Raw genomic sequence first — 71471 nt, 5'->3', positions numbered from 1 at the left:
GTTATAAGTCTCGGCCCCAGTGCACTGGTTCCCGTCTCATCGATTAAAGCCTTGTGTGATTGCAGCAAGGACGGTCTCTGGTGAGTTACTGGGGGAAGGGGGTCATGTTATCCCGAGACTTGAGTGAGAGTCTCCCCACACTGGGGGTCTTTCAGACATCATAGATTAGATGTGGAGAAACAACTGCAAGTCATACTGAAGTTGGACAAATGAATCATTGATGAACTCAGCTCTGCTTGTGCTTGGTTGCTGGGAGATTTTTGAGCTCTTAGGCAGCTATTAATAAAACAACTTGAAGACCCATACACGGGGTGGAAAATACATGAAGAGGCAAGTTATGCTATTGCTATCAATAACATAGCAAACTCAATTATGGCTAAGAGTGACAAGAATCATAAGCATATATTTTTATCTTGTCCACCCCCTTTAGTACTCCAATCAGAATGCAAGTATACTTCTCTCATAACAGAACATTGGTAAACCAGCCTCAGGAAAGACAAATTACACAATGGCCAAAGATTTTAGAAGTATTTTTGCCATATGTTTAGCAAGATAGAATCACAACCACTACATATTAAAAGTCATCATGAGTAAAAAGGAAAGTATACACTTTAGATGAAAGATATGTCAAGGTATTATGTCAGGAGCCAATTTCCTCCTAAAATCATTACAGAAACCATCACCCTGGGGAGTCTGCAGAGAACCCCACACCCCTAATTGTGTTAAGAATGGTTCTATTGACAGAGCCTACCCCACACCCAAATTGGCTGTTAATGAGAGCTATCTGTTAGCGGAACCCACCCCACATTCCAAACTATCTAGGGAGCTAGGTGTGTCAGCTTTCAGGCCTACAGTGACCTGACTGAAGATAACCTCCTGCCTACGTGACCAACGAGGACCATGTGACCAACGTGAACCACGCGGCAAGAGCCCAGAACCCTGTGCCCATCCCCCAACTCTTTACCCTATAAAAGCTGAAACCCATCTGTAATAAACGGAGGCTTTGACAAACTTTGCATGGCCTTCTTCCTGTCTCCTAGCCCATATCTTCCAGGTAGTGCCTCTCCGTGACCCTGGAATAACTGAACTGCCAGGCGGGCTACTAACCCTAGACTAAGTAGCCCGCCAAGGCAATCAACAGTGGCGCCCGAACCAGCGACTCGGAGCACGGTCAACTATCGGACGACAACGCGCAGTCCCGGGACAACAAGAAGAAAACAAAAGGTTCTGCAGCTGTAGAACTCGGACAGATCTGCAGGACAAGGTAGGCGCAGGATCACCGTCGTCCAAAAAGATATGGGACTTTCAAGGGAAGAAAAATTCATACAGGAATTTAATCAATCACTCAGGGAGAGAGGAGTAAGAGTCAAAAACAGAGATTCATGTGTTTGCCTTATGTGTTTGCTTGCGGACTCAAAAGGGAGTCCCTCGAGATGCGAGAAGTTAGGGTACAATTCACACAGCTACGCCTGCCAAGCAGGCTGGCTGCTAGGGCTAGAGAGCCTATGTCTTTAACCCCCTGCCATATGGAGCAAAAGCTGACAGGCAGGTTTGCTATACAGGAATCTAGACTCAAAAAGCTACAGCTTCATTTAGGACAGTAAATATGCTTCTTTTCCATTTTAAAAATCTTGCTTCTTGGTAAAAAATCTTTGGTTTGTAGATGTAGAAGTTTATATCTAAGGTAGATTAATTTCAGTACTGTGTTTCTGTAGGAAAGTTTTAAAATCAAAGATTGTGATATATTCAGAGGATTTTTAGAATTGTTTAGGCTATCCTGAGTTTTTATTTCTTTCATATAAGGTTGGAGATTGTTCTTTTGAGTTCTATATTGTTCTTTCGAGTTCTGTAAAAAGTTTTGCTATAATTTTAATGAACATTTACATAAAATCTGTGAGTTCTGTGAGGAATGTTGCTATAATTTTTAATGGACATTTACACTGAATCTGTAAACTGCTTTCAGTGAAATTGTCATTTTTGCTGTGTTTCTTCTGCTTTTGCAAGAAAGTAGGGGATCTTTCAAGATTTAAAGTTATTATACAAGTTTTTCCATTTGTACGGCCCACTCTTGGGTGGGAGTTGTATTGTTTCAGCTTGAGGTCCTTTCCTGCTGCCAGGTGTGGCTTCAAGGTGGTCTGCTGAGACTCAGGCCTCTTAATTAAATTTATCAAGGGCCGGAGTTATACTCTAACAAGTGATAATGGTTAAAAATAAAAAACATTTCCGCCTTCACAGGCAGAGATGACAGGACCCAAAACTTCTGTCCTGTATTCTGTATTTTGTGGTACTCATGGATATTTAAAAGGATGTCATCTCATTTATCCTAGGTGTAAAAGAGGTACATCTGGGTTATTTTCAGATTCTAGGCTATGATAAAATGGTTCTGCTATGGGCATGGCTGGGCACATGTCCTTGTGGTATGGTTAAACAACTTTGTATTTAGGCCCAAGAGGGGTATTGCTAAGTTTTGAGGTAGATATTTGCCTAATTTTAAAAAATAGACAAAATGAGGGTCCCTCAATGCTGGGGAGACTCTCACTTGGGTCTCTGGATGGCAAGGGCCCGGAGACCATCCTTGCTGAGGTCGCACACGTGGCCTTGGTTGGTGGGGGAGGAGTTCGACCCCCCAGTGACCAGGAGAAAGAATTTTTTGAGGAAAGGGGCCACACCCCAGTGGTCCGGGAGGGTCATAAATTTCAAAAATCCTGTGGTGGTTGCAGGAGGACAGCTCTCCTGCCTCGGGACCACTCCCAAGGTTCTAATCCCCTAGTTCCTAAAACAGTACTGTGATAATTGCAGCTGAAAAACCTGTTTTTCAAGGTTAAGGTCTGGCTTTGTCTTCAGCTGGTTCCTGGTTCAGGGTCGCTGAAGCAGCTAGCCCTGGATTTTTGATTCTTCTCTTCCTGCTGGGAGAGTCAGGTTCATCCAGGTTTTTCAATATGATGTGTGATCCAAAGATGGCTATGTCAGTTTACACTTCCAGCAATGGAGTTTTTTCTTTAACCACATTTTCTTAAGCATAAATTGTTAACAATAATTTTTAATCTTGGTCATTTCTACAAGGATAAGATAAAATCTCAGAGTTTTGGTTTGCATTTCTCTGAGGGCTAAAGGATGTTATGTTTAAAAGTTTTTTGAGTGTCTCTCAGTCATTTTTTAAGTTCGTCTGAGAGTTTTCAGTTTACGTCTATAACAAATATTTTTTGGATTAAAATTTTTAATAACTAATTTCCTGAGTTCTTCATATATTTTTGGAATGGATTTATGATAAGTAAAGATCTTTTCCCACTATATAGCCTTGTTATACAAAAGTTTCTCAGTTCAGGAGATTTATGGTTTCTCCAAATGTTTATGCCACTGAGGCTGTGTTTGAGATGTGGCAAAGTGTGCTTCAAAAAATTTTTTCTGTGAGATTCAACATAATTTTTATATGCTGAGGCCTTTGGCTCATTTAAACTTAAAAAGTTTTGTACATGGAGATGGATGTAGATTTATTTTCATTCTTCTACATGTTGGTGTCTAATGAGGCCAGCATTATTAGTCAAAAAATGCTTCCTTTTTCCATTTTCCTATCTGCAAGGCAGAGTTAAAACTTAAGAGGAGGATAGCTTAAAAACTTTTGGTTGGATGTCCAATGGTTAAAGCCCTAGTTATAATATTCTTATGGAAGACCTTGAGCCGCTAGGTAAAATTCTTACAAAAAACAGTTTCCAATAGAGAGCTTAAAGCTGCCTAACAGGCACTCAAACAGGTAAAGTATACAATAATCAACAAATACAGTATATTAATTATAATTCAGCTATGACAAGTGTATATATTAAATGTAAAACTTATTCTACAACAGTTTTATAAAAAAATGCTGTTTATGGCTAAACCTTCTCAGTTTTGCTAGTTAAGATATTAAACTCTTAATTTAAAACAGTAGCCTGTCTGATACAAAAGGGCAGGATAAAAGCTGAAAAATGGTTTGACAAAATATTGACTATAATCAATGTTTCTTATACTAAATAATAGATTCATTGATAATTTTAAGACTGATTCCTGGACAATTATGTTTGCTCAATTCAAAGGCAAAAACAATAATCTTTTCCAAGATCATTGCTACAATTCACACACCTGTATTTTGCTGATGTTATAGCTAAAAAATCCCTTAAAGGATTTTATGCTAAATTTTACAAATGGCTTTTCCAATTGAAGAGCTGCATATATGGCTAATAAAAAAAATTGTGGAGCGTAACAAGGCTCCTTCAAAGCAACTCATAAGTTGCAAGCAGATCTCGATGTAAACAGATCTGGCGCAATAACACCAAGCAATCCTTTGCTAAGGCAAGGTGGAAAAGCCCTTACAATACATTATAAAAAAACCCGACCTATATATATTTGGGGTCGAGGATATGTTTATGCTTTTTTCACAGAAAGAAAATAAAAGCTGGATCTGATGCTGTCGAGGCTGGAGACGCCCCATAGAGGAGTTCCAGAGGCTACTGGGGAGAGGTCCTTGGTCCGGCCTTTCCTGCCCCCAAGGAGAGGAGTGACTGATAACACAACCTGCTACCCCACTCTGCAGGGTGTCAATTCTGCCTCTAGAGAGTCCAGGGAGACCCGCCTGAGATAAGTGCCAGGATGTGCTTCAGATAGCTGAATCCAGCTCACCTCACTCAGGAATCCCACCTGCCCTAAAGCACAAATGCTGAGCTGCTTCTGATGCGTACTAAACATCAGACAGTTTTAATCTTTGAGACACAAAACTCATTTTAATTAAAATATTAATGCTTCTTCACTTAAGAAGGGGAAAGATTAGGGTTCCTGTCACTGTTGCTCAGAGACTGGAACTGGTGGTATTTGGTAACAACAATGTATATCATTGTGCTCTTACTGCATTGATCTAATGATATTTGTAACTGCTTATAGATGTTGGGAAAAGTTTGACACACGCTGTAAAATGTTTGGGTTTAATGCATATGTTAAAAAATTTAAATTTAGATCCCTTTTACACTGCCCTAATTGTTGGCAGGCAGCACTCATAATCTTATTGTGGAGTAGGCATTTAGGAAGGAGGATACCTAAGGCCAGATTAAAAGGTGAATACTGGGTTTGGAAAATGCCCTTTCTTCTTGTCTGAAAGATGGAGTTATTGGTGCCCAAAATTATATCTTTATATATTTTGTTTGAGGAGCTCCTCACAGCCTTTTCATTAATGATAGACACAGGGGCCCAATGACAGGAGTTAGTGTGGATCCTCGCCTGAACAGCACACCATACAGAGGTTGTAAAAACAGGCTCAACAAGCCGGGCGGTGGTGGCGCACGCCTTTAATCCCAGCACTCGGGAGGCAGAGGCAGGCGGATCTCTGTGAGTTCGAGACCAGCCTGGTCTACAAGAGCTAGTTCCAGGACAGGCTCCAAAACCACAGAGAAACCCTGTCTCGAAAAACCAAAAAAAAAAAAAAACCAAAAAAAAAAAAACAGGCTCAACATGGCATGGTGCCAGGCACGAGGAGTGCCCTCCACATGGCCTAAGACAGGGTCGACCTGTGATCTGTTTACTTTAAGTCTTGCTAGATACCTTTCATTTGAGGAGCTCCAAGGACGGGTGACTTGTGGCAGGAAATCCCCCAACCTAAGACAGGATACTGGGAATCCTAATACGGGTAAGGGGGATAAAGACCTGGTCCCCACTAGACCTAAGAATCATAAGGCACCCCTCTGTTCCCAGGAGAGGTAAATTGCTTCACCATTCGAGAGGAGGGTCTCTCCTTGTCCCAGTCCCTTCTCTTTTAGATCTGACACCTTGGTTGGACTCTGACCTGATGCCCTTCACTTAATAGCTGCCTGTCTTTATAAAAGAAAGGGGGATCTGTCAGGAGCCAATTTCCTCCTAAAATCATTACAGAAACCATCACCCTGGGGAGTCTGCAGAGAACCCCACACCCCTAATTGTGTTAAGAATGGTTCTATTGACAGAGCCTACCCCACACCCAAATTGGCTGTTAATGAGAGCTATCTGTTAGCGGAACCCACCCCACATTCCAAACTATCTAGGGAGCTAGGTGTGTCAGCTTTCAGGCCTACAGTGACCTGACTGAAGATAACCTCCTGCCTACGTGACCAACGAGGACCATGTGACCAACGTGAACCACGCGGCAAGAGCCCAGAACCCTGTGCCCATCCCCCAACTCTTTACCCTATAAAAGCTGAAACCCATCTGTAATAAACGGAGGCTTTGACAAACTTTGCATGGCCTTCTTCCTGTCTCCTAGCCCATATCTTCCAGGTAGTGCCTCTCCGTGACCCTGGAATAACTGAACTGCCAGGCGGGCTACTAACCCTAGACTAAGTAGCCCGCCAAGGCAATCAACAGTATTAAAACTACCTACAGAGACTGCAACTGGATTGCTCTAACCTGAGGAAAAAGTGTTTTCATGGTGCACATACTTCTGATACAATAGCTGCTGAAGATTCTTTCATTTTTCTCCAGAAGGTGCCCATACTGTGGCACATACAATAAAATAAATGAAGATGAATGGACCAAGATGACTGGCTTCTTTGAAAGCCAATCCACTGTTCCACTGTAGAACATATCTGTAGAACAAAGTGGAAGGACAGATTTTATCCAACTGACTGTAAAGCTAAGTGGAAGCAAATGGAGAAGAGAAGAAAAGAAAAAGGCTTCCTCCTAACATAGGTTCAGAAAATATTTTCCTTCAACTGGTAATCACAGCTCCTATTTGTGGGGCTGCTTCTGATGACAAATCTTCAGTAGTCAGTTTCTACTCAACAGAAAGAATGTTTAACAATTGTCACTTTATAACAGCATGGGCATTAATGAGTGACTCATGATGGCAGGGTCAGGTGGATTCTATCTGCTACTCCTCCTTTCCCCTTAGGTGAAAATGAGAACCTACGTGGCTGGTTTTCAGTTTGTAGATACACACAGGATTGGGCTCACTCATCTGCACAAATGAAGCAGGAGTAGAAGTAACACTGCCTATCTGGGCTATCAGCATTTCACTGCCACTGCTGGAGCCCCCCAGTCATCTTTTCCTTGACCTTGATGAATCTTAAACCTCATCTGGAACTATGGCCATATATATATATATATATATATATATATATATATATATATATATGTATGTATATATATACACACATATACATATTAAAAAATGCTGCAAGATCCTTGGTGGTAGTAGGCAGTAGAAATGCTGTAGGTCCCAAACCGTGGTAGTGGGACATGTGGTGGCAGACAGCGGGCCCTGCGAGCAGCCAGTCCCAGGTAGAGATGGCTGCCGGTCCCAGAGCTTTGGCCCGAGCAGTGGTGGCAGGCCATGTGGTGGCAGGCAGCGGGCCCTGGGAGCAGCCAGTCCCAGGCAGAGATGACTGCTGTTCCCCGAGCAGTAGCTGGTCCCAGGCGGGGAGACACATGGTGGGCAGGCAGGAGACAGAGACATGGATAGACACGACTTGCAGAGTGAGGTTGAATATTTATTCAGGGGGTTATGGAGGGGGAAGCGGGGGGAGGAGGAGGAGAAAGAGACAGAGAAGGGGGAAGCAGAGAAGTGGGGAGAGAGGCAGAAGTGAAGCTGCCTCTCCGAGAGGAAGATGGAAAAGAGAGTGAGCTCAGGCCAGAAGCTGAAGATCAGCCTGCCTCAGGGAATCAGCCTGCCTCAGCGGATGGGGGGAGGGATTGGGCGTGGCTTGTCTCTTAAAGAGACAGAAAACCATAACAACCGTGACAAAATTACAGTCTCCACTGTGATTGTCATGTTTCCATATGTGCAACCTGACATGTCATGAAGATATGTGGTACACACAAATCATAAATATTTGCTGTTTAAATCCAGTGGCGGGGGTGGGGGTGGGTAGAGAGATGGCTCAGTGGTTAAGAGCATACACTATTCTTAGAAAAGATATGAGTTTGACTCTTGGCACACAGGCTGGGTGGTTTACAGCCTGTAACTGCCACTCCAGGTGATACACCACCTCTGGCCTCCAAAGTTAAAAATAATAAAAATAAATCTTTAAAAAGTAAATACATCCACTGAATTTGATGGCACACACTAATTAATCCTGGTTGGTCAGATGTAGTATCAGAAATGTAAAGAATAATAACCCCAGAAGCAAATTATCAGCTTAAATTGATGAGAAATATTCACGCATATAATAGCAAACTCTCAATTTTTGAATACTCATATTTTGATTGAAAAATAAAAATGATATATTCACTACACAGCATGCTTTGGAAACATGAATATATTATTCAATGACTACTGAATACCAATTCTTTAATTTAAAATTATACAATTTTAAAAAGTTTATATTTCATGTATATTTTTTATCGCAGAAGTTAGAAGATAGTGATATTCTGTTTGTTGTTAGTTAATTCCTGGCTGCAAGGTAAAAGGCGAAGGCGGTTACGCAAGGAAAAGACACAGACACGCGGCGGTCCCATGTGGGTGCACTTTAATGGGGGGGGAGGGGCAACAGGCAGGTACAGGTGTGTGATACACTAGGAAAAACGGAAGAGGAAGGGGGGGAGAAGAGAGAGAGAGAGAGGGTCGTAGGACCCTTGCTTTTTAACGAGGAATACAAAGGCTTCTGGGAAATGTCCGTATCCAGGAGAATGTTGGGAACTGTAGTTCGGCAAAAGAACAACATTACACCCTTTTGGTTTGATTAAAAAAAAATTGGGGAACCTTGAAGGGTAGGGAATGGGGGCGTAGTCCGGTCTCTCATGGCTGCTTCCTGCTGGCTTTGGGTGTTGAGGGGTCCAGGGAATGTCCCATTGGCATTTGAAGTCGCTGATCGCTGGTGTTTGAGGTCGCTGGTGTCTGAGGTCGCTGGTGTCTGGCGTAGCTGTCATCTGAGGTAGCTAATTGGAGAAATCTGTCTGGCTTTCCTGAGTAGCTGGGTCATCATTAAGATGCTGGAAGGCAAAAGTTGCATTAGTAAAAGGAAGAAAATTAAAAAAGTAAAAAAGAGGTTAAAAAAGGGGATGTCCGGGGTTAAGGGGGGGGGGAAGATAGGATGTCCGGGGTTAAGAATGATAAAAAGAATACTCATTTCCTTAATGGTCCGCTTGTGTTTGATTTGTTTAGGTGGGTTGGGCTGGCATCCTGGAGCTTAAAGAAACTGTCTTAAAAGAAATAGATTTTAACCATACATTTCTTAACATTTCAGGGGCCACTGCTGCAGTCAGTGGCTGGCCTGTTATGTTAAAGAGCTTTGTAGAGGAGAATCTGCTTACCACTTGACTCCGTGTTTAATGAGGGTACCTGCAACGACAGCTAGACGGTTATTTATGGATTTAAAGAAGGGAGGGTGTGTTAACACAGCGTGGATGGGGACCAGTGTTCTCCTTAGACTGTGGTAGGGGAACTGAATCAGGCGTCCTTTGGAACTTAAGAGAACAGGCTCCAGTTTGAGTTACCGTATATGAAGGATTATCTTGAGCTGTGGAGATAAACGGTTTAAGATGTGAGATGAGGAGGAGTCCCCTTGGAAGGGCTCGGAGCCACAAAAGAGCAGAGCTGGAGAGCGCCGGTGGAGAGGATCGCATTGCACCTGCGATCCCGGGAACACGCTTACCCAGACGCTCCGCCCCTGTCCCCCCCTGTTCGCGATGGGTCCCTGACAGGGGAGATGGGGAGCAGTGGGAGGCGAGCAGGGTCCACTGCGGGAGCAGGGGGAGGGCCGCGGCCAGCGGCTTGCGAGCCGCAGCCGGAGCGGAAAGGTGCAGGCCAGTAAACCTTGGAAGGAGGAGGAATGGGTGAGCCAATCGCTATCGCTGCTATCGCTCGACTGGGCGGAGCGAGAGTGAGTGGCCCCTCCAGGCGCGGTGGGGGGGGGGTATGGAGTTTGAGGTTTGTCCGGGATCCAAAATGTCCGTATCCAGGAGAATGTTGGGAACTGTAGTTCGGCAAAAGAACAACACTGTTTCTACCAAGTATCAATTTTTAATATACAGCTGTTTGCACTCAGCCAAAATACATACTTGATGTCCCTCTAAAAATAATGCAAGAAACTGAAATTCTATGAATAAAAGCTCAGTTATGTGACCTTTATTTAAAACAGTTCATTGACAGGAATCCAAAATGTTTTGCAAATTAAGTCTCAAGTTTATTTTACTGAAAAATACCTTGATCTTTTTTAATCCCAGCGTTCCTCACTGCCATTCTGTCTCCTATCTTGCCTCTTCTGCTGCCACCAACTGGCTTCCACAGCTGCTAAATTCCAGCAACCAGCAGGATTCAATTCAGTGCTTTGTTTTGACTGCTGGGTTCCTGGTAGGAAAATCAACTCAGCTGAATAACTAAATTTTTAGGCTGGGAACCGAAAATCACAATCAACTCATTTCCTTAACTTCTTGAGTTAGCAGATAGCCACACAGTAGCTGGTGCTTGTCCCAGCAAGTGGTCCAGACAAAGCTCCAGGCTAACAAAAGAGAAGCCATTTCCATTGTTAAGGTAATAGTCTCCTCCCAGGAAGGAACAAGGTTAAAGCTGCGAGCTGGTGTATAAAAGCAAACAAAGGTCATATCAAATGTAACATTGTACCAATAGACTGGGAAATTCAAAAGTACAAATTGTAACACATTTATACAGAAGAACGTTTGGAAAATAGTATGCAAATAAAATTTCAATCATGTTCATTTAGTTTTGTGAAATTTTGAGCAGTAAATATATTTATACAGCTTATTGTTTCAGCCAATGTCTGTCATTTTTTGTTAGAGGGATTAAAAGCTTAGAAAATCCAAGACCATTTAAAATTCACTGCTATAAAGTTAAAAATGTAAAGTATAGCTGGGCAGTGGTGGTGCACGCCTATCTTTCCATGATAGCCAGACAATTGCCAAATCACCCCATTTGCCCCAAAAAGAACCAGTAAAAGTATGCTGCTCCTTTTGTTCAACTAAGGCAGCCTGATAGCGTCTGTCCAGAGTTAGCTCACTTCTTTCCGCTCTGGAGCTGAAGTCCCAAGAAAGCAGATGTAACTTTGTCTCACATTTCTCCTCATCGCAGCACGCAGCAGTTTCGAGCACTCAGAAAGTGCAGATAAAGAGGACCAGAAGTTTCTTTTGCTGTCTAGAGATTTGAGGTCAGTTTGGGATACAGACACTTCGTTTTAAAAAAAGAGAAAATGCAGCTAGAGTGGGTAACTCAGGGTTAGTTACAGTACATCCTCGGCATGCTCAAAACCTGAGGTCCTTACCTCAGGAGATTATCTAGTTTGGTAGCTCTACACTTGGGCTGCACAGTGACATGATTGCGATGTAAAGGATACAGGCTTGAGTCTGTTTCACGGAGCCTCTGATTGAATTGCTTCCGGCTGTACAATAAGCATCAGGAATTTTAAAGGCCCCCCTGGTGAAGCTAATGTGCAACCAAAACTGAGAACCACACTCTACTTCACTGATAAAACTTTTAAAAATTGGAACATTGACCGTCTAACTTATTTATTTACTTATTTCATGTGTGAGTAGATCAAAGGACAATCTGCAAGGGCTGGTTCTCTCCTGTCAAGTCATTCCCTGGGATTGAACTCAGGTAGGTAGACTTGGCAGCAAGTGCCTTTACCTGATGAGTAATTTTGCCAGCCCTAAAGCTCCATCCAATATGGAATAGTAGTTTTTTTAAAAATTAATCAACAGTCAGGTATTTGGTGCAGGTGGATCTCTGAGAGCTCGAGGCCAGTCTGGTGTACATAGTGAATGCCAGGCCAGGACTACATAGTGAGACCGTGGCTTCTCCTCCCCCCCGCCCCCCCACCCCAAGACAGGGTTTCTATGTATAACAGCGCTGGGTGTCCTAGCCCGGCTGTTTTTGTTTTTTAAGACAGGGTCTCAGCTGGGCAATGGTGGCGCACACCTTTAATCCCAGCACTCGAGAGGCAGAGACAGGCGGATCTCCATGCGTTCGAGGCCAGCCTGGTCTACCAAGTGAGTTCTAGGTCAGGTGCCAAAGCTATAGAGAAACCGTCTCGAAAAACCCAAACCAAAACCAACCAAACAAACAAACAAAAAAACCAGAACAAAAAAGACAAACAAAAGTGGCAATTAAAATGTTGCGTGAAATAATCCTTATTTAAACAGTGCGATTCTACTTATGCAAAATTTAATATTAAAAAAATTAGAACGGGACAGGGGAAAAAGAAGACAGGGAAGGGAAGCTAGGAGGAAATTCCAGGAATAGAAATGCTACCTTTTGGACTATGGTACACAGACAGTTACACTTATCAAAACACCAACACGAACAACTGAGATCTCCATTACGATGTGGCCATAAACAAACCGGTTACAAAGAGACGTGGTTGATTTGAATGTGGGGGTGTATCATTATTTTTGATAACCTCAAACAAAAAAGCACAACAAACCGGAGATTAAAATCAGTGCGAAGGGAAAGCAGAGAGCAGGGAGGGCCAAGCCTAAAGAAACACTAGAACTCTAGCAGCCGAAAACTACTGAGCCGGAGCGTCCCAGGAAAAGAAACTCGTGCTTTTTCCGGCACGCACCAAACCGGCTGAGTGTCCTCACCGGAAGGGTCCGGAGGGAAACGTTGCCAGTGGAGCAAGGGACCCGGTAGCAACTTGGTTCCTGCGCGGATGCCGGGGCTGAAAGGTGCCGGGCGGTAGACTGATTGTGGATCGCAGAAGGAGGACGCCGGGGCCCACCGTCCATCCACTGCTACCATGATTCCGGTGTCGCTGCTGGTGGTGGTGGTGGGTGGTTGGACCGCCGTCTACCTGGCCGACTTGGTGTTGAAGGTGAGGGCCTCGGGCCTAAGGCCCTAGCCGGTGGAGTACAAGGCTGGTGCTCTTGGCCCTGTGTTGCCCGAGGCCTTTCCTCCTCCTTTGCCAAGTTTCCTCCGGTGAGCGGGAGGAGCTGGAACCCGCTCTGTCGGTGGTGTCTACGCGCACCCTTCCGCGTGGTGCCTCCGTCCGGAGGAGTAAATAAAGCGGGGCATGCTGCGGGAGGGGTGTGGCGGCCTGCGCCGCAGCCGCATTGCGGGCTCCGGGTCCCCGCAGCTTTTGGCTTCTTCCCGGGCGGAGTCTGTGGTGTGGGCTTGGGAGGCAGGGCTCGAAGGAGGAAAGAAATTAAAACATCCGCTTAGGAAATGGCATTGTTTTCCGTCTTTGTGCTAAGGTTACGATCCTTGAGCCCCTGCTGGTATTGAGATGAATCGAAATCAAAACGTGATTTTAATCACCGGTGTCTAATTCCAAAGTGCACTTGAGCACCCGAGGTTCCCTTTAAAATTTAGATTCTGATTCAGCAGGTCTGGAAGGAAAGCTGAGATTCTGTATTTCCAACCAGTTCTTCTGTCCTGCAGATGGTGCTGACCCACAGAGCATGTTTTAAAGTAGCATGCTTAAGTCCCAAGAATTTAGATAGCCACATTTGCACCCTTGGGCATGCAGTGTGCTTTTTGAAAGTTGTGGGTGTTGGAATAGTAAGAAGAAATTTCACCAGTTGTCTGAGCACATGCTTTAGACACCCTTAGCATGGAATGGGTGTGGAGAACATAAGCGTAGAAATTCCCAAGGATTTAAAAATTATAATCATGAATAGTAAAACCTTCACGTGTTCTTTTAAACAAAATGCCTCACGGCATCGTGGCTTAGATAACAGTAAAATGAAATGGACCCTGTGCTTCTTTGTCTTACTTAAACTTTAAAGCCAGATCTATGAAGTGTTGTCCTTAGGAGAGCTAGGCTCTGTCAATTCCTAACCTTTGTGACCTTGGGCAAATTACTACCTAAGCCTCAGGAAGGGTCACCTGAAATTATGGAGAGGATTATATTAATGGATCTCCATAATATACTACCTAGATCTGAAGGGCAACGACCAGTAACACTTGGATGATCTGGCACTTGTTAGAGTGCCAGCCTCTCAGGTCTCACCACAGCCCTGGACAGTTGGAGTCTGCAGCTTACCAACATCCCCTGCACATTTGTTTGGGCACCACTGACGCAGTGGATTGGGCGTAGTGCTTAGCAGCACAGGCCGCAGTAATTTGCTGATTAGGTTAAAAAAAAGCCATGTGATTTCTTCTCGCTTCATATGTGGAAAGAATTCCTAAATAAAAGGAACTCATCAGACTTGTGCAGTCTGTCCCTGGACAAGTAAGTGGGTGATGAGGATGTGGCTTTAATTTCTGGGGCATCCTCTATCTTCATGAAAGTGTCAACCCCGGAGCAATGGCACCCTGCGCAGTGTCCGGGAAATGGAGAGACCTTGCCTTTAAAAAAGGTGACTCTGGCTGTTTTGTCTGCTTGTATGTACACTGCATACATTCATTGCCCTTGGTGGCCAGAAGAGATGGTAAGGTCCCCTGGAACTGGAGTTACGGCTGGGTACTAGAATTTGAATCTGGGTCCTCTGGAAGAGCAGCCTCTGCTCTATGGGCTAAGCCATCTTTCCAATGTCTGAGACCTTGCCTTTTTTAAAGAGCATTCACCTTCTCTTGGTCTTCTGTTCTGCCTTTGACTTTTCTAGCTTTCCACAGGAGACTGCTGCTGCACGGGTGTGCCAATCTCCTTGTCACGTCCTGGGAAACAAGCAGACTTAAAATGGTGTCAGAAGACAGTAGAGACAATTACAGATACTGGCGTTCAGACTCAGGTCAATCTTTATGATGGGAAAAAGAGCTGGCATAGCCTTGTAGGACAAATGCATTTTTCATACAGATGACAGTACTTCCGGGGCTTTCTGTAACTGCCTTGGTATTTATAGATCTACCTTTAGTCAAGCTTTCAAAAAGATAAGACCCGTGAGACTGTTTGTAAGCAGCTAGCACTGGAACCCCTGGGGAAATTTAAGAGCTGCTGTGGAGATCGAGAGGACAGTAGGTAAATTTTGTACTTTCATTTGTCCAAAAGTGGTTTAACTTGAGGCTTGCTTAGATGAAAATAGAAAATACTGATTCACACTAAGCTAAGTCTTCTGTTGAAGCCACTGGAAGTCTAAAAATGAACTCGAAAGACTTCTTTCCTTTGTGTGGAGGTAAAATAGCCTGTGCTGTCCACTGTGGTAGTTCTGTTTGTGGCTACCTAGCATTTGAAAAAGCTTTTCTGAATGGAGACGTGCTACGAGTATAATTTTGATGCCACATTTCAAAGAATACTAGAAACAAGTGTCTCAGTGTTCTTAAAATGGTTGCACATTAAAATGATAACTTGGCTATTATAGATTACAAATACATGAAAATGAATCTCCCCATCTTAAAATCAGCCTGTAGACCAGGCTGACCTTGAACTCACAGAGATCCACCTGCCTCCGCCTCCACTGTGCTAGGATTAAAGTTGTGTGCCACCACTCCCTGGCAAGGTCGGGGGTTTTTTAAGGGCTGAATTAGTAAGTATCTTAAGCTTTATGGTTCATGGAGTCTCTGTTAAATATTCTTGGGTTTTATTGTCTGTTTGGAGGAGATAGGGTTGAGACAGCATTCCTCTGTGTGCATGTGGCTGGCCTGGAACTCACGATGTCAACTACGCTGGTTGTGAACTTGTAGAGATACTTCTGCCTTTCCTTCTAAAGAGAAGTGGTGGGATTACGGGCACACCACTGTGCTGGCCACTTTTGATGGTTAATTTAGTGGGATTTAGAGTCACCACAGAAACAGTTCCCTGAAGGGGGCTGCGAGGGATTTTCTTGATTAGGATAATTAAGAGAAAAAAGCCAACCCTAGATGTGGGTTCCCATGAAGTGGATTCCTGGACTGGACTGAAAAGGAGAAAGCACCTAAAGGCAAGCTCTCAGCTCCCTCTGCCTCCCGACTGTGGATGTAATGTGACTAGCTGCCTCCACCACCAACCTCCCCAAGCTCCAGCCACCAGAGTTTCTGCTCCGTGATGGGCTATCCTCTGGAGCTGTGAGTCAAATTAAACCCTTCTTAAAACTGCCCTCTATCATAGTACCTAGACAAGTGACTAACAGAACCACAGCCCCAGCAGTTGGTTTTTTGTTTTTTTAAAATCCCTTAAAATTTTAAAACCATTCTTATATTGTAGGCTATAAACCGGATTTCACTTTTGAACTGTATTTCCCTGGACCCTAACCCAGCTACCCAGTTAATCTGGACCTTTGATACTTTGAAGGGTAAATGTAAGGCTTTAAGATTATGTACATTTCAGGCTGGGATTGTAAGTCAGTTTGTGGAGTGCTTGCCTAGCATGCATGAATTCCTAGGTTTGCTCTCAGCACTGCTTAAACCAGACATGTCAAATGCCTGGAATCTCTGTATTTGAGAGGTGGAGTCAAGAGGATCAGAAATTCCAGGTTGTCCTTGACTACATGGAAATGAGGCCAGCCTGAGTTTTGTGAAACTATGTCAAAAAATATTATCAACCCGTGGTTTCTCAACCTATGGGTTGAGACCCCTTTGTGGGGAATCAAATGGCCCTCTCTTCATGTCACCTAAGACCATTGGAAAACACAGATATTTATATTACGATTCATAACAGTAGCAAAATTACAGTTATGAAGTAGCAACAAAAATAATTTTAATGTTGGGGGTCACCACAACACGAGGAGCTGTGTTAAAGGGTCTCGGCATTAGTAAGGTTGAGAATCAGTGTTGTTGAGCCACTAACATCTTGGTTTCATATACAAAGTACTTATTTTCTTTCTGTTTTAACCTTTATTTAGTTCTTTACTTATATTATAAATGTGTTCTTCAAATTTGAGTGATGCTGAACTTTTCTTTCTTTTAGTCATCTGCGTATTTTAAACATTCTTATGAAGACTGGCTGAAAACCAATGGATTGAGCATCTCTCCTTTTCATATAAGATGGCAAACTTCAGTTTTTAATCGTGCCTTTTACAGTTGGGGACGGCGGAAAGCAAGGATGCTTTACCAATGGTACTTTTCATCTTTAATTTTTGGGGTTAAATTAGTAATTTAATTAAATTATGATCATCAGAAATAGCATATATATATACATACATATATATAAACAATTGTATCATTGTGCTTTTTCATACACTAAAAATCATGGTACCTGACCATAGTGGTGCATACCTGTTATCACAAGTTTGATCACAAAGGATCACAAGTTTGATCACAAAGGATCACAAGTTTGAGGTCATCCTAAGTTAGATTTCAAGTTTGAGGCCAGTCTGAGCTACATAAGAACATTGTCTCAAACAAACAAACAAGCAAGCAAACAAACAAAAATAAATAAGAGAGACTGGAGAGGTGGTTTAACCATTAAGAACATTTGCTGTTCTTCCAGAGGACGCATATAAAGTAAAATAAAATAAATATATACATAAGTAAGTAAGTAAGGAACTTAGGGGAATTTATGGTTTTGTATTTTACATGGTCTTTGGAATACCTAATGTCCTAACAATTTCTTTTTTAAGATTTATTTACTTTTATTTTTATTTTGTATGTTTGCTGAATGTGTACCACCTGCTTGCAGTACTCCCAGGAACCAGGCAGCTATGAGATCCCCTGGAACTGGAGTGGCAGACAGTTGTGAGCCATCATGTGGTCCTAGAAACTAGGAACTGAACCTGGGTCTTCTGCAAGAGCAGCCAGTGCTCTTAACCTCTAGCCATGCCACCAGCTCCTCATAGCAGGTTCTTATTTCGGAGAATATGGGGTTCTTGAATAGTGTCCTCTAAATTACCTTTTGTTAAAAAATAAGGCTTCGAATAGGAATCCCAGCACTCAGAATACCGAGGCAGGAGAATTGAGAATGTGAGGGAAATCTGGACAACATAGCAAGTTCCAGGCCAGTCGGTTACTTACTGAGACCCTCTCTCTCTCTCTGTCTCTCTCTCTTTCTCTCTCTCTCTCTCTTATATATATCACAAATAACAAATGTAAGTTCCAGATGTGTTCAAACTAATGTAAACAATTAGATAATAAAAAAGTATATAGTAATAAAAATAGGCAAACCTAAAATTCAGTTTTTGAAAAGACTAATAAAACTGCTTAAGCCTAGACCATGATTTATTAAAAAAAGTAAATAAAAATCATAATTAAAAATAGATAATACTTCAAATTCTATGAACAATAAAAACAATAATATTATAAACAATTCTACAACCTTCAATTATACAACAGAATGTATGAAAACGAACAGATTAGTTTCAAGTGTAAAGGAGTAGTTTTAATTATTAAAATAACAGAATAATAAAAGTATTAGATTTGATACTCCATTGGTATTTAAACTAGTTTATCACAAAGTGAAGCTAAAATAAGATGACGATGGTAGAATGGGTAAAAAATGAATGCGTGCCTCAATCTTAAGAGCATTCCTAACTATAGTAAACACAATCAAACAGTACTATATAAATGAGCAAATGGAAAGGAAACCCTTTAGCCCCCTTTTAAAACTAGCGATAATATTCAGCTTTTTGGGTGTCGGAGTATTTTAGTTTGTTCGAACTGCCTATGAGTCAGTCAGATAGTTTAGATAGCGTAAACAGGGCCAGCTTTTGGTAATTTCACCCATTGTTTACAAGTAATGAAACGTGGCCAGTTAGTTGTTTTGTTAATATATGCATTGTGAAGAATTGTCCACTCACGTGTTTGCTTTTGTCCTTGTTGCCAGGTTCAATTTTGGAATGGTGTTTGGTGTAATTGCCATGTTCAGCTCAGTTTTTCTCCTTGGAAAAACACTGATGCAGACTTTGGCACAGATGATGGCTGACTCTTCTTCCTCTTCCTCTTCTTCCTCTTCCTCTTCTTCCTCCTCTTCCTCTTCCTCTTCCTCCTCTCTTCACAATGAACAGGTGTTGCAAGTTGTGGTAAGTATACTCTTTTTTGCTTTATTTTTTATTTTATTTTTTTAAAATTATTCACATTGTTCTTTTTTGCTTTAAATTGCTGAAAACATAGATATATTTTTCTGGCTAGTATACCTACAGTGTATAACATAAACATTAAAGTAAAACACCTCATAATTTTTTCAAATTACACACTTAACCAAAAACCATTAGTGCAAGATTAGCAGAAATTGTCACAGTATTTGATGGCAGTGGCAATACCTGTAAAGATAATATATTGACCGCTAATAAGACAGCCAGCCAGTACAAGTTCCCCTTAACTCAGGTTGTCTACTTGAGATGTGAAATGATTATTTGTTGTAAGGAGTAAGCATTCTGACTTGAGATCTCTAGAACATGAAAGTAAGCTACATCGTAATGTTGTGCAGCACTCCCTGTCCTTTTCATGGTTTTGAAAATTTAACTAATAATCTCCTTTTAATTAAAAGTATAAGATTAGAGTTAGGGGCAAAGACATAAGACATTTTTGGCCACTGATATTTCTTTGAAGCTACTTTCTGTTAGTTGGACTAGCCTAGTATTTGTTATATAGCCCAAGTTGCCTGCAAACCTCCAAGTATTGAGATTTCAGATAAGATTCATTACACGTATGTTGTGATTTTTTTTTAGAATATATTTTCTGTGTTTGAGTGTTTTACCTACATGTATGTATACTATATGCATGCCTGGTATCCAGAGGCCAAAAGGTGGCATTGAATTCCCTGGAAGTGTACTTATAGACAATTGGGAGCCACTGTGTAGATGCTGGGAACCAAATCCAGGTCCTCTGCAAAAGCTGTAAATGCTCCTAACTGCTGATCCAGCTCTCCAGTCTCCACTTTGTGATTTCTTAATATTAAAAAAATATGTGCTAAGTTTTATTCCTTTGCTTGTAAGGTATTATAGTAGTTCTTACTTTAAAGCACATGTGTAGGCTTCTGGCAGCACTGGGGTTTGAAAATACAGCATCATGCTTGGCCACCAAGTGCTCCACTCCTGAGCTGTCGCTCCTGCACTTGTCTCTTACCTTTGCCACCTTCAGTCTGCAAGAGTGCTCAACATTGGCTCACTTTTGCTTCAGATGTTTTCAGCTTTTATTTAAGTATTTCTGAATTATATTTTTATACTTGTAGTTTCTAGTCCATGAGTTATAAATATTGTATTTAATCATGTCCCTTGTTAATGAGACATTTAAGGGTTAGGAACAGATTTTTCAGAAAAAAAGAAATATCTCTATGACCTCTGCTAAGTTGGGCCAACGGAGAAAAACTTACATGTAATTTATAGAGAGTAGTAAAGATGGTCACAACTCTTTCTTAGAAGTTGAGGCGATTTTTCAGGTGAAGCTGCGTAAGACATGATGTATTTCTTAAGTAAATATTTATGAGATGAACGTTTCCTGCCTACTGGCCATGTACTGGGTCCCAGTTACCTAGGGAACAAAACCCAGTGCTCACACTAGTGGAACTTTTTAGTCTGAAGGTGAGATGCTATGATCGTTATTTGATTGGGCATTATACAAGTCGCTGTGGTCACAAATGGAGTGTAAGGTGTACCTGACACTAGGAAAGAAGAGAGCAGAAGGATGAGGACAGTCCATATAGCCTGGAAAAGGAAGATGGGACTCAGTGAGAACTCAGCACCCAGGAATGGAAGGATCACTGTAACATGGAAGACAGAATTATCCCAGTGATCATAAAGAAGTAGGTAACAGGCAATGTTTTCCAAAGGAAGTCTCTATATATGTTTTATTTTATTCTTATCACATGGCTGATAGACAGGATACACGCATGAAGTTTATTTTGTTCTCCCTGACTTACAGATGAGAAAAGTGAAAGCCTAGAGACATTTGCCCATGATCAGAGTTAGTAAATAGTATGTCTATCTCCGTGATGATAAGAGTAGTCTATGCACATTATGTTTCTCTCTTTTAGAAAGACAAATAAAAGCCAGGCCTTGTGATGCAGGCCTATAATCCCAACGATTCAGGAGGCTGAGGCAGGAGTATTGTAAACTTGCCTTGGCTACAAAGCAATTTTAAGGCCAACATGGCATGGGCAACTTAGTGAGAACCTCTCCTATGTAAAAAGTAAAAGAAAGTGTTGGGAGGCATAACTTCATGATAGATCACTTGTCTGGTATGCGTTGGGCCCCGGGGGGCCATTTAAGGGTGAAGGGAAGGGAAGAGAGAGAGAGAGAAAAGGAGGAAAGAAGGGAGGTGGGTGAGGAGATAGGTTGGTTCATTCATTCAAAGAAGTATGCATAATTTTGACCTGCCCTTATGAGTACTGTGGTAAAATTGAGGTAAGCATATTATAAGAAAACAGTATGAAAAGTAGAAGGTAAGATGAGTGATATAGGTAGTACCTAGACTGTGAAAGACCCTTCTAGAAATTTTCTCTTTCGCCACAGTTAGATCAAAGATGGGAGACCATTTAAGAGTACAGATGGAATGATTCATGCTAGAAATAATAAAGATATAAGCTAAGTTTGTTGCAAAGAGAATAAAGGCCCCTGAGAGGCTACCCAGCAGAAAATGGTCCTATACCCATGCGCATAGTGGCAACACTAAGAGCATTCATTGGGTTAAAAAAAGAACAGTCGAAGTTGGGAGGGAAAGGTGGTTGTGGGATACGGAAGGAGTAGGAGGATTGAGAATGGAGGGTGGGTTTGCTCAAAACACATTGTATGTATCGAATTCTGAAACGGTTTCTAAAGGGGAGAAATACAGAATACAAGTGATGGCTTTTCATTACAATTCTCAGCAGTAATTAACTTCATGGGACACTGGAGGTTATGTGGACAGTTTAAGGATGACTTTTTTTAAAATATTTATTCATTTATTATGTATACAATATTCTGTCTCTGTGTATGCCTGCAGGCCAGAAGAGGGCACCAGACCTCATTACAGATGGTTATGAGCCACCATGTGGTTGCTGGGAATTGAACTCAGGACCTCTGGAAGAGCAGGCAATGCTCTTAACCGCTGAGCCATCTCTCGAGCCCCTAAGGACGACTTTTGGTTATACAATTAGTTAGTGGGCAAGAAAGAAGAGGGTAGGAAGCCCATTGAGAGAAAATCTGAAGGAAGCCCGTTTAGAGAAATCCTGATCATTGGCCTATCTGCCTGCTGGAATTCCAATGGCAGTTGTTGGGTAGAGAGGAAATTATTCTTCTCTTTGCTTCTCAGTTTATTCAGCGTTTATAAAAATACCAGGTGTGCTGTGCTTTGGAACCATTAAAAAGCCAGAAGCCCAGGAGTCTACCAGGCATATTTGTGTATAATTTTGAAAGTGCCTTGTCTCGTCTTTAAACTAGCCCTTGGAGCTTAAGAAAGTACTTCTGGCTTCCCCTCTAATTCCCTGCAGCCTTGTTCAGTATTAATTCCCACACCCTGGCACTGTGTGCTGTTGAAAGAGTGTTTTGCGTTCAGTGTTCTGGTACATCTAATACTCTGTGCAGTCATATCAGGGACAGATGGTCATCTTGTACTGTTGCCAGCCAGTAAGACCTGCCATCTGTCGCTACCGTCAGTCACGAACTCAGACTCTTACCTTGCCTTATTAGTGTATCCAGAAGAGAAGGGACAGAGAGCTGGGTGCATAAAATGAATTGAGTTATTTGAAATAAAGGCAAGCTGTGCTTTGGTGTCGGTTATTTTGTGAGCTAGAGAGTATGAATGAGAGCTAATCTTAAGGCAATGCATTTAAAGAGGTATCAGAAACAGGAAAGCTACTAAGCTGAACAGATGACTTATCCAGCTTGGGAATGGAGAAATGGTGGAGCACAAGGGACAATGATATTTGTGAAAGAAAAGAGTTGTTCAGTAAGGTCTGAGTAAAGAGAATTGGAGATAACAAGATAGCACACACATTCAGAATGTTGATTATGGAAATGGATTTCATAATCAAAAAACAGACACTTGGAATCAGTGGAATTTCGAAAATGAGTGAGTTGCATGCTGCAGACCCCTCTTTGATTACGCATCTGCTGTGCAGCCCAAAACAAAGTCTGATTGAGAGAGCAGCAAAACTCAGTCTAACAAAAGGCCTGGAAAGCAGAGGAAAAACCATGCTCTTAATTCACGTGACTATGGAATGAGGACATCAGAACTGTGGGATGTTTTTATGCAACAGTAAACAGTATATCTTTGTTCTTAGTTATTTTTGATTTCTAAAGATGTTATTTTTAGAGCAGGTTTAAGTTTATAACAGTATTGAGAGGAAATACAGAGATTTCCCAAGTACTTCCCACACAAACACAGCTGCCCCAACCAGAGTGGTCCACTTGTTACTGTCCATCATCACCCAGGGCCCATGGTTTACAGTCAGTCTTGATGTTTTAGGAGATGTTAAATAGATTTGATAACTTAAGTTTTTGTAATACCAAAAATTAAAAGCAAAGTAAGATTATATGGCAAATAAAGCGGATGATACATTTATGACATGTATTACAAGGAAGCAATACTAGTGTTTGAAGTGTAGTTAACAGACTAGAAAGAGAGGAATACAGGAACACAGCTGAACATGATAGTGTATGTCTGTAATCCGAATATTCAGGAGGCAGAGGCAGGAGGATCACTGTAAGGTCAAGGTCAGGCTACTCCCCCTACCAAGTTACTTGTCACCCTGTTTCAAATAAAACAACAAATTTATGAATTACATCAGGAAAAGCCAGTTGAGTCATGAATAGACTACTGAGATTGCAGATTTGAATAAAATGAGCTTGCCTAAAGATAGAGCTAGGTCTTTTTTTTTTTTTAAGAGAGCAGTTTGATAAGATGTATGTATCCATGCAGGCTAATCTTATGTCAACTTGTCACAAGCTGGAGTCATCAGAGAGCAAGGAGCCTCAGTTGAGGAAATGCCTCCATGAGATCCACCTAGAAGTCATTTTTATTCAATTAATGAACACGGAGAGGGCCCAGCCCATTGTGGGTGGTTCCATTCTTGGACTGGTCCTGGGTTCATTAAGAAAGAAGGCTGAGGGTCTGGAGAGATGGCTCAGTGGTAAGAGCACTGGTTGCTCTTTCAGAGGTCCTGAGTTCAATTTTCAGCAACCATATGGTAGCTCACAACCATCCATAATGAGATCTGGTGCCCTCTTCTGGCCTGCAGGCAGACTTGCAGACAGATCATTATATACATATTAAATAAATACATCTTTAAAAGAAAAAAAAAGCAGTCTGAACAAGCCATAAGGAGCAAGCCTGTAAAATAATTAGCACCCCTGCTTCCAGATTCTTGCCCTGTTTGAGTTCCTGTCCTGACTTCCTTCAGTGATAGGCAATAATATGGAAGTGTAAGCCAAATAAACAAACCCTTTCCTCCCCAACTTGTTTTTGGTCATGGTGTTTTGTTGCAACAATATAAACCCTAACTAAGAAAAGGTCAGGATTGTGGGGTATTGCTGTGACAGACCTGACCATGTTTTGGGGTAGATTGTGGCTAGACTTTGGTGTTGGTGTTTGGTGCTTAGCCAGTGAGTGTTGAGTGCTCAGTGGGCTGTTCTCTGGAAGCTTGGAAGAAAGTTGAGAGCAGAGCCAGCATGGTGGCACACGCCTTTAATCCCAGCCATTGGGAGGCCGAGGCAGGCAGCTCTCTGTGAGTTCGAAGCCAGCCTGGTCTACAAAGTTCCAGAACAGCTAAAGATACACAGAGAAACCCTGTCTTGGGAAGAAAAAAAAAAGAATTTTGAGAGCAGTGCAGAGGATGGAGGCTTGGCTTGTGAAGTTTCAGAAGGCAGATTAAAGACTATCACGGCCATTTGCTGTCTTGATTTAAGAGTCTGGCATTGTGGTATTGTGGTAGCTGGGGCTGAAGAATCAGCTGTGATTAACGAGATACCAGAACTCCTAAAGTGAAATTTTTGCAGAGCTTGGATACTCGATGCTAGTTGGCAGGAGCTGAGAATCTGGCATTGATTAAGAACAGACCAGCATTGTTAGGGTGAAATCTGGGGAGTATTTCCTGAGAGCACAGAGAAGCTGGGTTCCAGAGGCAGCCTAGGTTGTGCCTTGTGCTGGCAGCTGAACCTGGTAGTGTAAGGGTCACCCAGGTTTTGAAGGCATGAAGGGGTCATGGCGAGCCGTTGAGGCTTGGCACTGTGAGAGGCCAGAAGAGGCCATTGGTGAAGGTGGAGCCTCAGTGACAGTTGAAGGCCCAGGATTGAAGGGGTCATGAAGAGATGTTGACAGTGCAGTCCAGTTGCCCCAGAAGACCCCACAAGTTTTAGAGATGACAGTATGATTGGGATGACCACCAAGGACAGCAGCAGCGGAGTGGAGCCAAGCAGAGCCTAGAAGATAAGCTATGTGTGCTGCAGAGGGCAGAGCATAGGAAGTGACCCAAGCCCCTGGAGTGACCCAGAAGATAGATCATTGAGTGGATTCCAGACATTGGACATTGGTGTTATTTACACGGTTAGGTTAGGTTTGGTTTGGTTTTGATTTGATTGTGACTGTGCCCTGGGTCTTCACTCTTGAAATGTGAAGATATATGATTTTGATTTTTACAGGAGCCCACAGCTGAAAGACTTTAAACTTTTAAAAGAGATTTTGGATTTTTAGAGAAATTGGATTTTTTGTTTTTGAGACAGGGTTTCTCTGTAGTTTTGAAGCCTTCCTGAAACTCACTCTGTAGACCAGGCCGGCCTCAGGCTCACAGAGATCTGCCTACCTCTGCCTCCTGAGTGCTGGGATTAAAGATGTGCACCACTACCACCTGGCGAAATTGGATAGTTTAAAGAGACAGAAATTTTAATGTATTTGAATTTGTAAAAACTGTAGAACTTTTAAAGTTATTTATGATTTTAATGTGAGATCTTGACAAATAAGAAAGGAAGGGTTGTGACTCAATAGTGATGTGTTCGTGTGTCAGGTTAACAAGGGATCAGTTGTGCTGGCTAGTCATGTCAACTTGACACAAGCTAGAGTTATCTATATGAGGGAACCTCAGCTGAGAAAATGCCTTCATAAGATCCAGTTGTAAGGCAGTTGTAATTAATTTTATTAATTAGTGATTGGTGGGGGAGGGCCCAGCCCATTGTGGGTGGCGCTTATGTCAAGTTGACACACAAAACTAGCCAGTACAGAAAGAAGTAAACAAGTATAAGAGGTAGCATAGTGATAAACTGAAAAAAAAAATTCCACTGTGCTAAGTCAGATTTGTCACTAACTTTTTGAATGAAGAGATGGCTCAGTGGAAATAGGAGCACTTGGCTGTGAAAGGCAGAGGGTCTGAGTTCAGGTTCCCAGCACCCACATGGCTTTGCAGCCTGCAAGCCCAGTACTGTGTGGTGAACACAGGCTCATCTCTGGAGCTCGCGAGCCGTCTAGCCTAGCTGAAATGTTGAAGCTTCAATTTCAGCAAGAGACCCTGTCTGAAAACATAGCCTACAGAAGGCCAACAAGATGGCTCAGCGGGGAAGGGCACTAGCCACTAAGCCTGATGACCTTAGTGCTATCTGCAGAACCCACATATCGGAAGGAAAGAGCCAGTTCCTTCATGTTGTCCTCTAGCTTCCACAGGCAAACTGTACCATGTATATATGCCCCACACCTGCATGCAGCAATTAATTAATTAGTTCAGGAGGAGAGACATAGAGGAAGACACCCTCTATGGCTTCTGCGTATGTGTGTAGAGGCATGTGTACTTGCACACACACAAAAGTTCACACTTGAGAATTGAATAATCAAGTCACAAAAATAATTACAAAGAAGCAAAAACTTGTAAAATAGTTAAATGACCAACAACCCATTCCACAAAATATAATGTAGCTATTAAAAACCTTATTGAGATGCTGGTCTAAAACAAAAAACAGGCCGAGTTGTGCACACTCACAATTCCAATGCAAGAAGGTAGAAGCAGGAGAATTCTTGGGACTTTCTGGCCAGGCAGCCTAGCCTAATTATTGAACTCCAGGTTCTGTTGAGAGAGATCTTGTCTCGAAAACCAAAGTAGTAGCTAGAGAGGTGTCTCAGATGTTAAGAGCATTTGTTGCACTAATGAGGACCAGGTTCGATTCCCAAAACCTATATGGTGGTTCATGACCATCCATAACTCCAGTTCCAGGGGATTTGATGACCCTCGTCTAACCTCATGGGCATCTCACACATATGTGGTGCACATATATATACACATACAAACAAAACACTCATACACATAAATCTAAATTTTTTTAATTTATTTTATATGTATGAATGTTTTACCTTAATGCATATATGCACACTACATCTCTGCTACATTCCCTGGAACTGGGATTATAAATTGTTGGGAGCCAAGATATGGGTATGGATCCTCTATAATAACAAGTACTTTTAACTACTGAGCCATCTCTGCAGCCCCCCAAGAAGGGCACATTGAGTTAGGTATGGTATAATGCAGACATAATCCCAGCCTTCTGTCCCTCTGGAGACTGAGGCAGGAGGTTCTTTCTTTTTTTCTTTTTTTTTTTGGTTTTTCGAGACAGGGTTTCTCTGTGGTTTTGGAGCCTGTCCTGGAACTAGCTCTTGTAGACCAGGCTGGTATCGAACTCACAGAGATCTGCCTGCCTCTGCCTCCCAAGTGCTGGGATTAAAGGCGTGCGCCACCACTGCCCGGCAGGAGGTTCTTTCTTAATAGGTAGGCTCAACTGTATATATAGGACTCTGACTCAAAAAAAAGAGAGAAAATAAACATAGAACTAGAAAATGCTCAGGAAGAGATATTAAATGAAAACACAAGTTTCAAAATTATGTTTATAATTACAGTGTAATTTATAATTATTATAGATTATATTATATAATTATAATTACAGTATAATTTTAAAAAGTAGGTGTATAGGGGAAAGACAAGAAAGATGCAGCAAAGCATTGAAAATGGTTCTGTTTTCTGTTTGCAAAGTGGGCAGGATTTTAGGCTTCTATTTAAGTTTGCCTGTCTTGTTTTTTAATGATTTATTTATTTTATGTGTAAGGTTATTTTGTCTGCATGTATGCACATGTGTGGACTTGGTGCTCATGGAGGTCAGAACAGTGTGTCAGATCCACTGGACCTGGAGTTACAGCTGTTAACCCCTATGTGGGTGCTGGGAATTGAACCTGGCTCTCCTGCAAGAGCAGTATAATGCTCTTAACCACTGAGCCATCTCTCCAGACCCCAGTTTGGCTGTATTAAGCATTTTTAGTAAATATTCAAATGATAATTTGTAAATGTAGGAAGGGATTTTCTGCAGAGAGATTTCTTTTGGGTTCTAAGTCTTGTACTGTGAGAAGTGTGTGTTCTATATGTTCAGACTCTCTCCCTAATAGATGATTTGCCTTATTGCTAGGCTCTCTTGGCTATCAGAGAATTTTACTGTTCAGCCTGGATAATTAGAAAGCTTTCCTTATGCATGCACTGATATTTATATGCAAAACATTTTTTAGAGTACATGACTGTAAAACAACTCATGCTTCTTCATCTGTCTACGAGTCTACATTGCATTAAGTTGTGCATCTTGGCTTCTATTTTTCTGATAGGTAAATTGATAAGGGTAAGAGGAATGAAGGGCATGGTGCACTAACACTGACCAGGCACTTCGTTCTGTAATAGCTTCCATTACCTTTTCTTCTTACCTCTTGTGTATATTGAAGAGAGCCTCATTGATTTGCTATAGCGAGAATGTCCTGTATGATTCAGCACAAGATCTTTACATCTTAGAACAGTTGAAAGATAGGATTTTTGACTAAGATTTTTATTTTTTTCGAGACATGGTCTCTCACTATAGTCCTGGCTATTCTGGAACTCGCTTTGTAGACCAGGCTGACCTTGAATTCAGAGATTCCCCCTTCCCCCCACTGCCTCCTGCGTTAAAGGTGTCCACTACTTCTGGCTAAGACTTACTTCTGGCTAAGACTAAGAATTTTAAGAAGAGTTCCCAAATTGAGTCTTCAACCATAAAGTTAAGGATGGATCAAGCACTGCCACCTTCATTATCAACCTGCTTTCTCGGCACCCAGGACACCCTTATTCTGTCCCATGGTGAATCTCTCAGGAATCTAGATATGTAACTTTTTTTTTTTTAGTTTTTTATGAAGAAAAAAAAAGTTTCCACCTCCTCCCAGCCTCCCATTTCCCTCCCCCTCCTCCCGTCCTTCTCCCCCTCCCCCCACTCCTCTCCCCCTCCCTCTCCAGTCCAAAGAGCAGTCAGAGTTTTCTGCCCTGTGGAAAGTCCACCCCCTCCGTCCATGTCTAGGAAGGTGAACATCCAAACTGGCTAGGCTCCCACAAAGCCAGAACATGTAACTTTTTAATGTAGTCCTTTCCATTTTCTTTAAATTGATAGTAAGCCTAATTTATAGAAATTGCCTAGATTGAAACAAAACAAACCTTTGCTTTTTTCCTTAATTATGATAGAAATAAAAATTGATCATTAATGGTCACAATACTTTTAGGTCAAGGAATATTAAGTTTGGAGGTTTCAGCTGTAAGACAGAGTGAAGGTCATGTCTCTTGGTTTACAAACAGGACTCTGCTATACCCACACTGATAATCATTGTTTTGTTATGTCTGTGAACAGGTTCCTGGTATAAATTTACCTGTCAATCAGCTGACTTACTTCTTCGCTGCAGTCCTCATTAGTGGTGTTGTACATGAAATTGGACACGGTATAGCAGCTATTAGGTAATAAGACTTAACTTTTTCCTTTCTACTATATGCAAAGAAGCTTTTCATTTAAGAAGATTTATTCCTCAAATCTGGTATGTTTGAGGTTTTTTTTTCTTTTGGTAGATATCACTCAATGTATACTTAGCATTCATTACTTGGGGTAGTGTCTCTTTTATAGAAAAAAACTAATATACTGCTGATGTGTCTTTCTAATCATGTGATCATCTGTAGTTTAAGTCTTTCTGTCTTTTGGTTTATGCCAGCATGATTATAATCTTGGTGCTTCAGGGTTTTTCGTCTAGTCTTTTTATTTAAAAATTATATTTATTTATTTATTTATTTATTGTGTATGTGTGTGCATGCATGTACATGCTGTGGCATGCTAGTGGAAATCATAGAACAACCTGTGGAAGTTACTGTTCTTCTGCCATATGGATCCCCGAATTCAAACAGTTCACAGGATTGGCAGGAAGTTCCTTTATCCACAGAACCATCTTGCTAACTGGTACTCTGGTCTTCACTGAATTCACCCTCTGCCACTACTCAATGTTTTCTGGGGTGAGGGGGTAGTCAGAAGGAGAGGTCTCTTTAACCCAGTCTGGCCTCAAACCCAGAGTCTTCGTGCCTCAGTCTCCCAAGTATTATGTAGTGATGAGGCGAGCAGGCCTGCTTTTTGTCCCGCCCGGCTCCCACATGGTTAGCTTTATACCTGAAATAACAACACACAAATTGTATTATTTTAAACACTGCTTGGCCCATTAGTTCTAGCCTCTTATTGGCTAATTCTCACATCTTGATTAACCCATTTTTAATAATCTGTGTAGCACCACGAGGTGGCGGCTTACCGGGAAAGATTCAGCATGTCTGACCTCACTTCCCTTCTTCCCAGCATTCTGTTTTGTCTACTCCACCCACCTATGTTCTGACCTATCAGGCCAAGCAGTTTCTTTATTAACCAATGAAAGTAACACATGCATCAGTATTAGGAAAGTAAGTATGTACATGGATCTACATTATTGGCTGAAACAGTTTCCTGTTTCCATTCCTGCCCCATGTTGCTAGAATAAAAATCTAGAAGAGCTAGGTTTAACAATATCTAAGCCTACCTAGAAACCCAGGTGGAAGACAGAAGATGAGACCTAGGGGCTGACTTTGCGAATCATGCTGTGTTGATATTTTTGACTACCCAAATGTGCCTTTCTATGTACACCTAAGGAATTAAAATGGAAAGAAGGCAAGGGTAGTCACTACTTCCCTGATAGCTCATGGCAACTCCTGGCATAATCAGAAGCATGCTGACAGACAACTTTTCTCTTTTGTGTATATGGACCAGGGAAAAGACAAATCACTATTCTAGAGAAGATGAATTATTTTCCAGTTGCTTATGAATAAATCTAGCTTCTGATGATAGACATTTGTCTTAACACAGCATTTTGAGCAGATGTGCTATTCTCAACTATCATCAGAGATAGTTGCTATTTAAGTTTTGCAATGGATGGCAGTTAAATGGAAACTCACAACTGGTCAAAGTACAGAGAATAAGTGACTATGGAGTGCTCATGTGTAGTAGGACATCAGATATCAGATATCACACATCCATTCCCTTGAGCCTCGGGGAAATATTGTAGAGGAGGAGCCAGGAAGATTGTAAGACCCAGAGTTTGGGAAGGAGTATTACAAACTTCCTCCAGCAAGGTCACACCTTTTCCAACAAGGTCACACCCTGTATTGCTTCTAATTATTTCAAACTTCTACTCCCTGGTTACCAAGCACTCAAATATATGAGCTTGTGGTGGCCATTCTTACTAAACCACCACACCTCTCCATGTTCAGAGTTTTAGCCAGGTTTAGTAGTAGCAACCATGAGTTCTCTTCTGTGGAACAGACCTAAATCCAACCAGAAAAGTGGTTGGTTATCCACATAACAATCTCGGTAGACTGGTTGTTGTTGTAGCTCATGTGGTTTACAGCTGGGTAAGACCATTGATGATTTTTCTGCCCTAGCAGTCTGCCACTATGGACTATGAATTATTTATAAATCTCATTACTAACAAAGAGTGAATTATGTAGTTGTCTAGTACATTACTGTTAAGGTAGTACGTTCTTCATAGCACCTGTTTGGTTCTGTGAGACTATTAAATAGATATATGACATTTTAGAAATGAAATGGCCTAAAAACTATTTCTTTTAGGGACTATCTTACTATTAACTGTTTTTAAGTGCTCAACAGAATTATACTTCCATAAATCTTATGGATTATTTATAATAACTAAGACAAATGTGTTTGAATCATATATTTGAGTTATATATTCCCCCTTGTCCTTCTCTGAAAATAGTTTATAAATTCCTGTCATTGATTTCTAAAAGAATTTTTAGCTGTATCTTTATATCAAATTTCAATTATATATTCAACAATAGCAAAATCCTAAACATTTAGCATTTTGAGTATATTTCAGAGTTCTCTAGAGCCTAGACCAAAACTTTATTACACTATTTTAAAGTTATGATTATTTGTTTTTATTTTATATGTTTTATTTATTCAGGGAATTATTTTTTAAAAAAATTTTATGATTATATCATTATTAACTTCACAAATACTATAATATCAGTAAATTCCTTTTATGAGATTTCTTACATGTTTTCTTAGGGAACAAGTTCGATTTAATGGCTTTGGAATTTTTCTCTTCATTATTTATCCTGGAGCATTTGTTGATCTGTTAACCAACCATTTGCAACTTATATCACCAGTCCAGCAGCTAAGGATATTTTGTGCAGGTAACAAATAGATTTCATTGTTTTTTAAATGTTTATATGTTGTTTGGGCTTTGATTTTCTGTGGTTAGTGACTTTATTGAAAGTACTCTAGTGAAAAACAACATTTGGTTAATAAATTCAGCTCCTTATTACTACCTCAAAAGCAGTTTTATTTGTTTGTTTTGTTTGTCTTTTGAGATACAGTTTCACTGTGCTGAACAGCCTTGGCTATCCTGGAACTAGTTCTGTAGATCAGGATGGCTTTGAACTCACAGAGATCCATCTGCCTCTGCCTCCTGAGTGCTGGGAATAAAGGCATGCACCACCACCGCCTGGCCAAAACCAATTTTTTAAAAATCAACATAAATTAGTAAAAATTTAAATTAAAAGCAAAGGAGAAAATTTCATGTTTACTGGAGCAAAGGAATGGTCAAAACCTAAAACAACAACTATGAAATCTACAAAGAAATGTGCAAAAGTCAAGAGAGAACATGAAAAGTCAGTCACATGATAAATCGTAATTCAAGAATGAAGAAAAGATGGTATACAAGGATTGACGCAGAACTCTAGCACTGTCAGAGTTCAGCCAGCCAGAAAGACTCACCTGGCGATATATAATTATATAGGTGAGAAATTCTGGGAAAAACAGATTCATCTCAGCTACAGGAACCCAAGGCAAATCCTCTGCAATCCTACATCTCCCTAAATGGAATAACTAAGGCTAAACAAGTATGGAAATAGAATTTTTGAACACACTGTGTTATAACTAACCAGTAAAATAAAGAATTGATGTGGGGGCTAACAACATTGCTCAGTGAGTAAAGATGCTTTCTGCCAAGCCAAGCCTAATGACCTCAGTTTGATTTCTAGGTCCTATTGGTAGGAACCAACATCCACAGGTTGTTTTCTGAATTCTGTGTTCATGCCATAACATGTGCTGCACAAAGTAAATAAAATATATGTTTTAAAAATGTCTTTAGGGGCTAGAGAGATGGCTTAGCAGTTAAGAGCACTTGCTACTCTTAAAGAGGACCTAGATTTGATTCTCAGCACCAACATGGTGCTTCACAGCTATCCTTAATTCCAGTTTAAGGGCTCAATGACCTGACCTCCATAGGTCACATAGGCAAAATATTCATACACATAAAATAAATTACTCATAAAAATTAATTTTTTCTTTGAAAATTTGGAGGTAGACAAAGTAAAAGCAATAAGTCTGCATACTAATCCCCTCATTTCCTTAGTAGTGTGAATCAGATAATTGAGATAAAGTCAGAAATAGTGATTTGAGTGTAATAATATACAGTAAATGATCTGAAAAATAAATTTAAACATTTCAAGTGATCATAGGAAATGAAAGTAGATAATAGAAAAAAGTCCTTATATCATGATGAAATAAGCCAACTTTTAAAAAATGAAAATATATTATTTTTCTTTATTATTATTATAAATTAGTCCAAATAGAAATGAGATAAACTCTACTATTCAAATGTCAGGCTGAGATATAATTTACTGGTAGGGTGCTCACATAGCATATATGAGGCCCTGGGTTTGATCCTCGTCACTACAAAAAAGCCCTTAGTTTAGATTTAAAAAGTATCTCAAGTTTGTGATGTTTAGAAAAATATGTGAATGTTACTCAAATGTTGGAAAGTATATTCTATGCAAATAATAAAAAGTCACTTAGTAATAAGGAATATAATCTACTATGAGAACTAATCATCATGATTTGTATTTTATGAAATACCAAATCAGAGCACCAAACAAAATAGATAAAGTGGGACAAATATAAATATAATATATTCATTTCATGTATAAAAATAAGACCATGGAATCTCATAATTAGTTTTATAAAAATAGATAAGTTAGATTTTATGTTATGAACACAGGAGACAATTTCTTTTTAAATGCCCAGTAAGTTGATAAACCAAAAAATCCATATATTCACAAGTCTCTAAAGAATAATAGTAAGAAAACAGAAATTTGTCTTAATCACACATTGGATCCATTTAATTAGAAAACATAATAACTTGATGATATTAGTTATGATTAATTATTCAAAATAGTAATAATGAGATTTTACTAGAATACAGTATAAAGCATTACTAAAAGAAAAATTCAATGCCATACATTTCTTATAAAATTAGAAATGGAAATAAGCCTCAGTGGTTAAGAGCATTGCCTGCTCTTCCAAAGGTCCTGAGTCCAATTCCCAGCAACCACGTGGTGGCTCACAGCCATCTGTAATGAGATCTGGTGCCCTCTTCTGGCATGCAAGCATACATGGAAGGAATGTTGTATAGATAATAAATAAATAAAATAAATATTTAAAAAAAAGAAATGGAAATAAGCCAGACAATCAGCTTAAGAAATATGAAGACAAGTATAAAATAGTTAATAAATAGCAGGATAGGGCCTAGACAGATGACTCAGAAGTTAAGAGGACTTGCTGCTCTTGCAGAGGACTTAGCTAGCTTAGGACTTAGTTCCCAGCACCCACATGGTGGTTTACAACCATCTCTAACTCTAGGGCCTGATGTGGGAGTGTCATATATCAATCTGTTGATTTCATTGGTTAAGGAATAAAGAAACTGCTTGGTCCTCATAGGTTAAAACATAGGTGGGAGGAGTAAACAGAACAGAATGCTGGGAGGAAGAGGAAGTGAGCTCAGACTCGACAGCTCTGCTCTCTGGAGCAGAGACGCCATGCTTCCCTCTCCCGTGCAGACGCGGGGATAGCTCTGCTCTCTGAGGCAGACGTGATGAAGCTCTGACCCAGGTTGGACGTAGGCTAGAATCTCCCTGGTAAGCCACCTCGTGGGCTACAGCAGATTATTAGAAATGGGCTAGTCCAGGTGCGAGAATTAGCCTAGAAGAGGCTAGATAGAAATGGGCCAAACAGTGTTTAAATGAATACAGTTTCCGTGTAATTATTTCGGGTAAAGCTAGCCTTGCGGGCAGCGGGGTGCCCTGCCGCTCTTATTACAACAAGGGCCAGACAATGTGATGAGATCTTTAAACTTCACAGACACCAGATATGCATGTGGTGCATGTACATACATAAAGGGAAAATAATCACACACATAAACTAAAGAAATAATGGGGTAACTAATGATATAATCAAAAATAAGAAATTACAGAAGAGTCAGAGTGTTAAATCCAAGAGCTATTCTAGAAAAATAAATAAAACATTAAGCTACAGGGAGAAAGCTATTGACAGAATCTGTATTCAGATTGGTGAATAATATCTGATACACAGAATATTTTATCATTTTAGTGTTTTTTTGTTCATCTCTGAAAAAAGTTTTCAGAAAACTGAAGAATTACAAGAATGTAAAAACAGCTGAAGTTAACGAAACAGGCTAATAATTACAAGAGAAGAAATTAGAAAAGTTGGTAAAGATTTTCCCTTAAAGTTTTATAGGTAGAATAATAAAATCCTGAATAAATTTTTCTAATAAAAGATTATAAAGTGAGATGATGTATGCCATAGTAGTCAAAAAATGTATCGTATTAACTACATTTTAAACATAAAACAATTCCAGAATGTCATCATAATAGTCCTTTTCTTTTGATATTATAGCACAATGCAGTTATAATACATAGTAAATGATGTTTATTTATACAGTAAAGATTAAATCACTAGTAATGTTTATATTGAGACAAATATTTAGATATACACAACACTAGTTAGTATGTATTTTTTAAAGTTAACTTTCCAAAGTATTATCATAATTCAAAAGTTCAAGTGGCATGCATAGCATAAAGTTAACTTTCCAAAGTATTATCATAATTCAAAAGTTAAAGTGGTATGCATAGCACTCAGCAAATATTTTCAAAATAGTTCAAACATGCTTTGTCGTTTTCTCTACAATTTTCATTCCATATATATGCAATTTTTAGAAATAGTGTCAAAAATGAAAAGAAAATTTAGCATAAAAATTTTCAGGTTGTATACAGAAGGAAACTAAGTTTTTCAATTGTTTTGATTGTTGTAGTTGGATTTTTGTGGAGGGTTTGGGGGTTTTGTTTGTTCTTTGAGATATGGTCTTACTGTGTAGTACAGGCTGAATACCAGTTCTTGCCTCCAGCTTCAGAGAGTTGAAAGTAGAGGTATATGCCTTGCAGAAACTGGGTTTTTGTTTTGTTAAGCAAATACAGCACTGGTAGATGTGTGTGTGTGTGTGTGTGTGTGTGTGTGTGTGTGTGTGTGTGTGTGTGTGGTAGAGCACAAAATGTGGTAGATTTCAAGAAGGCAAGTAAAGTCGTACTTAGTAAAATGAGTAGTTGCATGTTTCACGTATTTATTAAATTTATTAAAGGACAAAGCCTGGTGGTTGTGGCGCACAGCTTTAATCCCAGCATTCGGGAGGCAGAGGCAGGCAGATCTCTGAGTTTGAGGTCAGCCTGGTCTACAAAGCGAGTTCCAGGACAGCCAGGACCACACAGAGAAACCCTGACTTAAAAAACTAACTAACTAAATACACACACACACACACACACACACACACACACGTATGTATGTATGTATGTATGAACACATACATAATTTTTTATGTATAAACATATATATAAAATGACAAGATAATCAACTATTCCTGATGACATGTATATTAGTAAGTTTTATGGTTAGATAAGGGGAAATAATTATAAAGGGGCTGAGGCTCAGTGGTAGGGTGCTTGTATAACATACACACACAAAGTGTAAGATTAAAATAGAATAGACATTTTCTAGATCTGATACAAGCCTGGCTGAGAGAAGGTAAGAAAATCAACTGAAATAAAATAAGGAAACCAGTAAAGAACCTAGAAAGGAAAATTATTTTCAGTCAATAATTAGATAGGACAGCAGGAAAGCCAATGCAGGTTCCATAGGGCACCAGAAAGTTGAACGAGCTTTGGGTATACGCAGAAGATGCTTGCTGGATGGTCTGTCTCAGTGCAATGACGCATCCAGTGGCGCGTCTTAGTGACGTGTGCAGTGACGTGTCCTACGCATGCGCATGCATCTGCCCGGAAACAGCACTTAACGCCTCAGACGACGACCAGCTCTTTTCCGAAGCGCACGCTTTTCGTCGAGCTCTCGGGTTTGTTTAATTTTGTGTTTTGTCATTGTTCTGTTGTTGTTTTGTCATTGTTGTCGTTGTTTCTAAGCACGCAAGTGCGTGCTTTTCTTCCCTGATATTTTTTCTACTCCACAGCCATCTCCCATCTGCTTGCTACCCAGTCCTGCTACGTGGGTCTCAGCCATGGCCTCAGAGAATCTTCTCTGTATTACCACAGAAAATTCAGAGATTCCCGCTGATTTTGTAGACCTGGAGCCACTTAATGTCGAAGCGGTTTCTGGAAGAACCAGCTCGTTCCCAGCCATCGAAGTGTATGAAGACGCAGGTGTCGATTGGGCGCATGGTGGCCACTACCACTCTCCTTTTATTGCTCTGCAGCCTCTTGAGGGCAGCACCCTGAGTAATGGGGAGCACGATCAGGATATGATCATCATCGAGACACGAGAGGAGGTGGTGGACTTCCAGGACTCAGACAACCTGCTATTCAGTGCTGAATTCGAAAGCCAAATGGTTGTTCCAGGTGTTGATAAAGATGACTATCTCCAGCCGACCAGTGCCTCCTTGTCAGGCTTCACGGCGGCAGAGAATGGTCAAGGTGAGCTCACCTGCTATGAAGGGAATCTCTGTAATTTGACGACCATTATCGAGGCTGGCGTAGAAGGTGTGAGCCCTGACCTTGGCGACAGACAATGGCAGCAGAAGCAGGTGGAAATTGAAGCTCTTGAGGGAGCCTCTACTGCGTGGGAGGCTAACGGACAAAAAAATCCCGTGCCGAAAAGGCAGGCTGACGACGACTCACCTCCTGATTACTCTGAGTATATGACGGGAAAAAAATTTCCTCCTGAAGGAATACCTGGCATTGACCTGTCCGATCCGAAACAGCTGGCAGAATTTACAAGCATGAAACCCAAAAAGCCCAAAGGAGACTATCCAAGACCTATAGTTTGCTCTCATATAGGCTGCGGGAAGATGTTCAAGGATAACTCCGCTATGAAAAAGCACTTAAACATCCATGGGCCTCGAGTGCATGTCTGTACAGAATGTGGCAAAGCTTTTGTTGAGAGTTCGAAGCTGAAGCGTCATCATCTGGTTCACACTGGAGAGAAGCCCTACCAGTGTACCTTTGAAGGCTGTGGAAGACGCTTTTCCCTGGATTTCAATCTGCGCACTCATGTCCGAATTCATACCGGAGACAAGCCGTTTGTGTGCCCATTTGATGGCTGCAGCAGGAAGTTTGCTCAGTCGACCAACTTGAAATCGCATCTCTTAACACATGTTAAGAACAAGTAAAAAGAAGTGAGAAGATCCTTCTGAAGCCTGGGGAGTATTTTACAGTGATGTGCCTGGGAATAAGATGCCTCTCATTTCAATAGTTTCTAGGAAAGTTATTGCAAATAAATTCTACAGATTTGAGGTTTATCTTTTGATACAATAAAAGTTAAAAGTTTTATGTTGATTAGATGCCCTATTTGTGCTGCAGTGAAGTTTTGTTAAGTTTGGTTTCAACAGGCTAGACTAACCTCACATTGATGCCATGTGTTTTGTACTAATATACTTTTTGAAGCTTGGTTTCAACAAGAGACTAATTCACGAACCTCATATTGTTGCTAAAGATGACCTGTGTTTTTTTGCTGGAGTTTTTGGTTTCAATAGGAGACTAAATAATGAACTTCATATTGTTAAAATATCCTATCTTCTGCAGTAGTATTTTTATGAAACTGGTTTCAGCAAGATACTAATTCACAAACCAGATATGCTAAAGTGACCGGTTTTAGTCCGCAGTGGTGTTTTTATGAAACTCGCTTTCAACAGGAGACTAACTCATGAACCACTTTGTTTCTAAAGATGGCCTGTGTTATTTTGCTTTGAAGTGTTTAGAGAAGCTTGATTTCAACTTAGAATAAATCACAAACTTCATTGTTGCTAAGATGCTCTGTGTTTTCTGCGAGGTGATTTTTTTTTTTTTTTTGCATTTTGGTTTCAACAGGACGCTATATCATAAACCTCATATTGCTAAGGTATCCTGTCTTCCTCTGATGTGTTTTTATAAAGTTTGAACAAGAGACGGTTTCATATGCTAAAATGACTGCTTTATTCTGTGGTGGTGTTTTTATGAAACTTGCTAATTCATGATCCTCATATTGCTAAGGTGTCCTGAATTCTACAACAGTGTTATTTGTAAAGTTGGTTTTGACAGGATAATATTTCATGAACCTCACAACATATGCCCTGTTTTGTTCTGCAGTGGTGTTTTTGTGAAGTTTGGTTTCAACAGGCAACTAATTCACAAGCCTCGTATTCTCGATAAGTGGCCTGTCTTATTTTGAAGTCGTGCTTTTGTGAAGTTTGGTTTTGGCAGGAGAATCACACATGAAATTCCTGTCAAATTACACTGTGTTAAAAATGGGACTTTTGCATTCTTATGAATATGAAGTTTACTTGCTAATATTTTTTAATTGTGTATTCTAAGTGCTCATGTTTACTTTTAGGAATATGCTTAGTAATTGTATATATGTTTTCTGTGGAGTTGATGTTTGTAAAATATAGTCTTTAAAGCATGGGCAGTTTTGTACATACATATTCTGTTAAATGTTATAGGTTTGTTTGCTGTCTTAATTTTGGCAGTATTCCTTGATGTGAAGACATTTTTTGTACATTTCTTTTAGCTGTATTATACAGTGTAGAATATTAGATGATTTAATCATATTAGCCAATTTAAGCACCTTTTAATCACTTTATGCCTTCCCCTCATACTGCCTAAGGTGCTGTTGTTGAGTATAATTTCTTTGTCTGATCAGTTAAGAATAGTGTTTGATTTAATAATATTTTGTCTTCAAGTTGATTTCATGTTTGGTGTGTACTTTTGTATGATAGAAAAAGCAAAAATAAAGTAACTGTTTGGAGCATTAAAAACAGCTTGCTTGTGTGAATACGTTAGCTAGAAAATAAGGAAAGAGGAAAGTGTTGCTGGTGTCAGGTCAGTAACAATCAGTAATAGTAATTCTAACAGAACATCTGGTAGTGCACAGAACAGTGACAAAAATTATTTAGCCAAACTGTGTTTTGTGTCACTATTAAAAAACTGTGCTCTTGCGAAAGCAAAAGTGGTAAGAAGTATTTCGGAAGTATATTAATAAACAAAGCATTAACGGCCAAGACTTTGTTTAGATGAGTGCCACGTGTCTGCTCCACACACATAACATCTGTGTTCACCTAGCCGTCATTGGCGAATTCAGAATTTAGAGGGTAATAGTACCAACTGCAAGCTTGAAAGACAATTAAGAAGTACCCATAAAGTCGAAACCAGTGCTGTCATGTGACCCCACATTTGTTCACTTGTCCATGCCTGTTTCATTTACTAGCGACAGGGCAGTATTATGAATTAGTTTGTTCAGAGAAAATGCTAGTGCATGAAATAAAGAGGAATAAAGAGGGGATTTGATTGTTGTTGTTGTTGTTGTTTTTTAAGTTTTTTGAGACAGGGTTTCTCTGGTTTTGGAGCCTGTCCTGGCACTAGCTCTTGTAGACCAGGCTGGTCTCGAACTCACAGAGATCTGCCTGCCTCTGCCTCCCAAGTGCTGGGATGAAAGGCGTGCACCACCACTGCCCAGCTCTGTTTGTTTTTTAGACAAGATCTTGCTCTGTAGTCCAGGCTGCCTTGAATTTTCACAATGTAGTCCTCGCTGGCCTGTAACTTACAGCAGTTCTGCCTTAGCTTCCCAAAGGCTGAGATAATAGGCATAACCCTCCAGGTTTAGATGGATTTATCTTTATTTTTTAATATTCTGTTTGTTTGATGAGGTTAGGAAAGAGGTGGGTGTGGCCATGTGCTTGCTGTGACCTACATTTGAAGATCAGAAGACAACTTAAAGGAATCTGCTATGTGGGACCTGGGAATGGAACTCAGGTCATCAGGCGTGGCAGCAAGAACCCTTACCAATTTAGTAATAGCATGGCCCCTTTTTATTTGTTTTTGTTTTTGATGAAGCTTTGAAAGTACTATAAAAAAGCATGAGTATATTATTAAAAGTGGGAAAGACTTATTATAACAGAGCTGACTGACTGATTGGGGTTTCTATTTGTTTGGGGTGTTGTTGTTGCTACAGTTTATTGGTCCAGGGTTTGTTACCCTATGTAGCCCAGGTTGGTCTCACTCATGAGCCGCGCCCCCCCTCCCCCCCCCCCCCCCCCCGTGAACTGTTACATATTATTCTGTTTATACAAAAAATTAGAATTCCTCGCATTAAAAAGTAATTTACACTTAAAATAGGATGAGGTGGAATTCCCCCCTTTTTATATGTTTCTAGAGCTACTAAAAAACTGTATTTACGAAATAGTTGATAAAAATATTCCTCAGGAAAGCCGGACTGGGTGGTGGTGGGACACACCTGTTAATCCCAGCACTAGGGAAGCACAGGCAGGCTAATCTCTTGAGTTCGATGCCAGCCTGGTCTACACAGTGAGTTCCAGGACAGCCAGGGTTGTTACACAGAGAAACCCTGTCTCGGAAAAAAAAATTCCTCTGGATTGTATGAGGGAGATAGCCATGAAGCATGCATGCTTAGTCGGACTTTCGTATTTCAGAGTCTGGACTCTTGTTTTGGTCTCGGTTGTTTTCCTGCAGGGAGATCTTTAGTTTCGTGGTTTAATTTGTCCTTTTCTCTCCTCTTTTGTTTGAATTTTTTTTTTTTTTGTCTAATAAAGCATTATGGTCCCCCTCCCCAACCCCTATCCTTTGAGGCCTATTTTAGCTTTAGGCGGATCTTAACTGAAGCCCTGTGGAACAATACTTGGGTACTCTGTCTCAGCTGCCGGCGCCTTCCTAGGCCCCGCCCCCTAAAGCCCGCCTTCCCAGAGCCCGCCTTCTTAGGCCCCGCCCCCTAAAGCCCGCCTTCCCAGAGCCCGCCTTCTTAGGCCCGGTCCCCTAAAGCCAGCCAGCCTTCCGAGAGCCCGCCTTCCTGGCCCCGCCCCCTAAAGCCCGCCTTCCTAGGCCCCGCCCCCTAAGCCTGCCTTCCTAGGCCCAGCTCTTCACAGCTCTTGCACATGCATCCTTGGATATACAAACAGTAAAAAAACATGCTGTTTATCACGATGCTGTTAAAACATCGTGATCTTTAATAGGTAGGTTTATATGGTGAAATGGCCGAGCCCTTAAAATCACATTCGCTTCTAGATGACCTGAGTTCAGTTCCCAGCAGCTTGCAACCGCTTATAGCTTCAGCTTCAGGGGATCTTATATATCTGGCTTCCACAAGTTCACACACATACAATAATTTAAAGACATGGGGGGTTGAGACAGGGATTCTCATTGTAACAGTCCTGGCTGTCCTGGAATTGTCTGTAAACCAGGCTGGCCTTGAACTCAGAGATCTACCTGCCTCTGCCTCCCAAGTGCTGGGATTAAAGGTGTGCGCCACCATTGCCCCACTAATTAAAATATTTTCAATGATGAGTTTATAATATTTTCTTTTGTACCAAATCTAAGACATAAAATCAATGATACTGCTATAATTTGGTATTTTTCCATATTTGCTAACCATATTTAATAAATAATTTTATACTGAGGTGTTGAGACAATTTGGCATTTGCTGCCAAGTCTCATGACGTGAGTTCAGTCACCAGGCCTCACATGTTAGAAGGCAAAACCATCAACAAATTGTACTTTGACTCCCATGTGAAGGTATAGTGTAGCACACATGAGCAAGCACATGCACTAAAATAACAACTAAAATAATATAATTTAATTTTTTAAAAAAATATTTATTTATTTATTATGTATACAATATTCTGTCTGCGTGTATGCCTGCAGGCCAGAAGAGGGCACCAGACCTCATTACAGATGGCTGTGAGCCACCATGTGGTTGCTGGGAATTGAACTCAGGACCTTTGGAAGAGCAGGCAATGTTCTTAACCTCTAAGCCATCTCTCCAGCCCCTAATTTAAAATTTTTAAATTGATACGTTTTAAAAAAAATCTTTAAAATTTGTGTGTGTGTATGAGCATGCGGGCACATGTATGTGTGTATGGTATATGCAATGTATATGCAGGTACACTGACCCAAGCATGCATTTGTGGAGGCCAAGAATGATGTCCACACCTTCCCCCCATCCCCCAAAATTTGGGGAGACAGTATTTCTCACAGAACCTAGAGCTCATGGCCAGTGAGCCCCCAGGATCTGCTGTCTTCACTCCAGCTGCTGCAATTACAGATAGGTACATCTGTGCTCCGCCCTTATGCTGATTCTAGGGATCTCGGTTCAGATTCCTATGTTTGCACAGCATGTGTTTTACCTACTGAACCGTTTCCCTAGTCCTAAGAATTTTGCTTTCTAATTTCACCCTGACTTTCAGTTGTATATGTTTGGGGTTATCAAAGAACATGGACATGTTTAAATTAAGGGTGTGTATATTTATTCTATAAAGACGGCATAGTTAGAAGGTTTTTGTTGTATTTTTATTAAACCATAATCTCATACAGCCTTCAGAATTATAGCATGTACACTTCAGATTTTAGTATCTGAAATGAAGGCAGACTTAGTAAGTATCTATCTGCTTAACAGCATTAGCAAACCCTCTGCCTCGCAACCCTGTTCTGTTTATAATCTTATTACAATGCCATGTGTTACAAATTCCAGCAAACTGTTATTCTTGCTACTGTTGAACTTATTACTTTTATTCTCTGTCTTTTCAGGTATATGGCATAATTTTGTCCTTGCTCTCCTTGGTATTTTAGCTCTTCTTCTACTCCCAGTAATTCTCTTACCATTTTACTACACTGGAGTTGGGGTACTTATCACTGAAGTTGCAGAGGTAAATAATGGATCGCCTAGGGTGTCCTCTCACCAGATGCTCTGTTGTAATTCTTAAAATCCCGTCAAATGCTAACATAGTGTTGGGAAATAAATTGGATTTTTTTTAATGTCATGAAAATTGTTTTTCGTTCTGAGCTAAAGAGGTAATATCAAGATTTTGTATGTGGTTTATTGATAAAAATGCTTTATCTTTATTATTTTTATATTTCTGCTTTCCAATACTACTAAGAAGAATAATTAAACCTAGATTACCCAGGCAAAACATTTTGTAGGAGTATTTTAAATTGTTTTTACTGAGCTATATATTTTGCTCCTCTCCCCTCCTTTTCTCCCCTCCCCTTCTCATTTTGTAGGAGTTTTAAGTTAACTGCTAATTCTGTGTTTTAGTAGCTACTATGATGCTGTCAAGACTTTATCTTTTCATGAGGAAAATTGCCTTTGTCTGTATATTTGGGGATGTGATTCTATAAAGACTTATCCTGTGGTTTTGTTCACTAAGGATATAAGAGTTTCTCTTGAATTTATAAAAATTTTACTTATGTTTATATATGCTACACATACGTGAGTGCCAGTAAAGGCCTTTTAGAAGATGGTGTTTGGTCCCCTGCTTCTGGAGTTAGAGGTGGCTGTAAGCTACCTGATGTAGATGCTGGGAACTGAACTCAGGTCCTCTGAAAGAGCAACAGTACCTACAAAGTCTAGAAGAGTGTCTTGGATTCCCTGGAGCTGGAGTTAGAGCTCCTTGAGAGCTACCTTACATGGGTACTGGGAACCGAACTCAGGTCCTTTGGAAGAACAGCTTAACTGCTGAGCCATCTCTCTTGAATTTTAATTAGCTGGTACTTAGTATATGTTTATAATCTGTGTTCAAGTGAGTATGCGCATGTGTGTGTGTTGATGCATATGGAGGCCAAAGGTTGACATCAGGTGTTTTCCTTAATGCTCTCCCCCTAATATGTATTTATTTATTGAAACAGGATCTCACTATATAGCCCTAGATGTCCTAAAACTCACTGTGTAGAGTGGGCTGGCCTTGAATTCATAGAGATCCTCCTGCCTCTGCCTCCTCAGAGTTGGGATTAAGGCTATACACCACCACACCGTTACCCCCTACACTTATCTTTTAAATTTTATTATTTTATATGTCTGGGAGTTTTGCCTACACAATACACACACATATGATTGTGTATATGTATACATACACACACATATACACACATACACACACACACACACGCCTGGGTCCCATGGAAGGCAGAAAGAGTTTTGGATGCCCTGGAACTAGAATTACAAGTAATTGTGAGCCACTTTGTGGGTGCTGGGAGTCAAACCCTGGGTTTCCTGGAAGAATAGCCAGTGCTTCCACCACTAAGCCATCTCTCTAGCTCTCCTTCTTAATTTTTAAGACAGGGTTTCTCACTGAGCCTGGAGCTTACCCATTTAACTATGCTAGCTGGCGGGCAAGCCAGATTTAAGCCACTATATCTTTGTGTGTGGGAGGGGGGTGGGGGTTGCTGGGGCTCCAGACTCAGGCCTTCACGTTTGCACAGCAAGCACTTACCAACAGCTGCCTCCCCGGCTTCTGTTCTGTTCATTATAGGTTTTGTTGTTGTTTATCCCCAGAAGGTGTGCACAGATTTCTTTTTCTTTTTTAAAATTTCTTGAATTTGAGACAGAGTCTGACTGTGTAGCCCTGGCAGCCTCAGACTCTGTTTCCCCAGTGTACCGCCACACCCAGCTTATTTATTTATTTTTAGAATTACATAATTTCTTTATTAAGTACACATTTATTCTGTTTTGCCTCTTTTTAATTTAAAAATAGTATTCTCTGACAAGTTCATATAATGTATTTGGGTCATATTCACTCCTCCCCTTACCTCTTCTCACATCTACCCCCACATCTCTGTCATCCCCCACAACTTCATGTCTCCTTCCCCCCACTTTAATTTGCTAACCTGTCCTTCTCTAGCCTTCTGGATGTGGGGCCATACATTGGAGAGTGATTCGTTGTGTATTGGCTTTTTTATTTTTTTTTACATTAAAAAGTTTGTTTTTTTAACATTTAAATTTCATTTTATGTGCATGGGTAGGTGCTTTGCCAGTGTGTCTGTGTACTGCTTGGATACCCACTACCCATGGAGGCCAGAAGAGTGCATTGGATCCCCTGGAACCTGGGTTTAATGACTGTCATGAGCCACTCTGTGGGTGCTGGCAATGGAAACTGGATCCTCTGGAAGAGCAGCCAGTACTCTTAACCACTGAGCCATCTCTCCAGCTGCTCACTCTTTTTGATTTTCACCTTTTTGTGCTGCTGGTAATCAAACTTAGGTCCTGGTACACACTAAGCCTATATTGTGTACCTTACTTCTTTGTTATTTTTTTTTAATTTTTCAAGACACAGTTTCCCTGTGTATCTCTGGCTATCCTGGAACTCACTCTGTAGACCACAAGGCTGGCCTCGAACTCACAAAGATCCGTTTGCCTCTGCCTCCCTGAGTGCTGGGATTAAAGTATTTTAATCTTAATCATCAATAAATAGGGGTTTTAAGTTGTAAAAACTTTATAATATTGGTGAACTGGTGAATGCAATTAAAATTGTTTGACTATAAATTTTGGATTTAGAGATGGATTGTTTTATGCCATTATTCAAAATGATTCTAATTTGAGGAAAGCTCTGAGCTGAATGGAAAGGAATGGGAGAGTGGAGAGGGTTGTTAGAGGGAGTTGGGGGAGCAGTGAATAGGCTCAAAATACATTGTATGAAATTCTCAAAGAACTAATAAAAATGTTAAAAAGTATTCTATTTTTAATTAGTGCAGTGTCTATTACCATGGCTAGTTTTGATTGATTGTAGCTTGCTATTATACATTGTCTGATTTGATTTTCCTTCTTTTCCAAGGATTCACCAGCCATTGGACCCAGAGGCCTTTTTGTGGGAGACCTTGTCACTCATCTTCAGGATTGCCCTGTCACTAACGTGCAAGATTGGAATGAATGTTTAGATACCATTGCATATGAGCCCCAAATTGGTTACTGTATAAGTGCATCAACATTACAACAATTAAGCTTCCCAGTTAGAGGTGTGTGCATTCTCTCAATATAACATAATGTTTCAAGTACCAGTCCCTTCCATTACTAACCCTGAGACCATATCTATTGATTTATTTTTTTCCAATTGTTTTAAAGCAAGCTATTAAAATAAATAGGCTCAAGCTAATAGATATTCTTCTTGGTATATTGGGTATTTGTTTCTTGTATTATATACTATTGAACCTATAATTTCTTTTATAATATTATATTTGATTTCTAGAACTCAAAACACTATTGTTTGGGCTGGAACAAGTGATAGAAGATTTGTTTTTGTTTTTTTGGTTTTTTGGTTTTTTTTCTTTTTGTTTTTGTTTTTTGAGACAGGGTTTCTCTGTAGCCTGTCCTGGAACTAGCTCTTGTAGAACAGGCTGGCCTCCAACTCACAGAGATCCACCTGCCTCTGCTGGGATTAAAGGTAGCTATTTATTATGTATACAGTGTTCTGCCTGCATGTATGCCTGCAGGCCAGAAGAGGGCACCAGATCCCATTACAGATGGTTGTGAGCCACCATGTGGTTGCTGGGAATTAAACTCAGGACCTCTGGAAGAGCAGGCAATGCTCTTAACCTCTGTGCCATCTCTCTAGCCCCAATAGAAGATTTGTATAACGTGTGCAATGACCTGAGTTCTATCTCTAGTACCACAGAAAAAAAGTAATCGTAAAAATGTGTAAAATCAGCTGGATGTGGTGGTGAGTGCCAGCACTCAGGAGGCAGAGGCAGGTGGATCTCAAAGAAAAGAAAAGAATCCCTTTTTTTCTTACTAAAATATAACTAAACAAAAGCAGTTATAGAAGTCATGTGTGGGTGCTAACATGTCCAAACCTATCTGGGGTAGTGTTTTTCAGTGTGTTTTGTATAGCAGAAGTCCAGGGAAGTTGTCTTGACTTCCAAAAAGAGCTGGGAAGTAGGTTTTGTTGGCCTGTGCAACAGGTGGGAAGGTAGAAGCAAGTTTCTTCCGGGAACCTACTAAACTTAGTTAACTCAGAAAAGGTCACCTCCCAAATTCTTTCCAGATTTAATTTTTCATATATTCATGAGCCTTTTATATTTTTTTTCTGAGTGATTATATTTTTATTGTTCTATACTGAGGAGAAATAATACAATCACTACTGTTTCTGATTTCAGGCTCCTTATTATGACCTTTAACAGCAAGTGTAGTTATCTACAAATTCTTTCAAGCTGTACAAGATATTATTATTTTGTTTTTGTTTTTTTATTATTATTATTTTAATTTTGTAGTAAGATCTAATGATTCTCTGAATTTCCTCTGTGTCTGTGGTTATGTCCCCCCTTTTCATTTCTGATCTTATTTATTTGCGTGTTCTCTCTCTGCCGTTTGATTAGTTTGGATAGGGGTTTGTCGATCTTGTTGATTTTCTCCAAGAACCAGCTTTTTGTTTCATTGATTCTTTGGACTGTTTTCTGCGTTTCTCTTTTGTTGATTTCTGCCCTCAGTTTGATTATTTCCAGTCTCCTACTCCTCCTAGGCGTGTCTGCTTCTTTTTTTTTCTAGAGCTTTCAGGTGTGATGTTAAGTCCCCAACGTATGCTTTCTCCGTTTTCTTTAAGTGGGCACTTAGTGCTATGAGCTTTCCTCTTAGCACTGCTTTCATAGTGTCCCATAGGTTTGAGTATGTTGTCCCTTTCTTTTCATTAAATTCAAGGAAGACTTTAATTTCTTTCTTGATTTCTTCCTTGACCCAGGTGTGGTTCAGTAGTTGACTGTTCAGTTTCCATGAGTTTGTCGGCTTTCTGGGGGTAGCATTGTTGTTGCCTTCTAACTTTAATCCGTGGTGATCTGATAAGACACAGGTGGACACTGATATTTTTTTGTATCTGTGGAGGTTTCCTTTGTTTCCGAGTATGTGGTCAATTTTCGAGAAGGTTCCATGAGCTGCAGAGAAGAAGGTATATTCTTTCCTATTTGGGTAGAGTGTTCTATAGATGTCTGTTACGTCCATTTGCTTCATTACCTCCAATAATTCTCTTAATTCTCTATTAGGTTTCTGTCTGATTGACCTGTCCATTGGAAAGAGAGGTGTATTGAAATCTCCTACTACTAGTGTGTGTGGTTTGATGTCTGCCTTGAGTTTTAGTAATATTTCTTTTACATAAGTGGGTGCTTTTATATTAGGGGCATAGATATTCAGGATTGAAACGTCATCCTGATGAATTGTTCCTGTTATGAGTATAAAGCGTCCATCTCGATCTCTTCTGATTGATTTTAGTTTGAAGTCAGTTTTGTTAGAAATTAATATGGCCACACCTGCTTTTTTCTTAGGACCATTTGCTTGAAAGACCTTTTCCCAACCCTTTACTCTGAGTAGATGCCTGTCTTTGTGGTTGAGATGTGTTTCTTGCAAATAGCAGAATGTTGGATCCTGTTTTCATATCCAGTCTCTTAATCTGTGCTTTTTTATAGGTGAATTGAGACCATTAATATTAAGTGATATTAATGACCAGTGGTTGTTTACTCCAGTTATTCTTATTGTTTTTGGTAGTAGAGTTTGTGTGTCTCCCTTCTTTGAGTTGTGCTAGTGAAGGGTCGCTAGATGCCTGAGTTATTGTAGGCAGTGTTGGCAATGTTGGATTCCTTGGGTTGCAATTTTCTTTCTATTACTTTCTGTAGGGCTGGATTTGTGGCTACGTATTGTTTAAATTTGTTCTTATCCTGGAATGTCTTGTTTTCTCTATTGATAGTGAACAATAGCTTGGCTGGGTATAGTAGTTTGGGTTTGCATCCATGGTCTCTTAGTTTCTGCAGTACCTCTATCTAGGACCTTCTGGCTTTCATGGTTTCCATAGAGAAGTCAGGTGTAAGTCTGATCAGTTTACCTTTATAAGTTACTTGGCCTTTTTTCCTTTGCAGCTCTTAATATTCTTTCTTTAATCTGTATATTTGTGTTTTGATTATTATATGGCAAGGGGATGTTTTTCTTTTTCCAGTCTGTTTGGTGTTCTGTATGCTTCTTGAATATTCAAAGGAATATCTTTCTTTATGTTGGGAAAATTTTCTTCCATAATTTTGTTAAAAATATTTTCTGGGCCTTTGAGCTGTGACTCTTCTCCTCCTTCTATTCCTATTATTCTTAGGTTTGGTCTTTTTATTGTGTCCCATATTTCCTGAATGTTTTGTGATGAGAATTTGTTGGCTTTGCTGTTTTCTTTGATCAGTGCGTTTATTTTCTCTATGGTGTCCTCAGAATCTGAGGTTCTTTCTTCTATCTCTTGTATTCTATTGATTATGTTTGTTTCTGTAGGCTCTGCTCGTTGACCTAGATTTTCCATATCCAGCTGGTCCTTAGTTTGTGTTTTCTTCCTTGCTTCCATTTCAGTTTTCAATTCTTGAACTGTTTCCATTACCTGTTTGATCATTTTTTCTTGGTTTCCCAGGGTATCATGTACGTATTTACTCATTTCTTCAAACTTTTTGTTATACTTCTCATCCATTTCTATAAGGGCGTTTTTTACATGTTGTTTAAGGGACTCTATTGCTTTCATAAAGTCAATTTTTTCCACTTCTTCTATGTTAGGGTGTTCAAGTCCTTCTGTTGTAAGATCATTGGGTTCTGGTGTTTTCATGTTGTTTTTCAGATTATTGGGTGAATTTTTGCCTTGGCGCCTGCCCATCTCCTCCTATCAATGCTGTCTAATTGGTCTTTTAAAACCGGATCAGGGGCTGGAGAGATGGCTCAGTGGTTAAGAGCATTGCCTGCTCTTCCAAAGGTCCTGAGTTCAATTCCCAGCAACCACATGGTGGCTCACAACCATCTGTATGAGGTCTGGTGCCCTCTTCTGGCCTGCAGGCGTACATGTAGACAGAATATTATATACATAATAAATAAATAAATAAATAAATAAATAAATAAATAAATAAATATTTTAAAAAAAAACCGGATCAGGTTTCTCTGCTGGCCAGGGGCTCCTCTTACAAAATGCCCTCGCTCTGTTTCCTGGCTCCTGCTGGGGGCCAAGATCCCTCTCACCCCTCAGAAGGGTCTTCAGGAACAGGACCAGGCTCCCCGTTCGCCAGGGACCTCGCCAACCAAAGGCCTACCTCTTTGATTTAATTGTAGTGGGGCGATCTGCTCTCGGTGTTGCGCCGGTCCCTGCCTCCTGCGTCTGCGCCGCGCAGGTCCCTGCGGCCTAAATCGTCTGCGGCTGCGCCAGTCCCAGCCGCCTGTGGCCTGCGTCGTCTGCCCTCATGAGCCTTTTAGTATTAAAATTTTTCTTTATTTCTAGATTTATTGTGTGCATGTTTGGGGGGGGGGTTACAATTGTATGGAAGTCAGAGAACAACTTTATGAAGTTGTTTCTCCCCTTCTACCTTTCTGTGGGTTCTAGAGATGGAACTCGGGTCATCAGGCTTACATAGTTGAGTGACAAACACTTTTTCTCACTAAGCTATTTTATCAGCCCCTTCCCTATTTTTTAATACTTGGGTTTTTCTTTCTTTTTTTTTAATATTTATTTATTTATTTATTATGTATACAATATTCTGTCTGTATGCCTGAAGGCCAGAAGAGGGCGTCAGACCTCTTTACAGATGGTTGTGAGCCACCATGTGGTTGCTGGGAATTGAACTCAGGACCTTTGGAAGAGCAGGCAATGCTCTTAACCACTGAGCCATCTCTCCAGCCCTGGGTTTTTCTTTTTTAACATTCTAGTGTTATTATGCCTTCTAAGTTTCTTCAGTTTATCACAAAACTCCTTGTTTTTGAAAGGTCATGTGTTTATTGAAACTGAGTCACTTGTTTTCTCAAATTTTACAGTCTGGTCTTTTTCAAATTTAGAGGCTTGATTCAGGATTCTTTCCTCTCCCTCTCCTCCCTTTTTTCTGTCTGCTGGTGTCTCTGCCTCCAGCTCTCCTTCCTTCCCTCCCTTTAAAGTATTTTATAGGTAATGCTTGGTGCTTTTATTTGATATTGGTAGATGTCCAGATGTCTGGTATTCTCTTGTTCACTAATATTAAGAAATTTTTTAGTGACCAATCTGATTCTTTAAGGTTGAAACATTTGTTACAGTCCCTTACTCCCCACAGTCCCTTTTCCAAGCGGGCTGGCCTTGAACTCACAGAAGTCTGCCTGCCTCTGCCTCCTGAGTCTTTTATGTCTTTAAAAAGCAGTATGTTAAACAAATATACTTCTATGTAAATAGATTCTAATAAGGACTGTGTTTCTTTTTAGCATACAAACGACTAGATGGTTCTACTGAATGCTGTAACAATCACAGCCTCACAGATGTGTGTTTTTCCTACAGAAATAACTTTAATAAGCGTTTGGTAAGTTGTTCCAAAGGCAGTTCTACTTGTCTGATATAATTACTAAAATGAATAGATAAAGCTAAAACAAAAGTTATAAAGCTTTCTCTTTTTATTCTATTTACTTTGTGTCATTTAATTAAGACCTCTGTGTTTCAGATATGACATTTTATCTGAGAATCTAAAAATCTATATTGGTATGATATCCATATAGCAAAAATGGAATATTGAAATTTAATTTATAGTAGTTGTACAATGATAGCATTCCTTTTATTTGAAAGCAATTTCTAACCTGCTGGGTGACAAGAAAAACATGAAGGAATGCAACCTAGATTTTTCTTGTTAATAAATAATTTCTAATATTGATTAATATTGTATTTTTAGCATACATGTCTACCTGCCCGGAAAGCAGTTGAAGCTACTCAAGTTTGTAGAAGCAATAAAGATTGCAAAACTAGCTCAAGTTCAAGCTTCTGTATAGTACCATCTTTGGAAACTCACACTCGATTAATAAAAGTAAAACACCCACCTCAAATTGATATGCTGTATGTAGGACACCCACTGCATCTTCATTACACAGGTGGGTATTATATATATTCTCAGTTGCAAAAACTTGATACAAATCCTTGTGTTGATTCCATTTATTATAAATTTGATCACTTATCTATCAAAATTTTATTAACTTGTTCTTAAGCATTAAGTGGAGTTAAAATAGAAGAAAAAAGAATTAACCTATAGAGAATGACACTCTTTGCTTCCTGATGCTTTTTGCCCAAGTCAGATAGATAATCTCTGATGTTTTCTGAGTTCATAAAATGTATCCAAATTCTCCAAAATGGTGGCAAGAGCTGCATGCTCTTGAGATTACCAAAATACATAAAAGTGCATGACACATAAATGCTTTTGTCTTTTGAGGCAAGGTCTCATGTAGCCAAGACTGGCCTCAAACTCCCTATGGAACTGAGGACAAAGTTGACCTCCTGATCTTTGTGTTTTTCACTTTCTGAGTGCTGGGGTTATAGTGGGTATATCACCACATCCTGTTTTATGTGGCCCTGGGCATAAAACTCAGGACTTCATACATGCTAGGCAAGCACTCTACTACCTATGCTTTATCCCCCGTCCAACATGAACATCCCTTGTAGAAGGAGCTGCAGGCAGGCCTGCTTTTCATCCTGCCTAGCTCCTGCACAGCTAGCTTAGCCCCGGAAATAACAAAACACAAACTGTATTCATTTAAACACTGCCTGGCCCATTATATCAAGCCTCTTCTTGGCTAACTCTCATATCTTGCTTAACCCATTTCTAATAATCTGTGTAGCACCACGAGGTGGTGTCTTACTGGGAAAGATTCAGCATGTCTGACCTGGTGGCTGGCTCCATCGCATCTGACCTCACTTCCCTTCTTCCCAGCATTCTGTTCTGTCTACTCCACCCACCTATGTTCTGACCTATCAGGCCAAGCAGTTTATTTATTAATTAACCAATGAAAGCAACAGATAGACATATGACCTTTCCACATCAATCCCTTGCCCTTGACAACCACTAATATACTTTGTTTCTATAAATGTGCCTGTTCTATACATTTCATATAAATTGAATATTTTACAGCTGGCTTATTTCATGTAGCATAGTGTTCTCAATGTTCATCCTTGATTGACCATATTTCCTTTATCTATTTATCAGTAGATGAATATTTGCATTTTATGCTATTCTTTAAAAGGCTTTTTTGTGTTCATTGTTTTTACTTTTAGTCAGAGACTTACTATGTAGCCTTGGCTGGCCTGAAACTTGCTACATACACCAGGCACACCTTAAACTCATAGAGATATGCCTGCCACTGCCTCCTAAATGCTGGTAGTAAAGGCAAGCACCATCATGCACAATACTGCTTCATAGTTTTTGTTCTTTTTATTTTTCAAGAGAGGGTTTCTCTCTATAGCCCTAGGTATCCTGGAACTCACTTTGTAGACCAGTCTGACCTCAGACTCAGAGATCTGCCTGCCTCTGCCTCCTGAGTGCTGGGACGGAAGGTGCGCGCCACCCCATGTAGCTTGCCTTAGAGTTGTATAGTAGGAGACAACCTGTCTCGGTTTTCTTGTTTACTGGTTTGATGTTAAGTGACTTCAGGCAGCTATTCTCAATAAATGAAGACATGGTTCTAGTTGGGGTTAATTTTGAAATGTGGACTGTGAGTTTTGCCTAATGACTGGATACATTTTAGACCAAAACATGGTTATGGAATCTACAACATACAGGAACTTTAAAGATCCCCTCATGTTAATCTTTATGTTAGCAATAAAAAAGCAATTATTTTAAATAGCATAATAGTTGGAACAAGTGTAATTTTTAGAATACTCCTCTTTGAAAGGATAAGAATGCTTTTGATATAACTTACATTTTCAAGTCACACTCTATATTTGGTAGTCATAATTGGTATGTAGTCTGATTTATCTTAGCTGTAACCTCAAAACATAAGTATGCATTGGGACATGAGCTTTTAAATTCCACTATATTTAGTAGATGTTTATTAGCTGATTTCTCTTCCTCCTTCCCTCCTTCTTTTTTTCCTTTCTTTCTTTTATTTGTTTGTTTTGTTCTGAGACAGGATCTTACTGTATAGCCCTGGCTGGCCTGGAACTTGCTTTATAGACCAGGCTGGACTCACAAAGATCCTCCTGCCTCTACTTCCCAAGTAATGGAATTAAATGTCTGGCCCTGATTCCTTATATATGAGGTATATAGCTTGCTTGCACATGTGTAGGAAAGTTTTGCTTATCCATGTTAATAGACTAGTGCAGGTTTTGACCATATGGTAAATTTATAGTGTTGTTGCTTATCTGATATGGATAATATTTATTATTCCTTTTTTTCATTTTTAGTGAGCATCACAAGTTTTATCCCACGTTTCAACTTTCTAAGCATAGATCTGCCAGTGATTGTGGAGACATTTGTCAAGTATCCTTTCGGGTTTGAAAAGTACATTAAAAGTGTGTTATTTGTAGCTTCATCGTTTTTACCTTGAATAAAGCATTACAAATATAGGCCTTATTATTTAATTGCTTACAGCCAAAAAAAAAAGAGAGAGACTTTAAAGATGAAAGATATTGGGGGCTGGAGAGATGGCTCAGAGGTTAAGAGCAGTGACTGCTCTTCCAGAGGTCCTGAGTTCAATTCCCAGCAACCACATGGTGGCTCACAGCCATCTGTAATAAGATCTGGTGCCCTCTTCTGGCTAGCAAGCATACAGACAAAACACTGTATACAAATAAATAAATAAATAAAATCTTTAAAAAAAAAAAAAAGAAAGATATTAGCCAGGCAGTGGTGGCGCACGCCTTTAATCCCAGCACTTGGGAGGCAGAGGCAGGCGGATATCTGTGAGTTCGAGGCCACCCTGGTCTACAAGAGCTAGTTCCAGGACAGGCTCCAAAGCTACAGAGAAACCCTGTCTCGAAAAACCAAACAAACAAACAAACAAAACTGAAAGAGATTAGGTTTTACCGTGTAGCATGTGAGGGGAAAGTCAGTGGAGAAAACTCATCGGGTATGGAGAAAGGTTAATATACAGAGAGGAGGATTGTGGGAAGAACAGCAGGCAGGCATTTCAACAGCTTGAATCCCAGAAAGGCAGTGCCTGAAGCATGCAGAGCGCAGATTCTCCTCAGAGGAGTTTTTTGTTGCCACTTTTGTTTTCCTCAGAGTTCCAAAGAACTTTCTCCACCAAGACGCCTCTGGTATGTCTGTGCGCCATGTTCATGCAGTGTCCATGGAGGCCAGAGGAGGGCATGAGAAACGAGTTGAATATGGTTGTGAACTGCCTTGTGGGTACTGGGAATCGAACCCATGTCCTATGCAAGAGCAACTACTGCACTGCTGAGCCATGTCTCTAGCCCCACAAAAGCGTATATTTTTACAGAAAACATAATGGGAATGTGTAGAGATGCCTATAAGAAGGTGCAGAAAGGTGCAGCTTGATTAATTTACAAGAAGTTTGTAAAGGATGAGGCTTCAGTTACTCGTGAGATGAGGTGATGAATTCTGAATTCTCCCCAGCTTGAACTTTTTTTTTTGAGACATGGTCTTACAGTGTAGCCCTGACCTGACTTGCTCTTTAGACCAACCTGGCCTCCACCTCACAAAGATCCACCTGCATCAGCCTCTACCTCCTGAGTGCTGGGATTAAAGGCATATAGCAACACCATCCTGCCAGACTTGCGTTTATTAATAAATTCCAGATAGTGGTAGCACATGCCTTTAATCCATCAGCACTCGGGAGGCAGAGGCAGGTGGATCTCTGTGAATTTGTTGCCAGCCTGGTCTACTGAGCGAGTTCCAGGACACCCAGAGCTGTTACGTAGAGAAACCCTGTCTAGGAAAAAAAAAGTAGTTTTGAGGGCTGGAGAGATAGCTCAGCAGTTAAGAGCACTGATTGCTATCCCAGAAGACTCAGGGTTCTATTTCGAGCACCCACATAGTAGTTCACAATGACAACTCCAATTCCAGGGGATCCACACACCTGTTCTGACCCCATGGCCATCAGTATGCATGTGCATACATACATTTACACAAATACACATATATACACATAAAATAAATTTTTTAAGTAATTTGGGGACTGGTGTGTTGGTGCATACTTGTAATCCTAACACTTAGGAGGCTGAGACAAGAACATGACCAGTCTGTGCAGCAAGACCCAGTCTCAAGATTAAAAAAAGTAAGAATATGGGGGCTGGCATTATAGTTCAGTAGTAGAACATTGCCTAGTGTGCACTAAGCCCTAAGATTATTGGCAGTTTTTTCCTTTATTCCTTAGTGCTACATTTCTTTCCCTTTGTTGTAACATTGAAGGATTATAAAAGTTTAATCTTTTTAGGAATCCATTTTAGATTTGTTAGTTTGCCTTTATTTTTCTATTCAAAGTTTTTGAACTTCAAAGTACTATTAACTTATTTGTCTTAAAGGCTAGAGCTATGGAAAAGAGTGTTACACTTACAGGAGAGAAGTCTACTGTAATCTCATCTCCCTGTCCATTGTCTTCTGACTTCTCAAAAGATGGTTTCCATTTGGACTTGGCAGCTAGCTCCTTAACTCATCTTTACCCAGGTATCTGATTTCTCTTTCTGGAGCTCTGGCTATTGTTAATGCAGTGCCCTGCTTTGCCTTAGATGGTCAATGGATTTTAAACTCTTTCCTGGATGCTACCCTTACCTCAGTGATTGGAGACAATGACGTTAAGGATCTCATAGGATTTTTCATCTTGCTTGGTGGCAGTGTACTTTTAGCTGCCAACGTGACCCTGGGACTCTGGATGGTCACAGCACGGTAATATTTGCTCTCTTCCAACAGAATGTCTGGAGTACAGCTAAGTGGGAGTATCTGTTGCCATTGAAATTCTTACTGGGTATGAAATGTAAAGTGTTTCCTCAAAACATCTTGACCAACACCTTTGAGCTCCAATATCTAGAGAATCCAAACTCTGTAGTAAAAAAGGAGTGGAAGAAATGAAAAAGCGTAATTCCTGGCTACATTCTAGTTTTAAAGATTGAATATGCAAATTTTGAATGTTTGTGGAACAATTTGTTCTTTTTTTTTTTTTGGTTTTTCGAGACAGGGTTTCTCTGTGGCTTTGGAGCCTGTCCTGGAACTAGCTCTTCGGTGGTGGCGCACGCCTTTAATCCCAGCACTTGGGAGGCAGAGTCAGGTGGATCTCTGTGGAACAATTTGTAAACAAGTGAAAATTCATTCATGTGATACCATTTTGTGTGACTATATAGCATTTTGGAATAGTAAAAGGGAAAGCAGAATCTGGTGGTAAAATTGTATATGTGTGTGGTACCAGAGTTTGAAATAGGGCCTCACTTATGCTACTTATGCTAAGCAAGCTTTCTATCACTAAGCTATATATCCTGCCCCAGGAAAATTTTATTGAAAAGTGCCATTAAAATGATGTAGGGGTGCACACCTTTAATCCCAGCACTTGACTTTATGTGTTTGGGAGGCTAGGCAAAAAGGATCATGAATTCAAGGTCATCCATCTTTAGCTACATAGTGGGTTCCAGGTCAGCATTGGCAATATAGCAAGACCCTTCCTCAAACACACACACAGGCACACACACACACACACACACACACACACACACACACACTTATCATTAAAGATTTAGGAATGGGCTCAGCGGTTAAGAGCATTGTCTGCTCTTCCAAAGAGCATTCCCTGCAACCACATGGTGGCTCACAACCATCTGTAATGAGATCCGGTGCCCTCTTCTGGCCTTCAGGCATACACACAGAAAGAATATTGTATACATAATAAATAAATATTAAAAAGTATGAATTTTTAAAAAAAGATTTAGGGACACTAGATTTTGGTTAAATGGAAGACTGAGCAAGTGTTCTTGGTTTTATTGTGCTTGTCTTTATGTTGTTTGTAAAGTATTTTAAAGTTTAATGGTGTATTATTCTATACTCTGAATACCAAGGTCTGATTATAATTAAAGCAGTAAAATCCTATGAAAGTATCTGCTAACATGGAAGCAAAAACTCTGTACAAGTGATAGCAAGTAAATGGACAAAGTCGAAAGTAGCTAAGGCCTGTGATGAGATAAGATAGTTTTGTGGCACAAGTATTGCCTTTTTCATTTCTCCACGCTTGTTCTATAAAGTATGCTGCAGGAAGAATCTCCCACAGCAGCATTTGAGCTCAGGCAGTTAGACATGAATTTGAGATCTAAGCTGAGGCCTCTAACAGATCACAACAAAGCAGACATTGCAGCAAGTCTAGTATCCACTTTATAGAGTTTTACAGCTTGGAACTCTTCTGGGGTAGGCCTTTTCCTTTATGCTGCAATAGCATTCACCCCTGAGCCGTACTCTGTCCTCACCAGCGTCTAGTATGTTTCTCTCTGTTGGGGGATTAAACACCCGATCTTTGTTTTCTGTCTCCCCCAAGCTACCTCTGTGAGTACACAAAGACTTTGTGGGATAGTGAGAATGACCGCACAAACACTGATTTTCCAGAGTCTAGTAACACACTCTTGAGCCCTGAAGAACCTCAATCGGTCTTGTGGGTAGCAGTGGAACCCTGGGAAATTCAGAGTCAGCTGGCCAGTGTGAAACTGTTAGTCGTAGGGATATATGCACATATTTTTTTTTCTTTCATGAAAAATATACATTGGATGAAACACACACACACATTAGAAGTAATGAAAGGCAATGCTCCATTCACTAATAGCCAGATATATACCTCCTTCCTGAAGTAAGGTACTTCATGTGGTTATCTTTTTCAGAACATTAGTTATCTTAAGCGCCTAAGACTTTTAAATTAATTTTTAGAAATCTTTTACATGTTATTACAAATTTGTCTTCCTTATTTAATAGAAATCATACACTTGAATATCATTTTGAGATATGATTAATGTTAGGCTGTTCATTGCTAACAATACTAAAGGCATATGCATTTACTAATTTTTAGTTTTTATCTCAGAAAATATGGTATTTATTGTCGTCTAAGGTCACTCAGGACCAAAATATATTTGCATACTAAAAATGCACAGACCTTTTCAGGTAAAACAGACAATGTCATGAAATACTCATATAAGTAACGTGATCACATGTATTAAATAGTTTACTAATGAAATGTATGTGTTTATATCATTTTTTAATACTGAGGAGAACAATTACTGTTTCCTGTGGTACTTAGAGAACCGAGCTTAGCCTCACACATGCTAGCAACCCTTCTACCACTAAATTACCCTATAGGCCATGAAAATATTTTAATAAGAGGACATTCTATCCACTGACTTCATTTTCTAAGTGAAAGCAACAGCAACAACAAAACAAAACCTCATTTCATATTCGCTGCTGAACACCTCTGTCAGCTACCTGTAGGGTCAGGGTGTGGGACCTTCTCTCCTCCTGGAAGTCCAGAGATTTGTATACAAATGGCTTCATTGATTAAGAAAGGAGATGTTCCATATTGTCTCTTCAGCTTCACTGTGGACTGTTCTACTCTTAGGGCTGTATCATTCATCCTCAGCTTTGTCTTCCTACAGTGCATGAGATATCAGAAGTGCTTAATTTGCTTGAATGGTGATTGGTGTATACTTATGGATAGAAAAGCATGCTTCTATTTAAGTAAGCTGTAAAAAAATTATTGAATATTTACCGTACATATATGTTAACATAACAAAATTTGAAGGTCTTTATGTCCCTGATGTGTTATCATTTTTCTGGGGAAAAATCCATTTTAGTTTCTTTAGAGCAATTAGAAAAATGAATTATATTGGAAAATGAATTATGTTGGTGATTTTGATGAAGTATCTTTGTGTTGTCACTTTGTTCAATAGTAAGACTTTATTCTCAGTCTTCCTATTCTGTATTGTTTACATTTTAAGGCTTTTATTTTAATCAGATGTAATTATAAAGAATATATATTATTTTCAGCATCTCAGTTTGAAGAGACATACAGCTAAACTTGACTTTTTGATAATCTATTCTTAGTCATTGTGTTAACAACAAATTGTAAACGTATGCTTCATAGTGATATGACTCTCTGTCATCATTGTGTCTTTGGTATTTATTGAGCATCCACATACTAGTGGCACACAGATATTTTTCAATAACTTCTGAGTGAGCTGTAATTCATTTTTAGGCTTTAACTTGATGGTATAATAATTGTCAGAATTTGATGTTTAGCAATAAAAGAACACATGTAAACCAGCATTTTTCATTTATCATCTGTCTTGTATTTTTTTAATACTTGATCTTAGCCAAAAGGAGAAGAAGCAATTTACACTTTTTGGTGTACTTTTTTCTATAGAAATGTTCCCCCTTATGTAAAGTATGATCTTGGTTGTTATTAAATTCTTGATTCTAAAAGTGGCCTTCCATTTCAATTTATATAATTTGTATATGGCAGTTACTATAGTCCTCAGAAAGAAATCTTTTAAGTAAGGTGTCCATGTTTATAAGTTTGGAAGTGTTTGCTTTAAGGAAAGAAGACAGCAACATTTCATTACTGGTGTGTGTGTGTGTGTGTCTGTCTGGTATGCACTAATATTATTATATTAATATAATTACAGTATATTATTGCAAAACTGTGCATGTGGAGGGAGGCTGCATGTGCATGTAGAGGAAGACATTGGATGTCCTTCTGTATGACTCTTCACCTTATCCCATGGAGACAAAGTGTCTAAAACTGGAGTTAGGCTTGCAGCCAGCAAGCCCCAGAGAATCTCCTGTCTGCACCCCCAAGGGCCCTTGAGTAACAGTAGTGCATGGCCACACCCAACTTTTAGCATGGGAGTCAGAGTCTGATCTCAGACAGATCCTTTTGCTTGCAGAGAAAGTGCTCTAACCTACAGAGGGCTTACAGCTTTGCCTGGAATCCGCAGAGATCTGCCTGCCTCAGCCTACCATGTGCTGGGATTAAAGGTATGTAGCCCCACATCCAGCAAGTCTACTTACTATCTTTTCTAGTTCCCCCACTTTCAGACCATACTTACAGCATTCCTTTCTTACATTTCAACCACTTCGTTTAATAAATGTAATGGGTTGTAATGTTTCTTTTTAGGTTTTACATATCAGCAGACAGCTACAATGCAGGTAACACTGCAATTTACAGAATGTGTACTTCTCCAGTACAGGCCACCCCCTTTCCATTATGGAAATACATAGCAAAAAGGTTAGTAATCAGAAGTGTGTCTGGAAACTAGAATTGAAGGAAAATTGAATAATGCAATTTAGGGTACAAATTACATTATTTTGAAATTGGGGAAATGTTTTTATACTGAAAATAGAAATACACGCTCATAAGAAATGGGTTAATGAAATAATGATTTATTGAAAAAGGATATTCATAACTAGTAAGCTATGTTTTCAAGTTGACAGTATATTAAGTATTTTCCCATTTTATTAATATTCTAATGTTAGCTGGACGGTGGTGGCGCACGCCTTTTATCCCAGCACTCGGGAGGCAGAGGCAGGCTGATGTCTGTGAGTTCGAGAACAGCCTGGTCTACAAGAGCTAGTTCCAGGACAGCCAGAGCTACACAGAGAAACCCTGTCTCGAAAAACAAATATATATTCTAATGTTATTTCAATGGCTGTATAATACTGCTGTGTTAAGTATGATAAAAACGATACCAGCTCTTTACAATTTTGTACTTTATAAGTATCTTAGATTGGGTTAATATTGCTATGGTGAAACACTATTACCAAAAGCAAGTTGGGGAAGAAAGGGTTTACTTGTCTTACACTTCATTATCACTGTTTGTCTTTGAAAGAAGTCAGGACAAGAACTCAAACAGGGCAGGAACCTGGAGGCAGAAGCTGATGTGGAGGCCATGGAGGGGTTTGCTTACTGGTTTGGTCATTGTGGTTTGCTCAACCTGCTTTCTTGTAGATCCCAGGACCACTAGCCCAAGGGTGGCCCTGCCCATAGTGGGTTGGGCCCTCCTCCATCAATCATTAACTAAACAACTCCCTCAAAGGTTTGCCTACAGCCCTATCTTATGGAGGCATTTTCTTAAAGGAGATTTCATCTTCTCAGATAACTCTACCCTTTGACATAAAGTTAGCCAGCACAATAAGTAAAGGCATTAGGAATATACTTGAAATAGTTGTTTATATCTATGATTATATAAAATTTAGAAACTCAGGAAAATTCTAGATAAAACAATTGGATGTCTTGAAATCTGAACAGTGTTTTATATATACACATTGTTTAGTTGAGTTTTTCTGTTAGGCAGATATGCAAAATAACATCTTTAATTTGCATTTTTGTTTAGAAAAAAATCAACATTTAAAATCTGTTTATCTGTCAGTTTATTTTGTTTAAGCATATCCTTTTCTCGTTTTCAGTTTTGAAGTGTATGTGTGAAGTGGATACACATTCAGTTAAGTATTTGGGAGCTTAGGTGTGTGCAAGTGTACACATGTGCTCATGTGTGTGATAGCCTGGGACTAATGTCAGAAGTCAACCTTATTAATTTCCCTCCTTATTAATTGAGGCAAGCTCTTTTGGTTGAACTCCGAGTTTATCAATAGCTAGTCGACTTCTCAGAGGATCCCCTGTCTCCACCTTCTAAGAGCTGGCGCCAGGCCCACCCAGCAGGTGTCATAACTTCATCCACATGCCGGCTGATTGTGTAATAAGTGCTTTAAGTACTGAGCAATCTCTCCAGGCCTTTTTTTTTTTTACATTTTTTCATGGGAAAGATTACCTTACTGCTTTCCCTCAATTTTGTTTAAGTGTAATGCTTATCTTTATGTTGTTTATTTTACTGTCTGTCACTCTTTGCCTGTGTCTCTTTTACCTTTGTTGATATGTTTTGAATGTCTTCCCCACTCCAAGCTTTGACTAATACTTTTTGTTTTAATAATTTCATGATTTTTTCAAAGACTTGACTCTTAAACCAACATGTGATTGATTTTACTATTGGTGCTATCAGGGATCTGTACAGAAAGTCCTTTCTTATGCCTCTGTGAGACTCATGGTGTCAGGTCTTCTGTTGAGATCCTTCATTTTGTGCTGATCCTTAGAGTTGAGGTTTTTTGTAGGGTGAGAGACAAAAATTGTTTCACTCTTCTACATGTAGTGAGTGATCCAGTACGACCAGCACCATTTATTGAACATGCTCTCTTTTCTCCAGTATATTTTGGCCTTTTTTTGTCAAAAACTAGGTGGCTATCATAGTGTGGTCTTACATGTAGTCCCTCAATTCCATTTCATTAATCAGTGTATCTGATTTCAAGGAAAGGGTGCAAGAACACAGTGGTATAAAGGGTCGAAGTGAAATAATGATATGGGAAGTGTTAACAGGGGTGGCAGCTGAGAAGGCAAGATAGAGAAGTGGATATGGGAGAGATAAGAAATACAAAGGCATTTTGAAGGAGTCATATTGAAATCTACTGTAGAAGCTTCCAAAAACATACGCATATATAAAAACAGTTGAAATGGATACCACTGGCTAACAAAACGTCCAATGCCAGAAATGGGTTACCTCTTTTGGAGTTGTTGGGCATTGAGGTCCCATAGACACCTGCCCCGCAGCTTATACACTGTTGCCAACGCTCTTGATTACACTCCAGAAACTGAAGGTAAGACCCTATTACTGAAGATACTGACTACTTGAGTCATGGAACTTGAGAAACTAAGCTGGTACACAGTGTATATGGGCAGCCAAATTGTACAGAGAGGACACAAAATTGGGTGGATAGAAAAGAGGAGTGGATTGGAGAGGAGGGTGGGAGGGGTAAACATGATCAAGATTTATGAAATGTCCAAAGAATAATTATGAGGAAAATCATTAAAAAAATGAGTACCCTTGCCCATTGAGCTGTCTTGCCAGCCCTAATCTACCAATATTTTATCAGTTTAATTTATAGGCATTCAGAAAAAGTAGGTTTTTTTTTTTGTCCCAGTGAACTGGCATGTTTGAAGCTTACACTCAAATGGATTTCCAGGCAAAGATAATAAAGTCATTCCAACAAAACTTTGAACTTCAATTGAAAGTTTGAAGGGATGCCTTGGTACTTGTCCTGATATTTTTCTTTTTCTTTTTTATTGATTTTTATTGAGCTCCACATTTTTCTCTGCTCTCCTCCATGCCTCTTCCCTCTCCACTTCAACTCTCCCCCAAGATCTCCTGCTCCCAATTTACTCAGGAGATCTTGTCTTTTTCTACTTCCTATGTCGATTAGATCTATGTATGTCTTTCTTAGGGTCCTTATTGTTGTCTAAGTTCTCAGGGATTGTGGTTTGTAGGCTGGTTTTCTTTGCTTTATGTTTAAAAACCACTTAAGACTGAGTACATGTGATAATTGTCTTTCTGTATCTGGTTTACCTCACTCAAAATAATGTTTTCTAGCTCCATCCATTTGGCTGCAAAATTCAAGATGTCATTATTTTTTGTGCTGTGTAGTACTCCATTGTGTAAATGTACCACATTTTCCTTATCCATTCTTCGGTTGAAGGGCATTTAGGTTGTTTCCAGGTTCTGGCTATGACAAACAATGCTGCTATGAACATAGTTGAACACATGTCCTTGTGGCACAATTGAGCATCCTTTGGATATATACCCAAAAGTGGTATTACTGGGTCTTGAGAAAGGTTATTTCCTAATTTTCTGAGAAATCACTACACTGACATCCAAAGGGGTTGTACCAGCTTGCATTCCCACCAGCAATGCAGGAGTGTTCCCTTTACCCCACAACCTCTCCAGCATAAGTTGTCATCAGTGTTTTTGATCTTGGCCATTCTTACAGGTGTAAGATGTTGTTAAGGTGTCAGAGTTGTTTTGATTTGCATTTCTCTGATGACTAAGGATATACCACTGTGTTCTTGCACCCTTTCCTTGAAATCAGATACACTGATTAATGAAATGGAATTGAGGGACTACATGTAAGACCACACTATGATAGCCACCTAGTTTTTTACAAAAAAAGCCAAAATATACTGGAGAAAAGAGAGCATGTTCAATAAATGGTGCTGGTCGTACTGGATCACTCACTACATGTAGAAGAGTGAAACTTAATTTTTGTCTCTCACCCTTCTATTTTGTTGATTTCAGCCCTCAATTTCATTATTTCCTGACGTCTAGTTCTCTTAGGTGAGTTTGCTTCTTTTTGTTCTAAAGTTTTCAAATGTTCTGTTAATTCACTTAGTGTGGGATTTTTCCAGCTTCTTTATGTAGGCATTTAGTGCTATGAACTTTCCTCTTAATATGCTTTCATTGTGTCCCATAAAATTGTGTTTGTTGTGTGGTTATTTTCATTGAATTTTAGGAAGTCTTTAATTTCTCCCTTTATTTCTTCCTTGACCCATTGATGATTCAGGTGAGCATTGTTTAATTTCCATGTGTTTGTGGGTTTTCTGGAATTAGTGTTGCTGTTGACTTCTAGTTTTAAACCATGGTAATCTGATAAGGTACATTGGGTTATTCTAATTATTTTGTATTTGTTGAGGTTTGTTTTGTTACCGAGTATGTGGTCAATTTTTGAGAAGGTTACATGAGGTGCTGAGAAGAAGGTATATTCTTTTCTGTTTGGATGGAATATTCTATAGATGTCTGTTAAATCCATTTGAGTCATAACATCTGTTGCTTCCCTTATTTCTCTGTTCATTTTTTGTCTGACTGACTTGTCCAGTGGTGAGAGGGGAGTGTTGAAGTCTCCCACTCTTAGTGTGTGGGGTTTAATGTATGATTTAAAATTCAGATTTTTTTTTTACATATGAGGGTGTCCTTGTATTTGGGGCATAGATGTTCAGTATTGAGATTTCCTCTTTTTTAAAAAAAATTTTATTTATTTATTAAAGATTTCTACCTCCTCCCCGCCACCGCCTCCCATTTCCCTCCCCCTCCCCCGATCAAGTCCCCCTCCCTCATCAGCCTGAAGAGCAATCAGGGTTCTCTGACCTGTGGGAAGTCCAAGGACCACCCACCTCCATCCAGGTCTAGTAAGGTGAGCATCCAAACTGCCTAGGCTCCCCCAAAGCCAGTTCGTACAGTAGGATCAAAAACCCATTGCCATTGTTCTTGAGTTCTCAGTAGTCCTCATTGTCCACTATGTTCAGCAAGTCCGGTTTTATCCCATGCTTTTTCAGACCCAGGCCAGCTGGCCTTGGTGAGTTCCCGATAGAACATCCCCATGGTCTCAGTGTGTGGGTGCATCCCTCGCAATCCTGAGTTCCTTGCTCGTGCTCTCTCTCCTTCTGCTCCTGATTTGGACCTTGAGATTTCAGTCTGGTGCTCCAATGTGTGTCTCTGTCTCTGTCTCCTTTCATCGCCTGATGAAGGTTAATATTCAGGAGGGTGCCTATGTGTTTTTCTTTGGGTTCACCTTCTTATTTAGCTTTGAGATTTCCTCTTGATGGATTTTTTTTCTGTGACTAATATGAAATGACCTTCTTTGTCTCTTTTGACTGATTTTAGCTTGAAGTCTATTTTGTTAGATATTAGGATAGCTACACCTGCTTGTTTCTTAGGTCCATTTGATTGGTATATTTTTTCCCAACCCTTTTTTCTTTGTAGCTCTTAATATTTTTTCTTTACTCTGTATGTTTAGTGTTTGATTAAAAATATGGAACACTTCATGAATGTGCTTGTCATCTTTGCAGAGGGGCCATGCTAATCTTCTCTGTATCATTCCAATTTTAATATATGTGCTGCCGAAGAGAGCACTCCTTTGCAGCTCTTAATATTTTTTCTTTACTGTGTATGTTTAGTGTTTTGATTATTATGTGGTGAGAGGAGGTTTTTTTTTGGATCCAGTCTATTTGGTGTTCTGTAAGCTTCTTGTATATTCACAGGCATATCTTTCTTTAGGTTGGGAAGGTTTTATTTTGTTAAATATATTTTCTGTGCTTTTGAGTTGAACTTCTTCTCCTTCTATATCTATTATTCTTAGATTTGGCCTTTTCATGGTGTCCCATATTTAGTGGATATTTTGGGTTAGGCTTTTGTTAAATTTAATGTTTTCTTTAACTGATGAGTCTATTTCCTCTATTGTATCTTCAGTATTTGAGTTTCTCTTTTCCATCTCTTGTATTCTTCTGTTCTTGTGGTTCCTAATTGTTTTCTCATGATTTCTGTTTCTATAATTCCCTTGGCTTGTGTTTTCTTTATTGTCTATTTCAGTTTTCAAGTCTTGAATAGTTTCTTTCATATGTTTGCTTTTTTAAAGGGATTTGCTGGTGTCTTCCAATTTTTTCTTTGTCTTTTCCTCCATTTCTTTGAGGGAATATATCATTTCCTCTTTAAGAGTTTTTTTTAAATATTTATTTATTATGGACACACTATTCTGTTTGCATATATACCTGTAGGCCAGAAGTGGACACCAGACCTTATTACAGATGGTTGTGAGCCACCATGTGGTTGCTGGGAATCGAACTCGGGTCCTTTGGAAGAGCACGCAATGCTCTTAACTACTGAGCCATCTCTCCAGCCCCCTCTTTAAGAGTTTTAAACAGTCTCCTGACGTTATTTTTTAGGTCGTTTTCTTCTGCTTCATCTATATTTGTTTGTTCAAGTCTTGCTGTTGTAGGGTCTTTAGGTTTTACTGCTGTTGTGTTGCTCTTTGTGGTGTTGCATGTGTTCTTACCTTTTCTACTCATCTTTTTTTCTTATAGATGTGGTTGGCTCTGAGATTCTGTTAAATAGTCTTCTAGGTGCCAGTGAATCTAAAACTCAGATGGTTGTACCTCATGGTACAGTCAGTGTCACAGTTCTAGTTACCCCGTTGGTTATTCCTGTTCCTGGAGATAGCTCAGTGCTCCTGTGCTTTGCTCTGCTCCCTTGGTGTTTGCTGTCTCGGGCCTACTTTGGCCTAGGTTACCAGCTTTGACCTGTTTCTGTAAATCCTGGTCTGGATGCCCTCCTGCAGAAGTCCCTGGCTTGGATTTGGTCCTACAAAGGTTTCTGGCTCCAGTCTACTGCCTCGAAATTCCCAGGCTCAGGTGCACCCAGAACTGCAGAGGATCTGGCTCAGGCTTACCCCCTCAGAGGTCCCAGACTCACACTTGGCCCCACTGAGGTTTCTGGTTCCTCCCTATTCCCTTTGATGTGCCAGGCCAATGGATGGACCCACAGAGGTCCTGGCTCAGGTCTACTCCCTCTGGGTCCCAGACTCACACCTGGTCCCGCGGAGATCTCTGGTTCCTGCCTACTCCCTCGGAGGTCCCAGATTCACGCCCAGACTGGCAGAGGTCCTGGCTTAGGCCTAGTTCCTCAGGGGTCCTAAAGTCAAGTCCAGACCCACAGGGGTCCTGGCTTCGGTCTACTCCTTTGAAGGTCCCAGATTCACATCCGGACCCTTAGTGGGCTCTGGCTCTGGCTCACTCACTCACTCAGCAGTTACTCCCCTGACCTGTTCTGGTGGAGTTTGCTGTCTCAGGTCTGCTCTGGATCAGGTTGCTGGCTCAATTCTGGTTCGCCAGTGACCTGGACTGGATTGGCTCCTGGCTCCTGCTCCCAGGGAGATTGCTTCCTCAGGCCACTCTGGCCTAGGTAGCTGGTTCAGTCCCACTCCTGTGCAATTTGTTGCTTCAATCTTGTTCCAGCCCAAGGTGGAGATCGTTGCCTCAGGCCTACTTTGGCTTAGGTTATTGGCTTTGACCTGTTTCTGTAAATCCTGGTCTGGATCCCCTCCTGCAGAAGTCCCTGGCTTGGAGTTGGTCCTGCAAAGGTTTCTGGCTCCGATCTCCTGCCTTGGAGTTCCCAGACTCAGGTGTGCCTAGAACCACAGAGGACCTGGCTCAGGCTTACCCCCTCAGAGGTCCCAGACTCACGCTCGGACCCACAGAGGTTTCTGGTTCCTGCCTATTCCCTTTGATGTGCCATGCCAACACCTGGACCCACAGAGGTTCTGGCTAAGGCCTATTCCTTCTGAGGTCCCAGACTCACGGCTGGCCCCTCAGAGGTCTCTGGTTCCTGCCCATTCCCTCGGAGGTCCCAGATTCACACCCAGACTGGCAGAGGTCCTGGCACAGGCCTCGAAATTTTTCTTTAAATATTTTTATACAAAATGATTTTTGACAAAGAGCCAGCTTTGATGGGCACAGTAGCTCACCTGTAATCTTAGCATGGGAGAAGCTGGAGCAGAAGGATCATCTAAAATTCAAGGCCAGCCTAGGCTATAGAGTGAGACCTTGTTCTCAAACACTAAATTATTTTATAAATATTTTCTGAAAAGCTACATTAATGATCATCTCTGCTCTTTTTTTAGATTTGTTTCCAGTATCAGCATTTTCTTTGTTTCTATGTGTGTGGTTATGTATGCACATATGTGTGAAACACATTTCTGTGCATATACAGGGTCCGGAGGATGATACTGACTTTCCTGCTTGATCATTTTCTTCATTTTTCTCTGGGGGGGGGTCTCTCACTGAATCTGGAGCTAGGTTGAAGGCCGGGAAGCTTCAGCAATCCTCAGCTCTCTACCTCAGTCAGCACTGGGGTTACAGGCCAGGCAGCACCTGGCTTTTTATGTGATTGCTACGGTTTTAACTCAGGTTCATGCTTACATGCAAGTGCCTTTGGAATAGGACATACTTCCTATTGAATTGGTTTGTGGTTCTTACTGGATTGACATACAATGTTTAGTTTGGAATTGTTGTTATTAAAATGCTAGCAGGTCCCCGAGCAGTTGTGAGCCTGATGGGGATGGAGCCGCTAGCAGGTCCCCGGTGCAGAATCCTGGTGCAGAACCCCGGAGCATCCTAGCGGCAAGCGGCAGACACAGGGCAGACGGGCAGGAATGCTGCGTTCCCAGGCACGCTGGTGGCCCCACCATGCAGCGAGCGCCGCTGAGCCCGTTCTTAAGGGCAGGGCTGGCCCGCGGTGGGTCCAGGTAGAGCCAAGCGGCTGCAGGTTTCCCAACAGCAGGGGGCCACGCAGTGGCAGATTCCCAACAGCGGCAGGCATGTGTAAGCAGACCCAGAGACACAGAAAATAGCCATAAACATTTATTAAATGAGGGAGGGAGGGAGAGAAAGAGGGGGGGAAGAGAGAAGAGAAAGAGGAAAAGGAAGAGAAAGGCAAAAACCCTTGTGCACCCCAAGAGAACAGAAAGGGAAGAGAGCAAGATGGTGGCAGAAGGTCAGAGGTAGTGGGAGTGGGTGTGGCTAAGGCGGGGACTGAAAGAACAACAGGAATGGTATATAATTCTTCTAAATATTAAAGTATAAAAAGAGGAAAGTGGCGTTGGAAAGATGGCTCAGAGGTTAAGAGCACTGGCTGCTCTTCCAAAGGTGCTGAGTTCAATCCCAGCAACCACATGGTGGCTCACAACCATCTGTAATGAGATCTGGTGCCCTCTTCTGGCGTGCAGACATCCATGCAGACAGAATGCTGTATACATAATAAATAAATAAATCTTTAAAAAAATAAAAAAAAATAAAAAGAGGAAAGTAAAGTGACATATTTTGAGTCCAGATTTTAGTGGTCACCCACTGATGACATTTGAAAATTAAAGACTCTTTGGTTTCTTTTCATTAGCACAGCCACACCTCCACCTCCAGGAAACAGCTTTGTTCACAGAGAAATCTGGCTTAAGAGGGCTGGAGAGATGGCTTAGCGGTTAAGA

The 71471-nt window shown here is 40.3% G+C and overlaps 2 protein-coding genes, 1 long non-coding RNA gene and 1 other non-coding gene across 6 annotated transcripts; 3 read left to right on the top strand and 1 right to left on the bottom strand.

The window, feature by feature from the left end:
- Positions 1-12620: 12620 nt before the first annotated feature.
- On the top strand, positions 12621-61260 carry Mbtps2 (membrane bound transcription factor peptidase, site 2). Of its 2 annotated transcripts, XM_075956786.1 has the most exons (12): positions 12621-12761; positions 16710-16858; positions 18561-18756; positions 29314-29417; positions 32050-32177; positions 43914-44032; positions 46934-47114; positions 52312-52406; positions 52770-52965; positions 55268-55343; positions 57492-57710; positions 58000-61260. In XM_075956786.1, the coding sequence occupies exons 1-12, from the start codon at positions 12687-12689 to the stop codon at positions 58034-58036; spliced, it is 1575 nt and encodes a 524-aa protein (XP_075812901.1). In that variant the 5' UTR covers positions 12621-12686; the 3' UTR covers positions 58037-61260. The 2 variants fall into 2 exon arrangements, with proteins under 2 accessions (XP_075812901.1, XP_075812902.1); XM_075956787.1 differs by lacking the exon at positions 58000-61260 and having other exon boundaries at positions 57492-57842.
- On the top strand, positions 32057-40130 carry Yy2 (YY2 transcription factor). 2 transcript variants are annotated; one of them, XM_075956789.1, is made up of 2 exons: positions 32057-32177; positions 37384-40130. In XM_075956789.1, exon 2 carries the CDS (start codon positions 37406-37408, stop codon positions 38510-38512), a length of 1107 nt encoding a protein of 368 aa, XP_075812904.1. In that variant the 5' UTR covers positions 32057-32177; positions 37384-37405; the 3' UTR covers positions 38513-40130. The 2 variants fall into 2 exon arrangements, with proteins under 2 accessions (XP_075812904.1, XP_075812905.1); XM_075956790.1 differs by having other exon boundaries at positions 32060-32177; positions 37358-40130.
- A 472-nt stretch (positions 61261-61732) lies between the features above and the next one.
- LOC142841438 (uncharacterized) lies at positions 61733-64042 on the top strand. Its single transcript, XR_012909055.1, has 3 exons — positions 61733-61820; positions 61960-62070; positions 63249-64042. It is a non-coding gene; the product is annotated as an uncharacterized LOC142841438 (long non-coding RNA).
- Positions 64043-67463: 3421 nt separating this feature from the next.
- LOC142841939 (U6 spliceosomal RNA) lies at positions 67464-67570 on the bottom strand. Its single transcript, XR_012909164.1, has one exon. It is a non-coding gene; the product is annotated as a U6 spliceosomal RNA (small nuclear RNA).
- Between the last annotated feature and the right edge of the window lie 3901 nt (positions 67571-71471).

This window comes from Microtus pennsylvanicus, chromosome X (assembly GCF_037038515.1).
Source record: "Microtus pennsylvanicus isolate mMicPen1 chromosome X, mMicPen1.hap1, whole genome shotgun sequence".
Taxonomy (NCBI): Eukaryota; Metazoa; Chordata; class Mammalia; order Rodentia; family Cricetidae; genus Microtus; species Microtus pennsylvanicus.
This window is presented reverse-complemented; position numbering and strand designations above follow the sequence as displayed.

What these genes read in the sequence shown, in the direction of transcription:
- Yy2 (XM_075956789.1), top strand. Translation starts at nt 37,406, where the DNA reads ATGGCCTCAGAGAATCTTCTCTGTATTACCACAGAAAATTCAGAGATT.
- Mbtps2 (XM_075956786.1), top strand. Translation starts at nt 12,687, where the DNA reads ATGATTCCGGTGTCGCTGCTGGTGGTGGTGGTGGGTGGTTGGACCGCC. An exon ending in AACAGGTGTTGCAAGTTGTG is followed by an intron (nt 18,757 to 29,313) that starts GTAAGTATACTC and finishes GTCTGTGAACAG; the next exon opens with GTTCCTGGTATAAATTTACC. An exon ending in CACGGTATAGCAGCTATTAG is followed by an intron (nt 29,418 to 32,049) that starts GTAATAAGACTT and finishes ATGTTTTCTTAG; the next exon opens with GGAACAAGTTCGATTTAATG.